General features: G+C 45.0%; 6 protein-coding genes across 6 annotated transcripts; 5 read left to right on the plus strand and 1 right to left on the minus strand.

Moving 5' to 3' along the window:
• The first annotated feature begins 12,251 nt into the window (after nt 1–12,251).
• cabp1b (calcium binding protein 1b) lies at nt 12,252–16,769 on the plus strand. Its single transcript, XM_030768267.1, has 7 exons — nt 12,252–12,392; nt 13,712–13,742; nt 14,717–14,860; nt 15,096–15,205; nt 15,935–16,009; nt 16,105–16,177; nt 16,744–16,769. The coding sequence occupies exons 1-7, from the start codon at nt 12,282–12,284 to the stop codon at nt 16,767–16,769; spliced, it is 570 nt and encodes a 189-aa protein (XP_030624127.1). The 5' UTR covers nt 12,252–12,281.
• A 2,768-nt stretch (nt 16,770–19,537) lies between these two features.
• Nucleotides 19,538–30,006, plus strand: gpat4 (glycerol-3-phosphate acyltransferase 4). Its single transcript, XM_030768265.1, has 13 exons — nt 19,538–19,589; nt 20,140–20,623; nt 22,655–22,724; nt 23,092–23,380; nt 24,804–24,878; nt 24,960–25,049; nt 25,908–26,001; nt 26,262–26,377; nt 26,541–26,596; nt 27,085–27,170; nt 27,602–27,730; nt 28,084–28,163; nt 29,895–30,006. Exons 2-13 carry the CDS (start codon nt 20,456–20,458, stop codon nt 30,004–30,006), a joined length of 1,365 nt encoding a protein of 454 aa, XP_030624125.1. The 5' UTR covers nt 19,538–19,589; nt 20,140–20,455.
• A 2,636-nt stretch (nt 30,007–32,642) lies between these two features.
• On the plus strand, nt 32,643–39,608 carry LOC115807238 (PDZ and LIM domain protein 2-like). The gene is made up of 9 exons (XM_030768109.1): nt 32,643–32,717; nt 34,667–34,818; nt 35,207–35,270; nt 35,710–35,864; nt 36,132–36,201; nt 36,841–36,914; nt 37,048–37,202; nt 38,971–39,055; nt 39,413–39,608. Exons 1-9 carry the CDS (start codon nt 32,643–32,645, stop codon nt 39,606–39,608), a joined length of 1,026 nt encoding a protein of 341 aa, XP_030623969.1.
• A 2,510-nt stretch (nt 39,609–42,118) lies between these two features.
• rab11fip1b (RAB11 family interacting protein 1 (class I) b) lies at nt 42,119–57,111 on the plus strand. The gene is made up of 5 exons (XM_030768262.1): nt 42,119–42,468; nt 48,809–49,272; nt 49,391–51,035; nt 55,905–55,992; nt 56,614–57,111. Exons 1-5 carry the CDS (start codon nt 42,119–42,121, stop codon nt 56,818–56,820), a joined length of 2,754 nt encoding a protein of 917 aa, XP_030624122.1. The 3' UTR covers nt 56,821–57,111.
• A 955-nt stretch (nt 57,112–58,066) lies between these two features.
• brf2 (BRF2 general transcription factor IIIB subunit) lies at nt 58,067–60,976 on the plus strand. Its single transcript, XM_030770125.1, has 7 exons — nt 58,067–58,098; nt 58,414–58,579; nt 58,717–58,776; nt 58,877–59,198; nt 59,759–59,936; nt 60,281–60,534; nt 60,727–60,976. The coding sequence occupies exons 2-7, from the start codon at nt 58,432–58,434 to the stop codon at nt 60,974–60,976; spliced, it is 1,212 nt and encodes a 403-aa protein (XP_030625985.1). The 5' UTR covers nt 58,067–58,098; nt 58,414–58,431.
• A 1,949-nt stretch (nt 60,977–62,925) lies between these two features.
• Nucleotides 62,926–64,567, minus strand: prlhr2b (prolactin releasing hormone receptor 2b). Its single transcript, XM_030769902.1, has 2 exons — nt 64,137–64,567; nt 62,926–63,562 (listed from the first exon to the last, which is right to left on the minus strand). Exons 1-2 carry the CDS (start codon nt 64,565–64,567, stop codon nt 62,926–62,928), a joined length of 1,068 nt encoding a protein of 355 aa, XP_030625762.1.
• Between the last annotated feature and the right edge of the window lie 2,933 nt (nt 64,568–67,500).

Here is a 67,500-nt window from a genome sequence, read left to right on the forward strand (position 1 = left end):
TGAATGGTGTTTGTGTGAAAGAGGAGTCATTTGTATGGTGTTTGTGTGAAAGAGGAGTCATTTGAATGGTGTTTGTGTGAAAGAGGAGTCACTTGAATGGTGTTTGTGCGAAAGAGGAGTCATTTGTATGGTGTTTGTGTGAAAGAGGAGTCACTTGAATGGTGTTTGTGTGAAAGAGGAGTCAGTCATTTGTATGGTGTTTGTGTAAAAGAGGAGTCACTTGAATGGTGTTTGTGTGAAAGAGGAGTCAGTCATTTGTATGGTGTTTGTGTGAAAGAGGAGTTGTCCGTGTGGTGTTTGTGTGAAAGAGGAGTCATTTGAATGGTGTTTGTGTGAAAGAGGAGTCATTTGTATGGTGTTTGTGTGAAAGAGGAGTCAGTCATTTGTATGGTGTTTGTGTGAAAGAGGAGTTGTCCGTGTGGTGTTTGTGTGAAAGAGGAGTCATTTGAATGGTGTTTGTGTGAAAGAGGAGTCACTTGAATGGTGTTTGTGCGAAAGAGGAGTCAATCATTTGTATGGTGTTTGTGTAAAAGAGGAGTCACTTGAATGGTGTTTGTGTGAAAGAGGAGTCAGTCATTTTTATGGTGTTTGTGTGAAAGAGGAGTTGTCCGTGTGGTGTTTGTGTGAATGAGGAGTCATTTGAATGGTGTTTGTGTGAAAGAGGAGTCATTTGTATGGTGTTTGTGTGAAAGAGGAGTCAGTCATTTGTATGGTGTTTGTGTGAAAGAGGAGTTGTCCATGTGGTGTTTGTGTGAAAGAGGAGTCATTTGAATGGTGTTTGTGCGAAAGAGGAGTCATTTGTATGGTGTTTGTGTGAAAGAGGAGTCAGTCATTTGTATGGTGTTTGTGCGAAAGAGGAGTCATTTGTATGGTGTTTGTGTGAAAGAGGAGTCAGTCATTTGAATGGTGTTTGTGTAAAAGAGGAGTCAGCCATTTGTATGGTGTTTGTGTGAAAGAGGAGTCATTTGTATGGTGTTTGTGCGAAAGAGGAGTCATTTGTATGGTGTTTGTGTGAAAGAGGAGTTGTCCGTATGGTGTTTGTGTGAAAGAGGAGTCATTTGTATGGTGTTTGTGTGAAAGAGGAGTTGTCCGTGTGGTGTTTGTGTGAAAGAGGAGTCATTTGTATGGTGTTTGTGTGAAAGAGGAGTCATTTGAATGGTGTTTGTGTGAAATAGGAGTCATTTGTATGGTGTTTGTGTGAAAGAGGAGTCAGTCATTTGTATGGTGTTTGTGTGAAAGGGGAGTTGTCCATGTGGTGTTTGTGTGAAAGAGGAGTCATTTGAATGGTGTTTGTGTGAAAGAGGAGTCAGTCATTTGAATGGTGTTTGTGTAAAAGAGGAGTCAGCCATTTGTATGGTGTTTGTGTGAAAGAGGAGTCATTTGTATGGTGTTTGTGTGAAAGAGGAGTCAGTCATTTGTATTGTGTTTGTGTGAAAGAGGAGTTGTCCGTATGGTGTTTGTGTGAAAGAGGAGTCATTTGTATGGTGTTTGTGTGAAAGAGGAGTTGTCCGTGTGGTGTTTGTGTGAAAGAGGAGTCATTTGTATGGTGTTTGTGTGAAAGAGGAGTCATTTGAATGGTGTTTGTGTGAAATAGGAGTCATTTGTATGGTGTTTGTGTGAAAGAGGAGTCAGTCATTTGTATGGTGTTTGTGTGAAAGGGGAGTTGTCCATGTGGTGTTTGTGTGAAAGAGGAGTCATTTGAATGGTGTTTGTGTGAAAGAGGAGTCATTTGTATGGTGTTTGTGTGAAAGAGGAGTCACTTGAATGGTGTTTGTGCGAAAGAGGAGTCATTTGAATGGTGTTTGTGTGAAATAGGTGTCATTTGTATGGTGTTTGTGTGAAAGAGGAGTCAGTCATTTGTATGGTGTTTGTGTGAAAGGGGAGTTGTCCATGTGGTGTTTGTGTGAAAGAGGAGTCATTTGAATGGTGTTTGTGTGAAAGAGGAGTTGTCCATGTGGTGTTTGTGTGAAAGAGGAGTCATTTGAATGGTGTTTGTGCGAAAGAGGAGTCATTTGTATGGTGTTTGTGTGAAAGAGGAGTTGTCCGTGTGGTGTTTGTGTGAATGAGGAGTCATTTGAATGGTGTTTGTGTGAAAGAGGAGTCAGTCATCTGTATGGCGTTTGTGTGAAAGAGGAGTCATTTGAATGGTGTTTGTGTGAAAGAGGAGTCAGTCATTTGAATGGCGTTTGTGTGAAAGAGGAGTCATTTGTATGGTGTTTGTGTAAAAGAGGAGTCAGTCATTTGTATTGTGTTTGTGTGAAAGAGGAGTTGTCCGTATGGTGTTTGTGTGAAAGAGGAGTCATTTGTATGGTGTTTGTGTGAAAGAGGAGTTGTCCGTGTGGTGTTTGTGTGAAAGAGGAGTCATTTGAATGGTGTTTGTGTGAAAGAGGAGTCATTTGAATGGTGTTTGTGTGAAATAGGAGTCATTTGTATGGTGTTTGTGTGAAAGAGGAGTCAGTCATTTGTATGGTGTTTGTGTGAAAGGGGAGTTGTCCATGTGGTGTTTGTGTGAAAGAGGAGTCATTTGAATGGTGTTTGTGTGAAAGAGGAGTCAGTCATTTGAATGGTGTTTGTGTAAAAGAGGAGTCAGCCATTTGTATGGTGTTTGTGTGAAAGAGGAGTCATTTGTATGGTGTTTGTGTGAAAGAGGAGTCAGTCATTTGTATTGTGTTTGTGTGAAAGAGGAGTTGTCCGTATGGTGTTTGTGTGAAAGAGGAGTCATTTGTATGGTGTTTGTGTGAAAGAGGAGTTGTCCGTGTGGTGTTTGTGTGAAAGAGGAGTCATTTGTATGGTGTTTGTGTGAAAGAGGAGTCATTTGAATGGTGTTTGTGTGAAATAGGAGTCATTTGTATGGTGTTTGTGTGAAAGAGGAGTCAGTCATTTGTATGGTGTTTGTGTGAAAGGGGAGTTGTCCATGTGGTGTTTGTGTGAAAGAGGAGTCATTTGAATGGTGTTTGTGTGAAAGAGGAGTCATTTGTATGGTGTTTGTGTGAAAGAGGAGTCACTTGAATGGTGTTTGTGCGAAAGAGGAGTCATTTGTATGGTGTTTGTGTGAAAGAGGAGTCACTTGAATGGTGTTTGTGTGAAAGAGGAGTCAGTCATTTGTATGGTGTTTGTGTGAAAGAGGAGTCACTTGAATGGTGTTTGTGTGAAAGAGGAGTCAGTCATTTGTATGGTGTTTGTGTGAAAGGAGTTGTCCGTGTGGTGTTTGTGTGAATGAGGAGTCATTTGAATGGTGTTTGTGTGAAAGAGGAGTCAGTCATTTGTATGGTGTTTGTGTGAAAGAGGAGTTGTCCGTATGGTGTTTGTGTGAAAGAGGAGTCATTTGTATGGTGTTTGTGTGAAAGAGGAGTTGTCCGTGTGGTGTTTGTGTGAAAGAGGAGTCATTTGTATGGTGTTTGTGTGAAAGAGGAGTCATTTGAATGGTGTTTGTGTGAAAGAGGAGTCATTTGTATGGTGTTTGTGTGAAAGAGGAGTCAGTCATTTGTATTGTGTTTGTGTGAAAGAGGAGTTGTCCATGTGGTGTTTGTGTGAAAGAGGAGTCATTTGAATGGTGTTTGTGCGAAAGAGGAGTCATTTGTATGGTGTTTGTGTGAAAGAGGAGTTGTCCGTGTGGTGTTTGTGTGAATGAGGAGTCATTTGAATGGTGTTTGTGTGAAAGAGGAGTCAGTCATCTGTATGGCGTTTGTGTGAAAGAGGAGTCATTTGAATGGTGTTTGTGTGAAAGAGGAGTCAGTCATTTGAATGGCGTTTGTGTGAAAGAGGAGTCATTTGTATGGTGTTTGTGTAAAAGAGGAGTCAGTCATTTGTATTGTGTTTGTGTGAAAGAGGAGTTGTCCGTATGGTGTTTGTGTGAAAGAGGAGTCATTTGTATGGTGTTTGTGTGAAAGAGGAGTCGCTTGAATGGTGTTTGTGTGAAAGAGGAGTCATTTGAATGGTGTTTGTGTGAAAGAGGAGTCATTTGAATGGTGTTTGTGTGAAAGAGGAGTCACTTGAATGGTGTTTGTGCGAAAGAGGAGTCATTTGTATGGTGTTTGTGCGAAAGAGGAGTCACTTGAATGGTGTTTGTGTGAAAGAGGAGTCAGTCATTTGTATGGTGTTTGTGTAAAAGAGGAGTCACTTGAATGGTGTTTGTGTGAAAGAGGAGTTGTCCGTGTGGTGTTTGTGTGAAAGAGGAGTCATTTGTATGGTGTTTGTGTGAAAGAGGAGTCACTTGAATGGTGTTTGTGTGAAAGAGGAGTCATTTGTATGGTGTTTGTGTGAAAGAGGAGTCATTTGAATGGTGTTTGTGTGAAAGAGGAGTCACTTGAATGGTGTTTGTGCGAAAGAGGAGTCATTTGTATGGTGTTTGTGTGAAAGAGGAGTCATTTGTATGGTGTTTGTGTGAAAGAGGAGTCAGTCATTTGTATGGTGTTTGTGTGAAAGAGGAGTTGTCCATGTGGTGTTTGTGTGAAAGAGGAGTCATTTGAATGGTGTTTGTGCGAAAGAGGAGTCATTTGTATGGTGTTTGGGTGAAAGAGGAGTCAGTCATTTGTATGGTGTTTGTGCGAAAGAGGAGTCATTTGTATGGTGTTTGTGTGAAAGAGGAGTCAGTCATTTGAATGGTGTTTGTGTAAAAGAGGAGTCAGCCATTTGTATGGTGTTTGTGTGAAAGAGGAGTCATTTGTATGGTGTTTGTGCGAAAGAGGAGTCATTTGTATGGTGTTTGTGTGAAAGAGGAGTTGTCCGTATGGTGTTTGTGTGAAAGAGGAGTCATTTGTATGGTGTTTGTGTGAAAGAGGAGTTGTCTGTGTGGTGTTTGTGTGAAAGAGGAGTCATTTGTATGGTGTTTGTGTGAAAGAGGAGTCATTTGAATGGTGTTTGTGTGAAATAGGAGTCATTTGTATGGTGTTTGTGTGAAAGAGGAGTCAGTCATTTGTATGGTGTTTGTGTGAAAGGGGAGTTGTCCATGTGGTGTTTGTGTGAAAGAGGAGTCATTTGAATGGTGTTTGTGTGAAAGAGGAGTCAGTCATTTGAATGGTGTTTGTGTAAAAGAGGAGTCAGCCATTTGTATGGTGTTTGTGTGAAAGAGGAGTCATTTGTATGGTGTTTGTGTGAAAGAGGAGTCAGTCATTTGTATTGTGTTTGTGTGAAAGAGGAGTTGTCCGTATGGTGTTTGTGTGAAAGACGAGTCATTTGTATGGTGTTTGTGTGAAAGAGGAGTTGTCCGTGTGGTGTTTGTGTGAAAGAGGAGTCATTTGTATGGTGTTTGTGTGAAAGAGGAGTCATTTGAATGGTGTTTGTGTGAAATAGGAGTCATTTGTATGGTGTTTGTGTGAAAGAGGAGTCAGTCATTTGTATGGTGTTTGTGTGAAAGAGGAGTCAGTCATTTGAATGGTGTTTGTGTAAAAGAGGAGTCAGCCATTTGTATGGTGTTTGTGTGAAAGAGGAGTCATTTGTATGGTGTTTGTGCGAAAGAGGAGTCATTTGTATGGTGTTTGTGTGAAAGAGGAGTTGTCCGTATGGTGTTTGTGTGAAAGAGGAGTCATTTGTATGGTGTTTGTGTGAAAGAGGAGTTGTCCGTGTGGTGTTTGTGTGAAAGAGGAGTCATTTGTATGGTGTTTGTGTGAAAGAGGAGTCATTTGAATGGTGTTTGTGTGAAATAGGAGTCATTTGTATGGTGTTTGTGTGAAAGAGGAGTCAGTCATTTGTATGGTGTTTGTGTGAAAGGGGAGTTGTCCATGTGGTGTTTGTGTGAAAGAGGAGTCATTTGAATGGTGTTTGTGTGAAAGAGGAGTCAGTCATTTGAATGGTGTTTGTGTAAAAGAGGAGTCAGCCATTTGTATGGTGTTTGTGTGAAAGAGGAGTCATTTGTATGGTGTTTGTGTGAAAGAGGAGTCAGTCATTTGTATTGTGTTTGTGTGAAAGAGGAGTTGTCCGTATGGTGTTTGTGTGAAAGAGGAGTCATTTGTATGGTGTTTGTGTGAAAGAGGAGTTGTCCGTGTGGTGTTTGTGTGAAAGAGGAGTCATTTGTATGGTGTTTGTGTGAAAGAGGAGTCATTTGAATGGTGTTTGTGTGAAATAGGAGTCATTTGTATGGTGTTTGTGTGAAAGAGGAGTCAGTCATTTGTATGGTGTTTGTGTGAAAGAGGAGTTGTCCATGTGGTGTTTGTGTGAAAGAGGAGTCATTTGAATGGTGTTTGTGTGAAAGAGGAGTCATTTGTATGGTGTTTGTGTGAAAGAGGAGTCACTTGAATGGTGTTTGTGCGAAAGAGGAGTCATTTGTATGGTGTTTGTGTGAAAGAGGAGTCACTTGAATGGTGTTTGTGTGAAAGAGGAGTCAGTCATTTGTATGGTGTTTGTGTGAAAGAGGAGTCACTTGAATGGTGTTTGTGTGAAAGAGGAGTCAGTCATTTGTATGGTGTTTGTGTGAAAGGAGTTGTCCGTGTGGTGTTTGTGTGAATGAGGAGTCATTTGAATGGTGTTTGTGTGAAAGAGGAGTCAGTCATTTGTATGGTGTTTGTGTGAAAGAGGAGTTGTCCGTATGGTGTTTGTGTGAAAGAGGAGTCATTTGTATTGTGTTTGTGTGAAAGAGGAGTTGTCCGTGTGGTGTTTGTGTGAAAGAGGAGTCATTTGTATGGTGTTTGTGTGAAAGAGGAGTCATTTGAATGGTGTTTGTGTGAAAGAGGAGTCATTTGTATGGTGTTTGTGTGAAAGAGGAGTCAGTCATTTGTATTGTGTTTGTGTGAAAGAGGAGTTGTCCATGTGGTGTTTGTGTGAAAGAGGAGTCATTTGAATGGTGTTTGTGCGAAAGAGGAGTCATTTGTATGGTGTTTGTGTGAAAGAGGAGTTGTCCGTGTGGTGTTTGTGTGAATGAGGAGTCATTTGAATGGTGTTTGTGTGAAAGAGGAGTCAGTCATCTGTATGGCGTTTGTGTGAAAGAGGAGTCATTTGAATGGTGTTTGTGTGAAAGAGGAGTCAGTCATTTGAATGGCGTTTGTGTGAAAGAGGAGTCATTTGTATGGTGTTTGTGTAAAAGAGGAGTCAGTCATTTGTATTGTGTTTGTGTGAAAGAGGAGTTGTCCGTATGGTGTTTGTGTGAAAGAGGAGTCATTTGTATGGTGTTTGTGTGAAAGAGGAGTTGTCCGTGTGGTGTTTGTGTGAAAGAGGAGTCATTTGAATGGTGTTTGTGTGAAAGAGGAGTCATTTGAATGGTGTTTGTGTGAAAGAGGAGTCACTTGAATGGTGTTTGTGCGAAAGAGGAGTCATTTGTATGGTGTTTGTGCGAAAGAGGAGTCACTTGAATGGTGTTTGTGTGAAAGAGGAGTCAGTCATTTGTATGGTGTTTGTGTAAAAGAGGAGTCACTTGAACGGTGTTTGTGTGAAAGAGGAGTTGTCCGTGTGGTGTTTGTGTGAAAGAGGAGTCATTTGTATGGTGTTTGTGTGAAAGAGGAGTCACTTGAATGGTGTTTGTGTGAAAGAGGAGTCATTTGTATGGTGTTTGTGTGAAAGAGGAGTCATTTGAATGGTGTTTGTGTGAAAGAGGAGTCACTTGAATGGTGTTTGTGCGAAAGAGGAGTCATTTGTATGGTGTTTGTGTGAAAGAGGAGTCATTTGTATGGTGTTTGTGTGAAAGAGGAGTCAGTCATTTGTATGGTGTTTGTGTGAAAGAGGAGTTGTCCATGTGGTGTTTGTGTGAAAGAGGAGTCATTTGAATGGTGTTTGTGCGAAAGAGGAGTCATTTGTATGGTGTTTGGGTGAAAGAGGAGTCAGTCATTTGTATGGTGTTTGTGCGAAAGAGGAGTCATTTGTATGGTGTTTGTGTGAAAGAGGAGTCAGTCATTTGAATGGTGTTTGTGTAAAAGAGGAGTCAGCCATTTGTATGGTGTTTGTGTGAAAGAGGAGTCATTTGTATGGTGTTTGTGCGAAAGAGGAGTCATTTGTATGGTGTTTGTGTGAAAGAGGAGTTGTCCGTATGGTGTTTGTGTGAAAGAGGAGTCATTTGTATGGTGTTTGTGTGAAAGAGGAGTTGTCCGTGTGGTGTTTGTGTGAAAGAGGAGTCATTTGTATGGTGTTTGTGTGAAAGAGGAGTCATTTGAATGGTGTTTGTGTGAAATAGGAGTCATTTGTATGGTGTTTGTGTGAAAGAGGAGTCAGTCATTTGTATGGTGTTTGTGTGAAAGGGGAGTTGTCCATGTGGTGTTTGTGTGAAAGAGGAGTCATTTGAATGGTGTTTGTGTGAAAGAGGAGTCAGTCATTTGAATGGTGTTTGTGTAAAAGAGGAGTCAGCCATTTGTATGGTGTTTGTGTGAAAGAGGAGTCATTTGTATGGTGTTTGTGTGAAAGAGGAGTCAGTCATTTGTATTGTGTTTGTGTGAAAGAGGAGTTGTCCGTATGGTGTTTGTGTGAAAGAGGAGTCATTTGTATGGTGTTTGTGTGAAAGAGGAGTTGTCCGTGTGGTGTTTGTGTGAAAGAGGAGTCATTTGTATGGTGTTTGTGTGAAAGAGGAGTCATTTGAATGGTGTTTGTGTGAAAGAGGAGTCATTTGTATGGTGTTTGTGTGAAAGAGGAGTCAGTCATTTGTATGGTGTTTGTGTGAAAGGGGAGTTGTCCATGTGGTGTTTGTGTGAAAGAGGAGTCATTTGAATGGTGTTTGTGTGAAAGAGGAGTCATTTGTATGGTGTTTGTGTGAAAGAGGAGTCACTTGAATGGTGTTTGTGCGAAAGAGGAGTCATTTGTATGGTGTTTGTGTGAAAGAGGAGTCACTTGAATGGTGTTTGTGTGAAAGAGGAGTCAGTCATTTGTATGGTGTTTGTGTGAAAGAGGAGTCACTTGAATGGTGTTTGTGTGAAAGAGGAGTCAGTCATTTGTATGGTGTTTGTGTGAAAGGAGTTGTCCGTGTGGTGTTTGTGTGAATGAGGAGTCATTTGAATGGTGTTTGTGTGAAAGAGGAGTCAGTCATTTGTATGGTGTTTGTGTGAAAGAGGAGTTGTCCGTATGGTGTTTGTGTGAAAGAGGAGTCATTTGTATGGTGTTTGTGTGAAAGAGGAGTTGTCCGTGTGGTGTTTGTGTGAAAGAGGAGTCATTTGTATGGTGTTTGTGTGAAAGAGGAGTCATTTGAATGGTGTTTGTGTGAAAGAGGAGTCATTTGTATGGTGTTTGTGTGAAAGAGGAGTCAGTCATTTGTATTGTGTTTGTGTGAAAGAGGAGTTGTCCATGTGGTGTTTGTGTGAAAGAGGAGTCATTTGAATGGTGTTTGTGCGAAAGAGGAGTCATTTGTATGGTGTTTGTGTGAAAGAGGAGTCATTTGTATGGTGTTTGTGTGAAAGAGGAGTCAGTCATTTGTATGGTGTTTGTGTGAAAGAGGAGTTGTCCATGTGGTGTTTGTGTGAAAGAGGAGTCATTTGAATGGTGTTTGTGCGAAAGAGGAGTCATTTGTATGGTGTTTGGGTGAAAGAGGAGTCAGTCATTTGTATGGTGTTTGTGCGAAAGAGGAGTCATTTGTATGGTGTTTGTGTGAAAGAGGAGTCAGTCATTTGAATGGTGTTTGTGTAAAAGAGGAGTCAGCCATTTGTATGGTGTTTGTGTGAAAGAGGAGTCATTTGTATGGTGTTTGTGCGAAAGAGGAGTCATTTGTATGGTGTTTGTGTGAAAGAGGAGTTGTCCGTATGGTGTTTGTGTGAAAGAGGAGTCATTTGTATGGTGTTTGTGTGAAAGAGGAGTTGTCCGTGTGGTGTTTGTGTGAAAGAGGAGTCATTTGTATGGTGTTTGTGTGAAAGAGGAGTCATTTGAATGGTGTTTGTGTGAAATAGGAGTCATTTGTATGGTGTTTGTGTGAAAGAGGAGTCAGTCATTTGTATGGTGTTTGTGTGAAAGGGGAGTTGTCCATGTGGTGTTTGTGTGAAAGAGGAGTCATTTGAATGGTGTTTGTGTGAAAGAGGAGTCAGTCATTTGAATGGTGTTTGTGTAAAAGAGGAGTCAGCCATTTGTATGGTGTTTGTGTGAAAGAGGAGTCATTTGTATGGTGTTTGTGTGAAAGAGGAGTCAGTCATTTGTATTGTGTTTGTGTGAAAGAGGAGTTGTCCGTATGGTGTTTGTGTGAAAGAGGAGTCATTTGTATGGTGTTTGTGTGAAAGAGGAGTTGTCCGTGTGGTGTTTGTGTGAAAGAGGAGTCATTTGTATGGTGTTTGTGTGAAAGAGGAGTCATTTGTATGGTGTTTGTGTGAAAGAGGAGTCATTTGTATGGTGTTTGTGTGAAAGAGGAGTCAGTCATTTGTATGGTGTTTGTGTGAAAGGGGAGTTGTCCATGTGGTGTTTGTGTGAAAGAGGAGTCATTTGAATGGTGTTTGTGTGAAAGAGGAGTCATTTGTATGGTGTTTGTGTGAAAGAGGAGTCACTTGAATGGTGTTTGTGCGAAAGAGGAGTCATTTGTATGGTGTTTGTGTGAAAGAGGAGTCACTTGAATGGTGTTTGTGTGAAAGAGGAGTCAGTCATTTGTATGGTGTTTGTGTGAAAGAGGAGTCACTTGAATGGTGTTTGTGTGAAAGAGGAGTCAGTCATTTGTATGGTGTTTGTGTGAAAGGAGTTGTCCGTGTGGTGTTTGTGTGAATGAGGAGTCATTTGAATGGTGTTTGTGTGAAAGAGGAGTCAGTCATTTGTATGGTGTTTGTGTGAAAGAGGAGTTGTCCGTATGGTGTTTGTGTGAAAGAGGAGTCATTTGTATGGTGTTTGTGTGAAAGAGGAGTTGTCCGTGTGGTGTTTGTGTGAAAGAGGAGTCATTTGTATGGTGTTTGTGTGAAAGAGGAGTCATTTGAATGGTGTTTGTGTGAAAGAGGAGTCATTTGTATGGTGTTTGTGTGAAAGAGGAGTCAGTCATTTGTATTGTGTTTGTGTGAAAGAGGAGTTGTCCATGTGGTGTTTGTGTGAAAGAGGAGTCATTTGAATGGTGTTTGTGCGAAAGAGGAGTCATTTGTATGGTGTTTGTGTGAAAGAGGAGTCATTTGAATGGTGTTTGTGCGAAAGAGGAGTCATTTGTATGGTGTTTGTGTGAAAGAGGAGTCACTTGAATGGTGTTTGTGCGAAAGAGGAGTCATTTGTATGGTGTTTGTGTGAAAGAGGAGTCACTTGTATGGTGTTTGTGTGAAAGAGGAGTCAGTCATTTGTATGGTGTTTGTGTGAAAGAGGAGTCACTTGAATGGTGTTTGTGTGAAAGAGGAGTCAGTCATTTGTATGGTGTTTGTGTGAAAGGAGTTGTCCGTGTGGTGTTTGTGTGAATGAGGAGTCATTTGAATGGTGTTTGTGTGAAAGAGGACTCAGTCATTTGTATGGTGTTTGTGTGAAAGAGGAGTTGTCCGTATGGTGTTTGTGTGAAAGAGGAGTCATTTGTATGGTGTTTGTGTGAAAGAGGAGTTGTCCGTGTGGTGTTTGTGTGAAAGAGGAGTCATTTGTATGGTGTTTGTGTGAAAGAGGAGTCATTTGTATGGTGTTTGTGTGAAAGAGGAGTCAGTCATTTGTATTGTGTTTGTGTGAAAGAGGAGTTGTCCATGTGGTGTTTGTGTGAAAGAGGAGTCATTTGAATGGTGTTTGTGCGAAAGAGGAGTCATTTGTATGGTGTTTGTGTGAAAGAGGAGTCACTTGAATGGTGTTTGTGCGAAAGAGGAGTCATTTGTGTTTGTGTGAAAGAGGAGTCGTCCGTATGGTGTTTGTGTGAAAGAGGAGTCATTTGTGTTTGTGTGAAAGAGGAGTTATCCATATGGTGTTTGTGTGAAAAAAGAGTTGTCCGTATGGTGTTTGTGTGAAAGGGGAGTCATTTGTATGGTGTTTGTGTTTGCATTAGTGTGAAAGAAGGGTCATCCATATGGTATCTGTGTTTGTGTTTGTGGTTGTGTGAAAGGGGCGTGTGAAACAGGGGCTTAGACGTCCACAGGCAGGGAAGGCTGACGTTAGGCATCACAGATCAGTATCTCTAACTTTAAGACGAACCAGGCAGGTGAATGTAGTGGGGAGTGTGCTAAGTGTGGTAGCCAGACATACGCTGGGAGTCTCAGTGAAGACACTGACTCGGAGTCAAACATACATACCGACTGCCTCATTGTGTCCAAACCCCTTCCACCATCTTCCTTACACACCTCGCATATCTCAGCTGTTTGTCATACACACCGATGTGTGAGTGGTCTCTAACTGTACCTCTGCTCCCCTACCCACCTCCCCTGGCTGTGTACCTGGGCACACCTGGGGGGGGTTCCTGTGCTCAGGATCGGAAGAGGAGTTACAAAGCAGTGCAGTCCAGTGACGACGGCGTCATGTCAGGGGACGCCCTGGTGGCTCTGGCCCAGAACTGCACCCTCATGCACAATGTGCTGGGCCCGGCCTGCATCTTTCTCCGCAAGGGCTTCGCAGAAAGCCGCCAGACTGTACGTAAGTCTGGACACGCATATACCGACACACACACACACAGAAATACACACATGCACTCACACACAGAAATACACACATGCACTCACACACACATACACACATGCACATGCATGTACACACACACACACACACACACACACACAAACTCACAGATTGCACAAAAGGGTGAATGGGAAGATTAGAAGAATAGGAGGAGGCAGAAAGGGGTGCACACACATACACACACTCACACGTGTTAAAGATCGACTCACACACACACACACACACACTCACACGTGTTAAAGAGCGACTCACACACACATACACACTCACACGTGTTAAAGATCGACTCACACATACGTGCAAATGTATCAGGCAGAACTCACAGACTGTGATTACATCTCACTGTGTCTCTCAACATGTCCTCGTACGTGATCAAATCTGTTCATTATTTAAATAATGCTCCTCTGAGCTGCTCTGGTCTGATGTTTTGCCTCTTAAGAGGCCTCGGTACTGTTCTGTTTCACTGCTCTAACACGGAGCTGCCCTGAATCTAATCTGCAGCCTTGACTTTTTGGTCACTGGTAAGACCATGCCTCATGCTTTGGGTTAACACAGTGTGTTCTCTGCCCGCCCGCTGGGTCCTAGGACAGAGTCCTGGGCCTGCAGACAGATGGAGGACACTCATCCGTCCCCCGATGGGGATTGGAGGGTCAGCGTCTCGTAATGAAAAGGAGGTGTAAGCTAATCGTTTTGAGACGGGTTTCTGCCTCATTGGCCTCGCTGAGGAGCGCTCCTCTGGCAGAGGGGAGGTGCCAGGAGATGAGAAACTGGAGCAGGAGCTGAGGTTAAAGGGAGAGAGGGAGAGCTCAGATGTCAGAGGTCAGAAATCAGAGGTCGACCGTGACGTTCTGAGTCAGTGGAAACTCATTAGCAATTTCCATCTCTCAGCCATCGCTCAGACAAACAACTTGCAAAAATGGTCCTTCATCTCAGAAGTGAGCATCATTACAAGCAATCGAAAACGGTTTGGCTTTATGAGAGGGAACATTCGACACAGCCGTAATCAGTGCTGAGATTTTCTCTCCGCGGCAGCGGAGGGATTATCGTTCACGCGTTACGGACATGAGATGACGCGTCATGGCGTAACTGCACTCTTTAGCTGCGAGAGGTTTGTGTTTAAACGGACAGACTCTGATTCAGACTCGTTCACTAATGTCTTAACGTGTGACTCTAAACTGTTTGGCTCCTCCTCCAGTGTGTGTCAAACTCACACCACCAGCTGTGTGATTCCAGTGCATTCATGTTTTTAACTGATTATTCTTCTTGGCTGCAGGACCGAGAGCTGAGACCAGAGGAGCTGGACGGTGAGTTTCGACATGTTTACAGACGACTTTGTCATCTCTCCTTCATTTCAGATACGTTGATCAGTCAAGAGCAAATAAGGGATTTTCTTTCATTAGATCTCAAAACTGTCATGTGGCTTTTTATGACCACCTCTTATCATATTTAACAGGCTTCAGAAAAAGAGCAAATGACGCAAAGCATCATGGGAAAGGACGTCATAATGAGAGTACAGCCCATTATTTTGGGTGATTTATGTCAGCGGTTTGATAAAATATTAAAGATAATATCTAAAATAATTGTATTTATCAGCGGCGGCAGCAGCAGCAGCATCATCATCATCAACAACAACAACAACAACAACAACAACAACCAGAACAGACCTGTCCCAGTTAGGGTCCTTGTAGAATAGTGGGATTGGTATGTTCATGGGGGGAATTGGAGAGCTCCATGCTGTGGGACCCAGTGTGTTAAGGGCTCTCTATAGACCTTCACTGTGTTCTCATGCTAACATAGCCACTCACCCAACCTGTCAGCAAAACGTGTCTGCATTACAAACAGCATTCAAAAGGACGAGCCATTTAAAAAGAGAAATATTCTCTCTCTCTCGGGCTCTCTCCCTCTCTCTCTCTCTCTCTTTCTCTCTCGGGCTCTCTCCCTCTCTTTTTCTCTCTCTCTCTCTCTCTCTCTCTCTCTTTCATGTTCACTCTCTCTGTCTCTTTCCCTTTCTCTCTCTCTCTCTTTCATGTTCACTCTCTCTCTCTCTCTTTCCCTTTCTCCCTCTCTCTGCCTCTCTGTTTGTCTCTCCTTTAATCTCACTCTCTTTCTCCCTCCCTCCCTGTGTCTCAGTTTCTCTTTCAATTTCCAATTTAATTCATTTAAGCCTTATTGGCATGATTTTAAAGAATGCCAAAGCCATGTGTGATACAGGTGATACATACAGTCAAAAACATACACAGTATACACAATGATCTCTCTCTCTGTCTGTGTGTCTCAGAGCTGCGGGAGGCCTTTAAGGAGTTTGATAAGGATAAGGACGGCTTCATCGGGTGTAAGGACCTGGGTAACTGCATGAGGACTATGGGATACATGCCCACAGAGATGGAACTGATTGAGCTCAGCCAACAGATCAACATGAACTGTGAGTGTGCCCAGAGAGAGAGAGGGGGAGAGAGAGAGGGAGAGAGGGAGAGAGAGGGGGGAAGAGAGAGAGACAGGAGAGAGAGAGGACAGAGAGAGAGAGAGGGGAGAGAGAGAGAGGGAGAGAGGGGGAGGAGAGAGAGAGAGAGAGAGAGAGAGAGAGAGAGAAGGAGACTTTGCAGTATTACTCATGTTGGCCAAACGTTAATGAGCGGTGCTGTGTGTCGTCGTGACAGTGGGCGGGCACGTGGACTTTGAGGACTTCGTGGAGCTGATGGGACCCAAACTCCTGGCGGAGACTGCGGACATGATCGGCGTGAAGGAGCTGAGGGACGCGTTTAAGGAGGTGAGGTTTTAAAGGGGTCGCTGGACACGGCGGGGAAATGACGGCCTCCAGAGAACGGATGATACAGGACACGGTAGACCAAATCCAGCCCCATGACCTCTCATGTCAACCAACCAGCGTGGTCTCTGATTGGCTGGAGGGAGAGCACAGTAAAGATCGACTGCTAATTACAAAGAGAGGGGGTGAAAACGAGGAGGACCTCAGGAAAAGACAGAAAGAAAATGATTGGAGAGAGGGCGTGAGAGTGTGACAGAGGATAAAGATACAGTGATGGAGCTTTGTGCAGAGAGAGTCACAGTGATTGGGGGGGGGGGGGGGGGGGGGGGGGGGTTGAGTGAGGAGACATGAAGATTAATATGATTACATCAAGAACTGAACAGTTAAGTTCTCATAAGTGACAAGAAATATTGAGATGACTCTGCCTGCAGTTCTGTCTTTGAATTATAAACTAAAGCCTCATACAGTGGATCTGAGTCATTCAGGTGTTGAGTTATAAACTAAAGCGTCATACAACAGATCTGAGCCATTCAGGTGTTAAATTATAAACTACAGCCTCATACAGTGGGTCTGAGTCATCCAAGTGTTGAGTTATAAACTAAAGCCTCATACAGTGGATCTGAGTCATTCAGGTGTTGAGTTATAAACTAAAGCGTCATACAGCAGGTCTGAGGCATTCAGGTGTTTTGGTGATGAACTCCTCTTTAAGACTTATCCTTCATCCTCTCCCAGTTTGACACCAATGGTGACGGCCAGATCAGCACGGCAGAACTACGAGAGGCCATGAAGAAACTGTTAGGACAACAGGTAAAGACAAAGGACCAATCATCTGTCAGCGCGTGCTGCGTGTTAGTGTCGCCCCCCCCCCCCCCTCAAAAATGTATTGTGTCGCTTGTTTTCAGGTTGGTCACAGAGATCTAGAAGACATCTTACGGGATATTGATCTGAATGGAGATGGGCACGTAGACTTTGAAGGTAAGACTGAATAAGTCATGTTTTAATTTCTAATTCTAGAAGCAAAGCAGACTATGTTCCACTCTTTTGAATTAAACAGTCAGATGCGTCATTTTCGGTGAATCCTCGGTGAAAGGGTTGGTATTCTGTGTGAACTGGTAAACCGTTCAGACCGGATCTTCCCTCGGTCCGAGTCTGAATCCGAGCAGTTTGGTTCCGGGCGATGCTGTCTCGGTGAGGAGGGGAAGGATGGCGGGACAAGAGCAGCAACACTCTCTGTCAGATTATCTCCAAACTGAGGGATTATGTCACCTCACAGATTACTCAGAGAGGGAAAAAATGTCCAGAGAGGCACGGGGACAAAAATAGCCAATCCAGTGAATCACACGGCACACGCTCACTCAGACACACGAACATCTCACAAAGACAGACCTTCTCTTACTCAGTCAGTCTTTTTTATTTTTGGGGGGGTCGGAGGTGGGGAGCAGAAAATGAATTGAACACTATTCATGTTCACATTTCCCTTCCTTCTTTCTCTCTTTCTTTCTTTCGTTCTTTCTTTCTTTCTGTCTTTCTTTCTTTTGCAGAGTTTGTGCGGATGATGTCCCGCTGAAGGGCAGAGGGGAGGATCGTACGACGGGGTTTCGGTCTGTGATTCTGTGAGAGAAAAGGGCAGAAAAGAGGAAAAGGGCAGAGACTTGCAGACTTGATCAGAGAAAGATCTGGAAAATAACCTCTTACCTCTCAGCTGTCCGACCAGCACTCTGCTGCAGCATCCAGCTCACAGGTCCACGCTCAGCGGGACACTCACATCACAACCACATCTCATCAAAACAAGACATGAAACACTGACATGTGGAAACCATATTTTCAAGCTTTCAGACATACGTTGTGACATGTTTTATTATTGTTATATGAAATTTTACTCAAATTGTTGTGATAAGTGTTACAGAGCTACTATCCCTGACCCCTGACCTCTAAGCCTAACCTTTAGTGCACACCCAAACCTTAACCATTAGAAACTTTTTTTTGTTTTTTCATATAAGCTCTTCTGTAGCATTGCTGAACTGAGCAAATGAACACGCTGAGATGAGGCTGAAAATGAAGATGAGTCGTGAAAAAGGAGAAATAGCAGCCTCCAATGGACAGAACATGGAATTGCAGCCGTGTCAAATATTGACATTTTTCTACACATACATATCTGAATACATTGAATCTTGATTTTTGACCACACATCAACAGTAGATGTCAGTTTTATCAAATCGGATAGAGTATTTCGTTGATAACATTTATAGCATGTTAAGAGCTGTCTGTTTAAAAGAGCTTTCACTCTATAAAGATTTGGGCTCTAGCATAATCACAATTACCAGTGTTTTCATATAGGTTGAGACAGATTAATTATTAACTGGGGAACTGTTTCCAGAGCTCTCATTCCATTCCAGGCACTTGAAAGTTGATACATTATTTTTTTTTGGTATAGGTGCCCCATAAAAACTGCAATACTATTTGTATGTTTCTTACATGAAAATAATGATTAATGTTTGTATGTGTGTGAGACAATGAGTGTGTCTTTCAGTCTCCCTTTAATGACCTGCATCTATATTATTACAAAATCTATCTTACATATACATTTACAAAAGCATATCTTTTTGATATTTATAATATGTAGATTCATGGCAAATGCTGGAAATTCTTTGTCATTATTTATTGTACATTGATATATTTGCACTGACGCACTTCGACATGTTATATTACTTTACAAAACAACTTGTATAAATGGATACATTTACAGATAACACAATACCTATAGGTTTTAGCTCTGTGTGGCAAGCACAAAAATAAGCATCTCTTGTTGTTGGGACAACAGTAGCTAGGATCCGATTTAGCGCGACGCACACTGTAATCGCATGATTACTTGTGCTACCATAATAGTGTAGCTATAGTGAGTACGCATCCCTTTGAGATTTTGGGGGCATCACTGTCCTCCCTTGTAACTACGTTTTGTCTCCATGGCACAGTAGTTTGTGTGTTCAACTTCAGTGGATTCCGGTAATACACAAATGAGTACCTCTGATTACCTCAATTCGCTGTAAGTTTCAAGACTTCGGCACTGTGGAAAGTTTGCATGTCTGTGTGCATGCATGCGTGCGTGCGTGCGTGTGTGTGTGAGCGTGTGCGCGTGAGCGTGTATGGAGCTTGTTTCTCTTACAAAATATTTTACTTGTGATAATCTGTCTGAACTGTGATTCTATGCATGCTGAAAAATAAGATGTTTGTAGTCATGTATAGATTTCATTAAAAAGTTTCTTGGGACTTTATCGAGCATTGGGTATTCGTTTTTCCCTCTGGCTATGCTAATTTGAAAATTTCACTTCAGAAACGGGTTTCTGCATAAACAAGAATTTTCTTCAGATTGAGAGGCTGAAGGCGTAAGACTGAAATGAAGGAAGCTAGGGAGTAAAAAGCGCCTCAGTGACAGAATAAAAGTTTTTAAGTCTGAAACAAAATTTGTGTGTCATGCCTAAATTTTGCTAGGCTGGCACGCGTCACTCTCGGGAACGTAGCGCCGGCCTGTGGTAAACGAAGGTTTCACAGAGACGAAAAAAGCTACGTCAAAATGCCTCAGGAGATATAAGACCGCGCTATTTGTTTGCTAAAAGGCACATAAATTATAAGAACTACACAGGACTAAGAGAAGTTACAGTCCACCCAAGTTTTACAGGTTGTTGCAGACAGTCTCGTGCTTCCGACATAATTAAGGTAATGTTCAGTCCACCAGATTTTCTGTTAGTGAGTAATTTACTCCCGCAAAAACATCGGAGACTCCAATTTTCCCGAAGAGATGGCTGATTCCAGAACAGGGAATGAACCTTCGTCTCTTCAGGACCCTGGACAGCAGAAAAAATGACGCCTCGGTCAGTAGCTATGGCCAGTAGTTTAGCTGAGTGAGTGAGTGAGTGAATTGGTTAGTGTAAATTATTTTAAGAACACTCTGCACCGTGACTGTATTTCATAATTGGAGGAAAACAAGTCGTGTGAAACCATGAAAGCCGATGCAGCCAAAGAGATGCACAGGTCTGTAAGTGGTAAAGATTGCATCTTTAAGCCGACTGTCTATTAACGTTACTGAAAAAAAACCCCGATACAATCATCGCAGTAAAGGCTACACTGCTGTTTCAAAGCTAATTTCACAGAATTCATCGCTGATCAGACGGGGCGATACAGGAGTTGTAACCCGGAAATGAATGGGTATCTCATTGCAGCAACTGCTGACGAATTTCGGGAATTCTGGTAGTGTATTTCGTCCTGCGCTGCTCCTTTTGGACGTGGTCTCACTGTCATTGTTATCATACTGTAATAAACTAAGTGTCTTTCGCAATCAGCGATACACTGAGACAACACAGCGCTCACTGATGCGATTTTAACGCAGCTGGTAAGTGAACCGCTGCTGATTCGACTTAGCTAACGTAACAGCTATCATAACTGGAAGTGGTTTAGCTTTAGCATGTAGCTGGAGCGCTTGTTAGACTAATTAATCAGTTTAACGTCTGAGTTGCTTTTAGGGTGCCTAACAGTTCTGTTAGGTAGAATCAACATCGCGCTGTAGACGTTCTCTTCATAGTATCGAAACAGACTAGTAATTGTTGGCGGGTTTACACCGGAGAGGCTATTTAGCTTTCTGTGATGTACACGGATCTGTGTAGCTAACACACCGTTAGCTCCACCTAATTGTTTTTCCATGTGTTTGGCTACTGAGATACCACTCTGCTAACATGCTAACAAAAGCGTGTTCCAGCTTCCCCGGGTCTTAACGCAGTTAAGGCAGCTAGACGTTTTAGCCTGCAAGGGCTAAATGTGTGTTTTTCCGACTATTCATCACGTTAGTGTCTTAATATTTAAGAACTGTCACTTAAATTAAAATGACACTAATAAACGTTCCTTTGTGACTGTCTGATGCTCATGAGCGGTGTTTCTTGTTTTAGACCTGGCACGTAGAAGGACACGGCGTCTCCTGGAGGAGAGCTTTGCAGAACCCACTGTCACCGTTTTTTTTTTTTTGAAAGGACTGCTAAAATTAGCTTAGATGTTATGAGCATAGATGGAGTCCGTAAGGAACCATATAGATCCCTAGGTTCATGGATTTTGTCTTTCACGGTTCCCGCCTAGCCGGCCCGTTAGCCCTGATGCACTCACGGCAGATTCAGAACCTCGGGCTGTAGAGGGTCCGGACGGAGCCGCGTCACATCAGAGTCAGAAGCGACCTCTCCCGACCCGATAAGTCGCACCTCAGCCGCCGAGATGGACTCCTACCTCTTCCCCTTTGACAACCTGCTATGCATGCTACTGGGCATCTCCTTCACCGTATGGATTACGCTCCTGCTGGTTTTCATCATTGTCCCGGCCATATTCGGACTTTCTTTTGGGATCCGCAGACTCTATATGAAGACGTTGCTGAAGATCTTTGAGGTGGGTGCTATTGTCATTTTGTCACAATGACTAAGTTTGTTTGTGTGTGCGTGTGCGTGCGTGTGTGTGTGTGTGTTTTATCATGGCTCGTGGGCCGCTTGCTGAGAGTGTATTTTGAATAGTGTTATTGTGATGATTGCCACAGCCAGACAGCACTGGCTCCTGTTACCTCTCTGATGGCCAACGTTAAAGACAAACTGTGAACTCAGCACTTTTCCTCCAAAACAGCCCTGAGCTGAGAATAGTGTGTGTGTGTGTGTGAATGGGAGAGATGCCCACTGGGCATGCCCCTGGCGCCACTTGTCATCACACTGTTTATAATGGTTGGCATTTGTTTGAAGTATTTTGAAGGGCATCCATAAAACTTGTTTACTTTTGCTGGTGCCTGTTTGGCAGAATGCCAGTTTCCCAACACGTCAGTTTTATGACAGTTGCTTGTTCTGAGTTTGAGTTATGACAGGTTGTGTGGGACCATGAGCTGGAGAGTGTTGATGCGTGCGTGTGTGTGTGCGCGCGCGTGTGTGTGTGTGCGCGCGCGTGTGTGTGTGTGCGCGCGTGTGTGTGTGTGTATGTAAGAGTGAGTTAGTGATGAAATTTGGCATGAGTCCAGCGTGTATGAGTGAGTGAGAGTAAGAATGTATGTGTGTGTGTGAGTGACCCCCCCCCCCCCGCCCGTTATCTCACTTAACGTACGCATGCAAATTCTTTCACCTGTGTGCCACTTACAGGATGTCTTCATTAACGAGAAAACCTCCAGAGCGAGATTTGGAGACCAGATGATGAAATCAAGTTAACATTCCTCCCTTTTCCTCTTTGGATGGCTGTGCACAGAAGCTTTAGACAGTTGAGTTTAATGAAGAAATGTGATGGTGTTTTCGCCTGTGTCTCCGCACTGTCTTAGGATGTTTAAATGTGTATAGGTGCACGTTGTGGGAGTGAGTGGTAAACTGACTGGTGTTACTGGAGTGAGCGGTAAACTGACTGGTGGAACTGGAATGAGGAGGCAGGCGACTGATATGGTTAGAGACATGCTGATAACGAGTTACGGAGTTGTCCTCTGGCCGAGAGATGAGCACTCCCTGACCTCCCGTTGTGCTCCACTGTGAACCCCAGACGACCCCTCCTCCTTTACTCCCTAACCTTTAACCTCTTACGTAAGAGGCTGTTTATTTTTCTCACTGTCCTGTTGATGCGTGTTTCAGCGCTCGACGTGTTCACTCCCCGTCGTCCTCCCAGAGGCCTGGAAAACTCGTTGCCAACTGTGCCGTTTGCTTCCACTGTGTCTCTCCCTCATTCCCTTAACTTCCCCCTGATGAGTTAGGATTTGGCTTGTTTTTGTTTGTTTGTTTGTTTTTGTTTGTTTGTTTGTTTTTGATTGTTTGTTTGATTTCTGACTCATGTTTGTGAGAAGCGCGTGACTCAGTCGTCACATCCACGGAGGTGACGGTCGTCTCGCCGTGCTGTGCGTTTCGTCATGGACTGCAGTAGCAGCCCTTGGCCTAAGGCAGCTTAAAGAAGCCTTAATGTCTGATTATAGGCCCGTAAAAAGAGGGAGCCGACATAGGCCGACGCAGACACGGGTCACTGAACTCTGAGGACTTTAACGCGGTCCATTCTTTTAGGAGAGGCCCAAGAGTCTGTGACAGCCCGCCCCTAGAGAATCGCGTGAACGGATGAGGCATTTGTTTTCTTCTGTGATCTCTCTCTCTCTCCCTCTCTGTGCCATGCCCAAAAGCCTTAAAGGACTTGTGTTACACATTATCTCCCTGCCAACTCTACATTCCAGCCAGAACAGCCTCTTAAAACCAGACAGCATTTTTTTGGTTGTGTGTGCGTGTGTGTGTGTGTGTGGGACTTGCTTTGGGCAATCCCATACAAATTGTTTTAAGTTGTTTTGTATCAAAAATGCTTTGGCAAATCTAGGTCGGCGTTGCTTATTTAACAGTATCAGTGGGTTTGTGAATAGGAAGTCATGGCTGCAGCTTTGTTTAACATGGTCTTCTTCTTTTTTTCTTTTTTTTTTTCGGTCAGTGGGCAACTTTGAGGATGGAGAGAGGTGCGAGAGAGAAGAATCAACACCTGTACAAACCCTATAGCAATGGTAAGATAGAGCAAATACGTTATAGCACCAACACATAAAGTCTATGAGGGTAATTCTGTTGGCTTTTGAATTTACATTCTCTGTTTTCTCTCTGTCTGTCATGCCTTCTCTCTCTCTCCCTTTGCCTGTCTCTCTTACTGTCTGTCTGTCTCTCTCACTGCCCATTTGTCTCCCTGCCTGTCGCTCTCTCTCTGCTTGTCTTGCTCTGTCTCTCTCTCTCTCTCTCTCTCTCTCTCTCTCTCTGTCTCTCTCTCTCTGTCTCTCTCTCTCTCTCTCTCTCTCTCTCTGTCTCTCTCTGTCTCTCTCTCTCTCTCTCTCTGTCTCTCTCTCTGTGTCTGTCTCTCTCTGCCTGTCTGTCTGTGATCAGGGATCATTGCTAAAGAGCCGGCGTCTCTGGAGCAGGAGATTCAGGAGATGCGGCGGAGCGGGCAGGGCGGCGAGCCCGAGTTCGACATGTCCGACATCTTCTACTTCTGCCGGCGCGGCGTGGAGAGCATCGTGGACGACGAGGTCACCAAGCGCTTCACGGCCGAGGAGCTGGAGTCCTGGAACCTCCTGACCCGCAGCAACTACAACTTCAACCACGTCAGCGCCCGTCTGACGGTGCTGTGGGGCCTTGGGGTGCTGATCCGATACGGGCTGCTGCTCCCACTCAGGTCAGCCTGCAGTCGCAAAACAAACGCACCAAACAGGTAGACGGGACGGTGGGAGGATGGGGGCGGTGAGGGAGCGGATGGAAAGAGGAGCGCTGGAGCAGAACGGTGGAGTCATGGCTGACTGGGCAGTTTCAGAGGAGTCTTGTTGTGAGATTAAAGCGGATTCGTGTACGAAGGGGACGGTGGAGTGTTTAAATCTGAACGACTCCTCACAGGCTGATGCGCCTGAGAGACGGAGCTGAATGCCTGGCGTTGAAAAGACCGCTCAGTCATTCCTGTCTTCACAGGTTTATAAATGTCCAAAAAACCCCCCAGCTTATTCTTGGAGAGTCATTCATGTGCCATGGGGGTGGTGCTGTTGTAGAAAACGGCACGGCGGCGGAGTTTTCATGGGGCTGTTAACGCCAGTGCAGATGTCTGCAATTCGCTGCCGAGGCAGAATTTTAATGCCCGTTGTCTCTCTGAATCTCTGAGGTGTGTTTCACGTAAGCACGGCAACCCTCAGTCCAGTCCATAAAGCTCCAGCCCCCCCCCCGGGCGATACACTGGGCTGAGCTGAGCTGGCGCCCCTGGTGAAAACGGATGAGAGAAACACCGCGCAGGGAACTGGGAGTTAGGAGGAAGGGTTAGGTAAAGCACCGTTTTAGGACCGATTTGTTTTTAGGACTCGTCTGTCAACATTTCTTACAATATTCGCATGATATTACGGACTCTTTCTTTCTTTAAATATGTTTCCGTGGCGATTGACACACAGATAGGTGGATAGCCATTTTTGTGAGGATATGGTCCGTGTTGAGTTGCCATTGTTGTGAGGATAGGGTTCGTGTTGAGTTGCCATTGTTGTGAGGATAGGGTTCGTGTTGAGTTGCCATTGTTGTGAGGATAGGGTTCGTGTTGAGTTGCCATTGTTGTGAGGATAGGGTTCGTGTTGAGTTGCCATTGTTGTGAGGATAGGGTTCGTGTTGAGTTGCCATTGTTGTGAGGATAGGGTTCGTGTTGAGTGGAAGTGTCTTAGTTTTGGCCTGTGGTTTTGTCTGGTGTCTTTAGAGTGACGTTGGCCTGTGGTTTTGTCTGGTGTCTTTAGGGTGACGTTGGCCTGTGGTTTTGTCTGGTGTCTTTAGGGTGACGTTGGCCTGTGGTTTTGTCTCTCGTGTCTTTAGGGTGACGTTGGCCTGTGGTTTTGTCTGGTGTCTTTAGAGTGACGTTGGCCTGTGGTTTTGTCTGGTGTCTTTAGGGTGACGTTGGCCTGTGGTTTTGTCTGGTGTCTTTAGGGTGACGTTGGCCTGTGGTTTTGTCTGGTGTCTTTAGGGTGACTTTGGCCTGTGGTTTTGTCTCTGGTGTCTTTAGGGTGACGTTGGCCTGTGGTTTTGTCTGGTGTCTTTAGGGTGACGTTGGCCTGTGGTTTTGTCTCTCGTGTCTTTAGGGTGACGTTGGCCTTCACAGGGGTTGGTCTCCTGGTCGTCTTGACCTCCATCATCGGACTGTTGCCAAACGGAAGGTAAGACACCTGCTGACGTCAACACAGCGAGACAGTCAGACATTTACACAGGAAGTGAAACGTTTTCCTCTTCCTGTCCAGGATGAAGAACTTGCTCAGTCAGAAGGCACATCTGATGTGTTATCGTATCTGTGTCAGAGCTCTCACAGCCATCATAACATACCACGACAGGTAAGTCACCCCACCTACACACACACACACCACCTACACACACACACACACACACACCACCAACACACACTTTACCTAAACACAATCTACCTACGCACGCACACACACACACCACCTACACACACACACACAAACTTTACCTACACACACCCCACCTACACACACACACACACACACACACACACACACCACCTACACACACACACACGCGCACCCACACACACACACACACACTCTACCTACACATCTGTGTAAGAGCTCTCATAGCCATCATAACATACCACGACAGGTAAGTCACCCCACCTACACACACACCACCTACACACACACACACACACCACCTACACACACTTTACCTAAACACAATCTACCTACGCACGCACACACACACCACCTACACACACACGCACTACCTACACACACACACACACACACACACACACACTCTACCAACACACACACTCTGCCACCACAGGTAAATCACTGTCCTACACAAATTGGTATGTTGTTTGTTTGATATGTGTTACACTCAGTCCTGTTCGAATTTTAGTAACTTTACTGGAAAAGGACACAAGGCGAAGGAGTTATGTGACAGGAAGGAGTTTTGGAACAGGGCCCAGTCACTGAGCTGTTTATTTACCCTTGGTCTGAATGTGACAGGCGCTTTCCTTATTTACTGACAGTGAGATAATCCAGACGGAGTGTTGAGCCTTGCAGGCAGTGTGTGTTAATCTGACCTCTGTAACCTCTCCTTGGCCTGATCCTGGGTCAGCGTTTATATCTCTCTGTGAATGTATTTGCTATGACAGTGTTGTGTGGAACAGCCTTTCAGCTTTTCAGCCTCTGTCCTCTTCACAGTGAGAACAAACCCAAAAACGGAGGAATCTGTGTGGCCAATCACACGTCCCCCATCGACGTCATCATCCTGGCCAGCGACGGCTGCTATGCAATGGTATGAGATTTTCGTGTTTGCGAGTGTGTGTGTGTGTGTGTGTGTGTGTGCGCATGTGCGTGTATGCATGCATACGTGTGCATGTGTGTGTGTGCATCCGTGTTCTGTGCAGGTTGTTTAAAGGACACAATCTTATCCATGCTTATGGGACAGGCCGACACAGCAGTTTTGCCCGTTCATGCAGTTCTGCAGGGATGTCATCATGTTGTGTGTCTTTGTGTGTGTGTGTGTGTGTGTGTGTGTGTGTGTGTGTTTTTCAGGTAGGTCAGGTGCACGGTGGACTGATGGGGGTCATTCAGAGATCCATGGTTAAGGCCTGTCCTCACATCTGGTTTGAGCGCTCTGAGGTCAAAGACCGCCATCTAGTGGCCAAACGGTAATCCTGCAGGCACTCTTCCACTGTTTTGGTTTTTTTGCTGAAACTGTTATCCATGTTAACCTGGGAAACAGAGTGAAGTAGAGTTTAAGATCAGTGCATGGTGAGGGCCAATCACAGTTGCCTTGACATGACTGACACCTTTTCCCTCCTATCTCTGTAGGCTGAGTGACCACGTCGCCGACCAAACCAAACTGCCCATCCTCATTTTCCCAGAGGGTGAGTGTGTCTCAGATCAAAGCAACTGGCCACAGAGCCAAGGGAACTGGCCACAGAGCCAGGGGAACTGGCCACAGAGCCAGGGGAACTGGCCGCAGAGCCAAGGGAACTGGCCGCAGAGCCAGGGGAACTGGCCACAGAGCCAGGGGAACTGGCCACAGAGCCAGGGGAACTGGCCACAGAGCCAGGGGAACTGGCCACAGAGCCAGGGGAACTGGCCGCAGAGCCAGGGGAACTGACCGCTGCTGAACTGGGTTAAAAGGGGAAATGAGTCCCATGTCTGTTCCGTGCTTGTTGCAGACTGGATTTAATGGTTCCAGTAAAAAAAGAGGCTTAGCTGTGTCTGAGTCGTGAGTGGTGATCATGTCATGAGTGTGTGTTTGCATTGCAGTGCGTGTGTTTGCGTGGTGTCTGTGTGTTGTTGCGGTCAGCGTGCGTTTGCGTGACGTGTGTGAATCAGCTGAACACCGTGGTGTGGTCTCTCACAGGTACCTGTATAAATAACACCTCCGTCATGATGTTTAAGAAGGGCAGCTTCGAGATCGGCTGTACAGTCTACCCTGTGGCCATTAAGGTCAGTGAAGTCTGCTCCCCCTTCACTTCTCCTCTCTTCTTCTCTCTCTCCTTCTCTGTCTTCTTCTCCCTCTTCTTCTCTCTCTTCTCTCTCTCCTCTCTCTCCTTCTCTCTCTTCTTCTCTCTCTTCTCCTCTCTCCTCCTCTCTCTTCTCTCTCTCTTCTTCTTTCTCTCTTTCTCTCTCTCCTTCTCTCTCTTCTTCTCTCTCTTCTCTCTCTTCTTCTCTCTCTCCTTCTCTCTCCTCTCTTCTTCTCTCTCTTCTCTCTCTTCTTCTCTCTCTCCTTTTCTCACTTCCTCTCTCTTCTTCTCTCTCTTCTTCTCTCTTCTTCTTCTCGCTCTTTCTCTCCTCTACTTTTCTTCCTCAGTTATCACTGCTTGCTTAATACTGATGTGTGTGTGTGTGTGTGTGTTTGTTTGTGTGTGTGTGTGTAGTATGATCCTCGATTTGGAGATGCCTTCTGGAACAGCAGTAAGTTCGGCATGGTCAACTACCTGCTCCACATGATGAGCAGCTGGGCCATCGTCTGCAGTGTGTGGTACCTTCCCCCTATGAGGAGAGAGGTGAGAACACGCACACACACTCACATACTCACACACATATACACACAAACACACACCCCAACAAACGCTCCTACTCACACGAACACACACACACACCAACAAACACACTTACTCACACACTTATACACACAAACACACACCCTGACAAACACACTTACTCGATCAAATACACACACACACCCTGACAAACACACTTACTCGATCAAATACACACACACACACACCGACAAACACACACACACCCTGACAAACACACATACTTATACATGCACATGCACACACGCACACACACACACAGAGATGTTTACACATTTGCTGGTCTCCCTGTCTTTCTGGATGGAATGTGTGTGTAGGAGGATGAGGATGCTGTGCAGTTTGCGAACAGGGTCAAGGCGGCCATCGCCAGGAAGGGAGGGCTGGTGGACTTGTTATGGTAAGTTCCTCCCCGGGAGTGACGCACACGCACACACACACACACGCACACACACAACCACATATACAAACATGTATTACACACACGTACACAAACACACAACCACATATACAAACATGTATTACACACACGCACACACAGATGCACACACACGTACACAAACACACAACCACATATACAAACAGACACACAAACACATATAACATACACATACACAAACACACAACCACATATACAAACAGACACACAAACACGTATAACACACACATACACAAACACACAACCGCATATACAGACAGGTATTACACACACGCACACACAGACGCACACACACGTACACAAACACACAACCACATATACAAACAGACACACAAACACATATAACATACACATACACAAACACACAACCACATATACAAACAGACACACAAACACGTATAACACACACATACACAAACACACAACCACACATACAGACAGGTATTACACACACGCACACACACGTACACAAACACACAACCACATATACAAACATGTATTACACACACGTACACAAACACACAACCACATATACAAACATGTATTACACACACGTACACAAACACACAACCGCATATACAGACAGGTATTACACACACGCACACACAGACGCACACACACGTACAGAAACACACAACCACATATACAAACAGACACACAAACACGTATTACACACAGGTACAAAAACACACAACCACATATACAAACACCTATAACACACACGTACACAAACACACAACCACATATACAAACACCTACACAAACAGACATAAGCTGTTTTTGACATATGCACTATCAGGTTTGCATTTTGTCCAAAGTTGCCCTTTCACACGTGTAGCACACAACAGGAGACTGTTAGTGTCAGACGCGTTCCCAGCCACTCCAGACACACCTGGGTAGAGCATACAGGAAGCAGGACATGACAAAAAATAACTCTGCGAAAATCGCAGTGTTTTGTTTACAACACATCGAAAAAGGCGGACGAGGCTACCGACTTTTGTCTGACGATTTCAGCGTCGACCCCTACTGACAGAATCTCGTCAGACATTTTCCTTGGTGTCTACATGTAAACGACTCTTCTTCTTCACCCTCGGATGTTTGCATTCCTCAGGTTTCGCGCCAGTCGCATGTTAGAAACCGCATCAACACGCCCACTTGCTCACTGTGCATACTCCAGAGTATAATCCGCTCTGTTCACACATGGACCCAGACGGAGAGAAAATGGAGTTTGTACTAGGGGGCTGGTAGAATAAAGTCCGTTTAGAATCCGAGTCGGCTGATTCAGACATTTATTTTAGGGTTGCAGTGCATGTGCGAAAGGGGCTGTACAAACACGTATTACAAACACAAACACACAACCATGTATGCAAACTCGTATGCACACACATGTACAAACACATCAACAAATACACAACCATGTATGCACACACAAGTACAAACACATATACACAAACAGGTATACGCACACATGTACAAACACATACACAAACAGGTATACACACATGCATGTACAAACACAACACTGCAGTGTGCTGTGTTCTCGTAGCACCCCTGTTTATTATGTAGACATGGAACACACGCGGCTGAGATCTGAGATCTTAACACACACTATTATGTCGTGTACTTAACTTCACTGTGTGGTGCGTTGATGTTCGTGTTAAAATCGTATGGCGTGTGTGTGTTCTCCTGCAGGGACGGCGGTCTGAAACGGGAGAAGGTGAAGGACGTGTTTAAGGAGGAGCAGCAGAGGCTCTACAGTAAAGTGTTAGTGGGGGGGGGCAGTGAGGACCGCAGTCGCTCCTGAGAGGGGGGGGCGGGGTGCATCTGACAGGTGTCTGACACCCCAGGACCAGTAGACACACGCTCAGGACTGGAGCACAGAGACGCTGCCATGGACGAAGCGTGTTGGGGCTTTTTTCGTTTTTGGGTTTGTTTGTTTTTTTCCTCTCTGGCCTGTGGTGTTGACTGGGCCTCTGCTGACAGACAGAACTGATCACACACCAGTGACACAAACTGGTCTGAAACACTGGAATACAGGTTCCTCAGGAGCGTTGGCACATTTTGCACGTCTGATGCAGTTACGCGCATTTCCTCAGAGACCTGACCATCCAAGCAAATGTTACGTCTCATCTGATGGATGGATATCTCTTTTTTTGTTTTGTTTTTTCTTTGATTCTGTTACAACTCCTGAGACTGACATATTTTATGTTTCTGTTAATGCATGTTTTTGGTGCAAGGGAAAAAAGAAAAGAAAAAGAGAAGAGAAGAAGAAGAAGAGTTTGGGGTGATTATTTAAAACGCTGAAGGAGAAACGGAGAAAAGCGGAGTTGAACTCGGCTGTTGAGGTTTTTTTTTGTGACGTTTGCCAGAGGAGTGGCGTTCAGTGAGGATGTAGCAGCTATGGCTCGATGTTTGCCTCTCCTGTGTGCTTTTCTTTCTTTTTTTTTTTTTTTTTAAATAAAACACTCATGTTTTCTTTTTAACACATTCTCGTGTGAACAGTCTCTCACTCTCACAAGTGCTAGAAACGTGATTTTTATGAACTGAATTCTGGAAACAATTCCGACTTTTAATTTGACACTTAAGGGTTTAACGCTATGACAAATACCCTGTTTGGTCCACACTTTGGTTTCTGGTTTGGAGGTCCAAGTTTCAACACTGTGGGGGGAAAAAACGAAATGACAGATGTCGGTTTTCTTTTGAGGTCTTTGAGCTCTGGCTCCTTGTTTTCACTCATCTTTTACAAAAAAAAACCAATCTGATCGATAACCTAACAGAAATGATCTCATACATTAAAGATGTTTTTATTGTTCATGTTAAAGTTCATCCTTTGACATTCACGTTGTTTGTTTGGCTCTTTTCCCTGCATAAACACTCATTTTAAATACTTTACAGTCCCACCACACTAACCCCCTACAGACTCTGGGATCAGTCCCACATTAAAGCCCTACAGACTCTCTGGGATCAGTCCCACACTAACCCCCTACAGACTCTCTGGGATCAGTCCCACACTAACACCCTACAGACTCTCTGGGATCAGTCCCGCACTAACCCCCTACAGACTCTCTGGGATCAGTCCCACACTAACACCCTACAGACTCTGGGATCAGTCCCACATTAAAGCCCTACAGACTCTCTGGGATCAGTCCCACACTAACACCCTACAGACTCTCTGGGATCAGTCCCACCACATTAAAGCCCTACAGACTCTCTGGGATCAGTCCCACACTAACCCCCTACAGACTCTCTGGGATCAGTCCCACACTAACCCCCTACAGACTCTCTGGGATCAGTCCCACACTAACACCCTACAGACTCTCTGGGATCAGTCCCACACCAAACCCCTACAGACTCTCTGGGATCAGTCCCACACTAACCCCCTACAGACTCTCTGGGATCAGTCCCACCACATTAAAGCCCTACAGACTCTCTGGGATCAGTCCCACCACATTAAAGCCCTACAGACTCTCTGGGATCAGTCCCACACTAACACCCTACAGACTCTCTGGGATCAGTCCCACACTAACACCCTACAGACTCTGGGATCAGTCCCACATTAAAGCCCTACAGACTCTCTGGGATCAGTCCCACCACATTAAACCCCTACAGACTCTCTGGGATCAGTCCCACACTAACCCCCTACAGACTCTCTGGGATCAGTCCCACACTAACCCCCTACAGACTCTCTGGGATCAGTCCCACCACATTAAACCCCTACAGACTCTCTGGGATCAGTCCCACACTAACACCCTACAGACTCTGGGATCAGTCCCACATTAAAGCCCTACAGACTCTCTGGGATCAGTCCCACATTAAAGCCCTACAGACTCTCTGGGATCAGTCCCACATTAAATCCCTACAGATTCTACATCTTACTGCTCCAGGTCCCAGCACCTCATCATACTCGTTCTCACTGTTCTCTGGGTCAGACCGGTAAGATGTCATGATCACATCACCGACACAAAATCTCTCCTCAGAATGTCTCTCAACACGTCATTTTGCAGTATGTGTGTGTGTGTGTGTGTGTGAGGAAACAAAATAAGTCCATGACACCATTAAACGCTATATAAACTTAAACACTGGTTAACGTCTGGTCACTGAGATGACTTGTATGAAAAATCAGGTGAACAGTGTGACTCCCACGATGTAATCAGCTGTAAATGTAATGCCAGCTAGATCCATATGCCAAACAAAAAATGTTCATATCTCCTTGAAACAGTAATGCAAACTTCTTAGTATACGGTTATGAATGAGAAAATGGTATGTGTGCGTTCATTAACCCTTGCCCACTGGAATTTCAGGGAGGGGTTTCTGTGTGTGCTTTACACAAACTCACGTAATAAACAGTTTGGCGTGAATGTAGAAACTGTTACATCACTACTGACTGACTGACACTTAATGAGGACTTTGATCAAAAATCTACTCATCATGAATGTTAATATGGTCGACACCGTGCCGTGCGTCATTGCGCAGGTATGCAAGTCCTCTCGAGTTTTCAAACCCAGTGGAGCAGAGGTCAGAGTTCAGTCCCGGACAGCCGATGTCCTGATATGTGTTTTGTTCTCATCGCTTAGCCGCCTGCTGATTTTACCTGAGACAAAGGTGTATGTGCTTTTCAGCCAATCAGAGACCAGATGGAGTTGAGCAGCAATACCTTGGCCCTCCAGGACTGGGTGTGGACAACCCCTGCAGTAGAGGTTCCAGTATTTAAGTGGTTCTCAAGACATAACTCACAGCCCTGCATCTGTGTGTTTTAACTCTTCATCAGTCAGTCGGTCGGTCAGTCAGACAATCAGTCAGTCAGTCAGAGGGTTGGTGATGAGCTGATCAGTAGAGTCGGATGTGCTAGTGCTGGACTGAAACAGAACTGGGCAGAAGAGGGGAGTCCTGATGAATCGATCCAGGACCACTGCTCCACTCAAATCACACACTTCTGCAGCGCTGTGTTACACGTGTTATTATACAAACATTGATTTCACAGTATACCGTCCAAAACATCGTCATAATCTATGGAGAGTCAGTTGCAGTTTACACTTTCCTAAGTCTACAACATGTTTTGACAGAAAGGCTGTCCAATCAGCAGGGAACATCTTGCACAGATGTGGCTGGGTGGTGTCCCTCCCCCCCAGCAGTGCCTCCATATCTGCACAGTGCAGGATGAGTGGAGAACATCAGTGAAGTCCGCTTTTAGAAACTGTACATCACTTAACACGTGGTCTGAGTTCTCAAAATAATCACACAGGTCTTACACAGGTCGCTCACACACCAAGGGCAAGCATCACAGACTTCTGGTGTGTTCTTCTGAGGGGGGATCCTGTAGCTGGATCCCAGTGTAAACCCCCCCGTGCCAATGGCTTTTATAGTAAATCTGATTGGTCCGCCGCCGTGGGGGTTTCGTGTCCGTGGGGGGAGAGACTTCAGGGGGCCACTAACTATCTCTAAGGTAAGACCTTAGACCAGGTGTGCCGACATGCAGGACAGGCTGGGGGTTTATGTGTGGTTAAGTTGGAGTGACACTGATGGGAATACAGACAGTAAAGTCGAGTGAAAAGAGGGTGCAGGCAGGTGAACGCAGACAGTAAGGTTAACTGAGTGTGTTTTCATGTGAACGCAGACAGTAAGGTTGAGTTAACTGAGTGTGTTTTCATGTGAGTGCAGACAGTAAGGTTAACTGAGTGTGTTTGCAGGTGAATGCAGAAAGTAAAGTAAACTGAGTGTGTCTGTATGTGAATGCAGACAGTAAGGTTGAGTTAACTGAGTGTGTTCTCAGGTGAATGCAGACAGTAAGGTTGGGTTAACTGAGTGTGTTCTCAGGTGAACGCAGACAGTAAGGTTGAGTTAACTGAGTGTGTTTGCAGGTGAATGCAGACAGTAAGGTTGAGTTAACTGAGTGTGTTTTCAGGTGAATGCAGACAGTAAGGTTGAGTTAACTGAGTGTGTTTTCAGGTGAACGCAGACAGTAAGGTTGAGTTAACTGAGTGTGTTTGCAGGTGAATGCAGACAGTAAGGTTGGGTTAACTGAGTGTGTTCTCAGGTGAACGCAGACAGTAAGGTTGAGTTAACTGAGTGTGTTTGCAGGTGAATGCAGACAGTAAGGTTGAGTTAACTGAGTGTGTTTGCAGGTGAATGCAGACAGTAAGGTTGAGTTAACTGAGTGTGTTCTCAGGTGAACGCAGACAGTAAGGTTGAGTTAACTGAGTGTGTTTGCAGGTGAATGCAGACAGCGAGGTTGAGTTAACTGAGTGTGTCTGCAGGTGAATGCAGACAGTAAGGTTGAGTTAACTGAGTGTGTTTGCAGGTGAATGCAGACAGTAAGGTTAACTGAGTGTGTTTTCAGGTGAACGCAGACAGTAAGGTTGAGTTAACTGAGTGTGTTTTCATGTGAATGCAGACAGTAAGGTTGAGTTAACTGAGTGTGTTTGCAGGTGAATGCAGACAGTAAGGTTAACTGAGTGTGTCTGCAGGTGAACGCAGACAGTAAGGCTGAGGTGGCAGGCTTGCAGATGGGTGACGTTATCATGGAGATCAATGGCGAGAGCGCTGTCAAGATGCTGAACGTGGAGGCTCAGGAGAAAATACGGCAATCCAGAGGTCAGCTTAGGCTTCTCATTGACAGGTGAGAGCTGTCCACACCCAGCTGCCTTTCATATTCCAGATTCCAACGTGTCTGTGATTACCATGACAAATGATAAACACAGTGGACATAGAGCGGCTGTAGGGTTAGTCCCTGTCACGCTACTGGTTACTGATTGATATTTGCACCTCGGTTTATCACTGTGTAAAGCTACAAAAAGGCCTGGATTTGGCCAATACAATAAACAATAAACAATAAACTGTGACTGGCCGAATCTGCTCCTACTAAGGGATATATTGTATCACTTTATGTGTGTGTACATATATATATATATATATATATATGTGTGTGTGTGTGTGTGTGTGTGTGTCTGAAATGCCTGCAGTATCCGCTGTGCTTGGGGTCCTAACAGCATGTTTCTCCTCCACAGACCCAAACCATCCGTGAGACACACACATGGAGTTAACCCCTGTGAGCTCAGAGTCCTTGACCAGGTCAGTTTCTCTGTGGTGTTGTGATGGGGCTTTACAACCAATCTTGTTTTGATAATGTGACTGATAATGTGATCGATAATGTGACTGATAATGTGATTGATAATGTGACTGATAATGTGACTGATAATGTGATTGATAATGTGACTGATAATGTGATTGATAATGTGACTGATAATGTGACTGATAATGTGATTGATAATGTGACTGATAATGTGATTGATAATGTGACTGATAATGTAACTGATAATGTGATTGATAATGTGACTGATAATGTGACTGATAATGTGACTGATAATGTGATTGATAGTGTGTTTGATAATGTGACTGATAATGTGATTGATAATGTGATTGATAACGTGACTGATAATGTGACTGATAATGTGACTGATAATGTGACTGATAATGTGATTGATAATGTGTTTGTGTGTTTTGACTGGAGGTGTTGCCGGGCAACCTGAACTGGAGTGAGAGAAAGAGAACCGCGTCCTCTGTTGTCTCTGTGCCACAGACGGCGGCGGCTGTAGTCTCGTCCTCCGGGCCGTGCATCAGACCTAAGACCAGAGCAGAAGATCTTGGTCCTGTCAGAGCCAAAAGGCAGGTTCACTAAACCCACATGCCGCTGCAGCTTCTGTGTGTGTGGACGTGTTTACAGCACGCGTGTGTTTCTGCCGCTGTCGCAGACCTGTGTTAAATTTTAAGATTACGTCACAGGCTCGTGGGGTTGGTAAACGAGAGTGTTGCTGATATCAGGGTAGCAGTGAGTGTCAAAGGCCTCATATGAATGAATCAGATCAAATATCAACCTGTAACGAATCGAAATAAAATGTCTTACCCGTTATTCTGTTACCTGTGCCTGTTTAGCAAACCGCAGTCTGTTTCAGCCAGCTTGAAGCAGATCTATCAGCAGAAAAAGTCCATGCCTGTTTCAGCGGTAAGAGAGTCTGTCTAATTAAAGAGTTTTCATATTCTGAATATTCATATTCATACACTGTCTGAAATGGGAGCTGTATCATTTTTGTAATCATATGGTCTCAGCAGAACTTCTCAAAGCTTCATTAGTTAAGTCAGTCAGCTGTCCAACTGTCCAGCTAAGAGTGTTATGGTTAACCTGTGGTTCAACCAGAGAGTTGTGGTTAACCTATGGTCAAACCAGAACTAAGCTAATGGCATGGTTTACCTATGCAGTTTTATTCACGCAGGTGTGCTTTTAAATGCAGGTTTCAAGGACACAGCAATTGAGTTTAAGAAACCGTGTGATTCAATCTGGTATAAATTAGTTTTAAACTCTAAACTGCAGCTATGCTGAGGACACAGCAATAGCCCAGAGGGGTATTCCAGAAAGCAGGTTTCGTGAAAACTCTGAGTTAGTTAACTCAGAACACGTAGTAAACCTCTTAACAGAAGAGCCCTATGGCTTTGTTTTGCTGGGAGAATGAAGCCATAGGGCTCTTCTATTACAAGGTTTACTACTTACTCTGAGTTAACCAACTCAGAGTTTTCATGAAACCCGCTTTCTGGAACACCCCCAGTAGTGTCCATTAACACCATGTTTGTGAACCTGTTTTTACAGGTGGGACGAGGCCCCGTGACCAACCAAACTCCACCCACTCCAGCCTCCACTTCTCCTCAAAGTACCAAAAAAAGGTGAGATTTCAGTGCCTCATCCAATAATGATCGCCTTGACCAATGGCAGCACCATCAGCTTCACGTTGTCTGAGTTAACACTGAGTTAACACTGGGTTAACACTGAGTTAACACCGCTGTTTCCGCTGGACAGTGTCAGCTTTGCCTCCCCAGTGTGGAGATATGTGCCCGTTGACTCGGAGGATCTCAGAAAGATCCGGCAAAACCAAAACTCGGCGCCCAGGCAGTCCAACACCTTCAGGCTGCTCGAACAGGGCTTAGAGGCTGAGTGCAGACGTGAGACCAAAGGTAAACAAACAAACAAAAACCAAACAACATGCCTAATGCTAGTTACATGCCTGCCACAGCTGTGCAATCTGAACAATTTATTTCACTTTTAAGTCAACAAAGCTTGTTCATTTGATGATTACATTACATTTATTCATTTAACAGACACTTGTATCCATAGCAACTTCTAAGTGAAGCAAAAAGAAAAAAAACAACAAAAACAAAACAAAACAAAAAACAAGCAGGCAGTCTTTAAGAGCTGTCTGTGATACAAGTACTGCAGCTAGGTTTAGTATCAGACCAGATACAAGTACTGCAGCTAGGTTAAGTATCAGACCAGACACAAGTACTGCAGCTCGGTTCAGTATCGGACCAGATACAAGTACTGCAGCTAGGTTCAGTATCGGACCAGATACAAGTACTGCAGCTAGGTTCAGTATCAGACCAGATACAAGTACTGCAGCTAGGTTTAGTATCGGACCAGATACAAGTACTGCAGCTAGGTTCAGTATCAGACCAGATACAAGTACTGCAGCTAGGTTCAGTATCAGACCAGATACAAGTACTGCAGCTAGGTTTAGTATCAGACCAGATACAAGTACTGCAGCTAGGTTTAGTATCAGACCAGATACAAGTACTGCAGCTAGGTTCAGTATCAGACCAGATACAAGTACTGCAGCTAGGTTTAGTATCAGACCAGATACAAGTACTGCAGCTAGGTTCAGTATCAGACCAGATACAAGTACTGCAGCTAGGTTTAGTATCAGACCAGATACAAGTACTGCAGCTAGGTTTAGTATCAGACCAGATACAAGTACTGCAGCTAGGTTCAGTATCAGACCAGATACAAGTACTGCAGCTAGGTTCAGTAGTAGACCAGATAAAAGAGAGAACAGACAGACACAGGCAGAAACAGTGCTAACAGACCAGGGTTTCAAAAGTGCGAGAGAAGAAGCAGTGCTACTGGTTAGGATGCTATGAACCATGATCAACACAACAACTATACTTCTGCCGTGACAACACAGTGGGTCTCTGTTGTTACGGTCTGTTGCACCATAAACTTGTAATGCTGTAATGCACCTTTTGACAAAGTATCTTAAAAATAACTGCTGAGCAATATCTTACATAGAGTGTCGGGAATTTTACATCATAAAAGTAAACGTGCACAGGACAGCCCAGGCATATAGGAGTGCCAGGCAGTATAAATCACAGAGAGAACAAGTAATGCAGGGGAAAATGTGAGCTATGAGTCATTAAGATGAGTCTTTCCATGAAAATATTTACACGACGAGGCTTGTAAAAGGCCCTGGAGAAAATATAGCAGCATACTCAAAAAAAAAAAAAAAAGTAAACTGAAAAAAAAAGCCATTTTGCCAGGTCTGTAGGATGAATTTAATTCATCTAGATTTGCTTTATCTTGCCTCAAGAGCACACACACACACACACACTGTGGGTTTTCACAACCCGTTGTGACATGTAAACTGTGTTACCAAAACCACTCCAGAAGAGGGCGCTGTTGCACTTTTTTGTTTTAAACTCCGTCTTCGGCCATGCACTTCCTCGGTTCAGAGTTGGATTGTGCCTTGAAACACTCAGGCTGAAAGAGCTTTTGTTTGCTGAAATCCATATGGCAAAACCCTCCAGTCAAGAGTCATTTCTGTTATAGAAAGCAGCTGCCTCTGTAATTGCAATGTTTACCATCTTATATCAGACATATGAAAAACAAACAATTTCTCCATTTATAGAACATACTCTCAAGCTTACTCATGTTCTGTTGTCTGATGCCAAGGACACCTGCAAAATGTCACAAACTGCCAAAGGGGTTCATGTAGCATGCTCATTAAGAAGTCCTTTTCTGTTATCCTTATGGTTATGTATGTGTGTGTGTGTGTGTGTGTGTGTGTGTGTGTGTGTGTGTGTGTTTGTACAGGGAGGCAGTCACCCTCTCCCTCACTGCAGCGTGATGCCACTGGGTCCCAGCGGGCCAGATTCCGGACCTGTGAGAGATGCGGAGACTTCATTGTGTGAGAATCTGAAAACAGTTCCCAAATCAGTCTCATCTGATCTCTCACACACTCTTACAGCATACACACACACACACACACACGCACACACACACAGGGCTACAGTCTATTTTATACTGAACGGTTCTTTAAAACAGTCAAGTACATCTCTGGATGCTGTAATGCTGTAATGGAGTGTAGATGTTGTTACGTTTGGTCTCTGTGCAGGACACAGGCGGTGCGGATCAGGGAGGGCAGGTACAGGCACGTCGCCTGCTACACCTGTCGGGACTGTGGGCTCAGTCTGATGGTGCGAGGGCACTTCTGGGTGGATGAAGAGCTGTACTGTGGGAAACACGCCAGGCAGAGGTACCAGGCAGAAAGTAGCCTCCAAAAACTCCAAAGCGTCTCAAAGGCGATCTGACACTTCATCAGGAGACCCGCGTGTATCCCAGTCCACCGCTCTGTATCCTCCGTCAGAGAAACTCCTACCCCCATCTGTCTTTGCTTTCTAAGCCAAGGTGCTGCTTGAGTGGGAAGGCTATGAACTGCATCAAACCCTGCGGTGGTCTCGTGATTTGACTGCAGTACTGCTTTTGTCTGTCAGCTTCACAGTGACTTTCCGCCAGCATATGAAGTGTGTTTTATGGAAACGATCGTCCGTGCGGCACGTGCGACGTTCAGAGCGCGATGGCTTAAACGGTGAAATATTCTACTGCTGAGATTCCGCGATAACGTGTGGCGTGCTGTCGTGCAAGCCCGCTAGCATCAGCATCGCTGGTCCTCCGCTGTCCTCTAGGGTGTAGTCTTCTCACATACACCAATTATAAATGAATGACAGCAGCGAAGTTGCTGGAGTTAATTGAGTCAGACTGAAAAACAAAGACATCTTCAGATGACGTGCAGTGATAATGACAGAGACGGCTGTTTGTTCCAGAGACAACACGCGTCTCAAATTGCAGCTCGACTCCAGATATTATCTGAAAATCATTCCTTCTCCGTCAGTCTGTTAAATGGACAGTGAGGGTGTCATTTTACACGCTGTTCTTATTATGGCCTTTCTGTACATTGCCTTTGGCTGTTACGTGAGCACACACGCGCAGATTCTTTGTTAACTATCTCTGGGCATGTTTCTCTGTCAGAGTAGTAGTGATCGTGAGTGACTGAATGAATGCGTCATCTAAACGAATACATGTCCAATTATTTAAAAATGGCACAACCCTGTTACTGAAAAGGGTTCAAGGATACATTTTGTCCGAGAGTGTTTATTGCTGTGTGTATTAAAGAGAAAAATATTTAAACATAAAAAAAACCCATAAAAAAATAAAAGCCATAAACCAGTTAGACTGTGTAGCCTGTGTGAGCAAGTGAAATGTATTCGCTCTCTGCGGTGTGTACGTGATTAAAAGCAGACTGAAGTGCTGAGTGCGATGCTTTTCACGATGGCCCTCCTCCCTGTGCAATCACTGAGCACATGCCAGTGCTAAAACCCCTCTCCTTTCCCTGTCTGTCCTTCCAGTAGTATGTTACTATTCAGCAGAGGGACACATCTCTAATGTCTCTCCCCTGATAAATCAAAGGAGCGATGTAGGCCTACATCCCATAACGGTAAACGGAGCCTTCCACTCGGTTGCTAAGCTTTCAGTCGTTGCTCAGGTCAGAGTGCTGCGTATGAATCCCACCTGTGTCAGGTGTGTGTGTGTGCGTGTGTGTGGAGCATTTTCTAGAATGAGATCTCTCGGTCAACCAAAAGACTTCAATAAACCTCTTACCAATCCACCCAAATCCCTTTAATCCCCTCCCCCCCTAACCAAATCGGCACTGAACCTGAAGGTCTGCATACAAATGTTTCTCCTTCAGTGTAATTTTCCACATCAGCGATCTGTCTCGTCGGAGTGAACACTACAGTTGAATGTCTGTAGTGGAATTCTGGTTTATCTCAGGCTCGATTTGGATGTTTTGTCCAAACCTCTTTGTGGTATTTAATTCGCCGTTTGAAATAGGCCTTTGAGATCACGTGCACACCATTTTTTTAAAGCCAAACAATGATATCTCTGTACATGACACATGGAAATGAAATGTGTGTTTTTTCTCGATGAATATTTAAGCGACAGTGTGAAAAAAAATATATATGATAGCGCGATGTAAACGTATCAGCAGAAACGCGGACTTGTAGATTTGAAAGGTCGGCTGATGAGATGAATTCAAAGGAGACGGACAAGCAATTTGCCTCTCTTCAACTGAAAGCCTCTCTCTGCCCACTGAACTCATCACTGATGTCTATTCATCAGAGCAATCTCTATCCAAGCCTTTCTAATCAGAAAACGTCGTATAAGACAGAATGATCTGAATTATAATAACACAAAAAGTAAAGGAGTGTTTTTTTGTAAAGTGATGACGTTCATTTTATGTGTTTCCTTGCGCCTAAACTAGAACCAAACAGGAAAATGAGTGTTGTGCGGTGTAGAGAGCTCCACATAACACTGAACTTAGTACAGTTGCATCGTGTCTGAAATACTACTGCACAATAACACATTCTAAACACGGTCTTGCGTCTATTATTATTATTATTTTTCAACTTAACCCTAAGCTTCTGGTTCATATTCAGTCATTACAACTATTGTAAAAATAAGGGCGAGTTGCAAAGTGAACTGCCGCTTCAGGAATTATAAGGCGTTTTTTTTGTTCTTCTGGGCATTAGCCAAACCCTAGTGACTAATATGAGCCGAGCCTTGGCCCAAGAAATAACGCAACAGGATAATCTCGCGTCACTCGTAAGACACGCCCCTGAGGTTTTGGCTTGTTGAAGTGTAGGTAAAACTTTTCCCATAGACCTTAGGCATAGCACCTCAGGAACACTGCGCAGAGAAAACGTTAACCTTTTGACACCTATTCGTGAGGCTTGGCTAAGTTGAAACTCTTTGAGTTTCAACCATGTCTTTGGCAGACCAGAGTCAACAGTGGTACCCTACGAGCGTGCAGGTAACGGTGCTCCAAGCAAAGGACCTTCGGCTCAAGGGAAAGAATGGTACGAACGACGCTTACGCCATCATGCAAGTGGCCAAAGACAAGTTTTCCACCTCGGTGGCCGAAAAAAGCGTCGCTCCTGTTTGGAAGGAAGAGGCCACGTTCGACCTGCCTTTGTTTCACCACGGAAATGTGGAAAGCTGTACCTTGCGCGTTCAGGTTATGCACCGAGCTCTGGTGGGACCTGACAAACTGCTCGGGCAGGCGGTTATTAATCTGCTGGAGCTCAACGAGAATAAAGCCCGCAGTAAAACAGAGTGAGTGCTCATGGCGTCTCAACCGCAGTCATATGAAATGTCTCTCTCTGTCTCTCTCTCTCTCTCTGTCTCGTTGAAATATGTGCAAAATTGTGCAAACGACATATCCTTGTCCCACATGATCTCTGGAATTCCTGTAGGCAGTTTCGCCGAGTTTGATTTGATGGCAAACTGCCAGGTGGCCGCGCACCGACAGTTATAGAGTTGCTCATCGATGCTGCTCGGGTTCTTATCAGAAACATGGCAGTCAAGCCCAAATTTAGAGAAATTACTTAGTTTGTGCTTTCCTCCTTTGGCCCTTGTTTCCTATACCAAGCTATTGCAGAGAGAAGTGGACACTAGTTCCGCACTGTAATGATTCAATGTCTGAGGTTTCCTTCCGTAAAAGTTAAAAAGTGAAGTTTTCTTGAGGATTCAAACTAACACAAAAGACCCAAAAATAAATCAAAAGAAAAACACCGATCTCTTTGAAAACACGTTATATTCAAAATCATTTTATCCAGTGTAAATACAGCAAAAACCAGCAGCCCTGCACGGCCTTTTAACCAGCTCTTGTTTCGTTCTGAAAATAGTGTAGTGTTTTGATGCGTCTTTTGCTGGGTTGCGTGTGTCTAAAATTAGACTGCTAGATGCAGAAGTTTTAGTTACTTAGTTTGTTTGTTTTTTAACTGACCATTCGTGTGTGTGTGAGGGCTTAGTTTTTATTTGTCTCCATTGTATGATCAGACTCTAGACTTGCACACACCAAATCAATGGGGCTGTTTTCTATAGATTTTGACTCATATGTTTCTCTCTCTGTCCTGCTCTGTCTCTGCCTTGTTATTGTCTGTGAGGCTGAATGCTACACCATACTGTCAAGTAAGCTGACACTGGGTTGTAAGTGGACCTTGATGTACCCAGTAAGCTGATCTGTCCCCTCCCAGTCCGTGCGAGGGTTTTGAATGTGTGGAGGAATGGAATGTCAGTCCTTCGGTCTTCCTGATGTCTGATCTCTTATTGTCCTGGGGCACTTTGTTCTGAGACCTTATCGTAGTCACTGTCATGGTCATGAGACCTGCATAACTCACTGTCCCTGCACATCAGCTGCTTTCTGTTGCTCATTAACCAGCAGTCCCCCGTCTGCCCAAGTCTCTCTACAGAGGACATATATCATCATTTATACATCGCTGCAGCCTCCTGCTCCTGTCCAGGAAGTCTTACTGTAGACTACGACTTGTTATGAATGCACAGAGTGTATCGTGTTTGTAGACTACGACTTGTTATGAATGCACAGAGTGTATCGTGTTTGTAGACTACGACTTGTTATGAATGCACAGAGTGTATCGTGTTTGTAGACTACGACTTGTTGTGAATGCACAGAGTGTCTAGGGCGTTTGCAGTGATGTTTAGCCGATTAAGATTTACGTTTCTTGTTTTTAATTTTTTTTTTCTGGCTGCTTGCTTCTTGGCTTGGTTTAAAGCCCTACTTTAAACCAGCACTGCATTCCAGAGTGGTAATTAGCTGAAGAAGGACGTGTAGCTTTTTTTGGGGGGGGGGGGGGGGGGGTTCATCCTTGGGTGTAGCAGCTGATAACGTTGTGTTACTGTCAACATGGCCAAGTCTTGCCAAGACTTTTCAGCTTCTGTTGGAGCGATCACACACAAACACACTCTCTCTGTCCTCTCTGAGTGATAACACCCGGACACACAAACACACCCTCTCTGTCCTCTGTGTTTCAGTGATCACACACGGACACACACACGCACACGCACACACACACACTCTCTCTGTCCTCCGTGTTGGAGCGATCACACACAAACACACTCTCTCTGTCCTCTCTGAGTGATAACACCCGGACACACAAACACACCCTCTCTGTCCTCTGTGTTTCAGTGATCACACACGGACACACACACACACGCACACACACACACACTCTCTCTGTCCTCCGTGTTGGAGCGATCACACACAAACACACTCTCTCTGTCCTCTCTGAGTGATAACACCCGGACACACAAACACACTCTCTCTGTCCTCTGTCTTTGTGTGATCACACATGGACAAACACACACTCTCTGTCCTCTGTGTTTCAGTGATCACACACGGACACACACACGCACACGCACACACACACACTCTCTCTGTCCTCCGTGTTGGAGCGATCACACACAAACACACTCTCTCTGTCCTCTCTGAGTGATAACACCCGGACACACAAACACACTCTCTCTGTCCTCTGTCTTTGTGTGATCACACATGGACAAACACACTCTCTCTGTCCTCTGTCTTTGTGTGATCACACATGGACAAACACACACTCTCTGTCTTTGAGTAATCACACACGTACACACAAACACACACTCTCTGTTCTCTGTCTTTGTGTGATCACACATGGACAAACACACACTCTCTGTCCTCTGTCTTTGAGTAATCACACACGTACACACAAACACACACTCTCTGTCCTCTGTCTTTGAGTAATCACACACGTACACACAAACACACACTCTCTGTCTTTGAGTAATCACACACGTACACACAAACACACACTCTCTGTCTTTGAGTAATCACACACGTACACACACACACACACTCTCTGTCCTCCGTGTTTGAATGATCACACACGTACACACAAACACACACTCTCTGTCTTTGAGTAATCACACATGGACACGGACACGTACACACAAACACACACTCTCTGTCTTTGAGTAATCACACATGGACACGGACACGTACACACAAACACACACTCTCTGTCCTCTGTCTTTGAGTAATCACACACCGACACACAAACACACTCTCTCTGTCCTCTGTCTTTGTGTGATCACACACGGACAAACACACTCTCTCTGTCCTCTGTCTTTGTCTTCCACCAGAGGAAGGGTGCAGTGGATGAGGCTCATGTGTTTGATGTCATTCTCTGCTGGTCTGATCTGTTTGCCTGAGTCTCAGTTACTCAGGCTCTGGGCTTCTGTTTCTCTCTTTCTCTCTGCCCCTCTCTCTTTCTCTGCCTCTCTCTCCCTCTCTCTTTCTCTCTCTCGTTTTATCTAAGGCTAAGAGAGGGTTTATCTGTTTCTACTGTCTCACACTGTACACTAAACCACTGCCTGTCCCTGGACTGTGTTTTCGTCTGTTTCCCTGTGTCCTCAGTAACTAGTGGGTTTAATATCCTACTTTGTTACCTCTCAGTTTATTTTTCATAGCTATAGAAGAGTGAAAACTGGTACCAACAGAGAAATCAGCTAATGGTTAGTCTTTGTTTTTTTTTCTTTTTGGCCTGTGACTGACAGTACTCAAGTTTTCATCAGAACCTTGATGGGACAGATTAACTGCATGCAAATATCTGACACACACACACACACACACACACACACACAGTGTCAGCTTTTCTGCCAATGGCCAGCGATGGTTTAAGGAAGTCACATTGCTGATAAAAGCCAGTGAAGCTTTTGGAAATGCCAGGCAGTTAAAAAAAGGAGGGGGGGGGGTAAGGCCAAAATATGTGTCTGAGTCAGACCTTGGCTCTGGACTTCTGGAGTGAGGCAGCTCTGCGCTTGTTGTCTGTGGAAAGTTAGCAAGAAAGTGCTACAATACTTTAGTGCAGAGAGCTTTTTTGTGTGTGTGTGTGTGTGTGTTGTTAGTTGAGAAAATAAGCTGGAAAAACATCACCATAGATACATGTCAAATGAATGTAATTTCGTTGACCAAACATTGAGAAAGGGGAGAGATCCTTTTTTTGGGGGGGGGGAATGGTTTCAGCTAATACGTGGAGCGCCTGTTCTGTTGTGATAGGAGAGTGTCGTGTCACAGCACGGTCTTATCAGCATGTTTGACACTCGAAGGAAGTCAAAGTCGCTGAGACAGTTCAAACAATAACAGACAGAACGCTGACTCGACTATTCTCTGGCTTTCCTGCTCGCCCTGGCCAGAGAGAGAAACCTGCATTTCATCTGCCGGAGGGTTTTTTTTTCTGGCCGTCCTCTCTCTGAGCTATTCTGAGACAGCTCCCATTAGTAGCTTTTCACACCCCTCCCTGACAACGCCTGGATGTGTTGTAACTTCCCACAGAAGTGTCTCACTTCTGTTCCTCTGTAGCAGGGCGCAGTTCACAATTAATGGTTTTTTAGTTGATTTGTTTGTTTTTTTTCATTTGACATGATGTCACCAGCAGGTACCAAGTGGAACATTCCTGCTCTGTGACCTCTAAGAACCGCACACAAAACCAGTTCAAACTTAGAACAATGGTTTTGTCAAAGAAACACTCCCATGCTTTAGAGTGTCAGTTAGATTCTAAAGAGAAATGGGTTGGAATTAGACTGAAAGAGGAATGCTGTCATGCGACATGGAATACTGTATTGTTACGTACAGATCATCCTCCCACCGTCATGACAGGTCCAATTTGATGTGGATGATTGCTTTTGACGAGGAGAACACAAAACAGGCACCGTTTTCTCACGTCTTTAATGATCTCATAGTGTTCAGCATGCAGTAGGATGTGAAAGGTTCTCTCTCTCTCTCTCTCTCTCTCTCTTTCTCCCCATCACTGGTTGAATAATCCTTTTATTCTTGGGCTGGTTGTGAGATGAGTTGTATCGATTTGAATCCTGAAGACATCCATGCGGGGAAAAGCGTCGGGGTGACTCAGACATGTTGTCATTCCAGTTAGTTGGTCAGTTCGTTTTCTTCCTCTTAAATGAATATGTCCGTACATCGTGTTCCCCTGTGTCGCACATCTCCGACGTAACGAGACACATCAGCCGAGAAAGAGACGTTTGAGCGTCAGGATTAAATCTGCTGAAATGCCGAAACACACTCTGTGCTCAGGGATGATGGCAATAATAATAATAATGCTGGTTTCATATTGACTTTTTCCATGTCTGAATGGTTTCCTTGGAGCTGTACGGAAGAGTGAAACACTGGTTAGGGGAGAGGAGATTACAGTCCTCCATGTAAAGAAAATGCCGTGGTATGCATTTGAATCTTGGCAACGCTGCGTGTGTTTTCAGTGTCCAATTTGCATTTCTTCCCGCTAGTTGGGAAACACACATTTCCTGGAAAAAAAATCCGCTGTCTCTCTCTTTATTTATTTATTTATTTTTCTTGGAAAAACAGGGGCTGTTTCTTCACTCTCTCGCTGAAAGAGCCATGTCATTTTTTCCCAATCGTATGACTTCCTGCTAAACGTTGGGGGGGGGGGGTGGTCTTCTTTGGTTCACACACCCCTTGGGTGGTTTTATGGACCTACTGGGAGGCCCATGGAGCCTGGGGTAGGAACCCCCAATCTGCAGGTACATGCTCCTCTCTGACGTCATTGGACGTTTACGTACCCTGTTCAGTTTGTCTCAGTGAACCCTCTGGTTCTGTAGAAAACTGTTGGCATTTTTGTCTCTGTTTTGCAGTGTTTGGATGTGAAACTGCTTTCCTGGACTTCGGCCTCAGAGAGAATTATTGCCTTAATCTCAACTGCTTTAACATAAGAGACTCTATACGGAATGCCGGTGGATTAACACACACACTGGACCTGTTTTTCGTGATGTCCAAAGAAACCCCTTCTGTTTCTGACAGAGTTTTGCCTTCTCCGATAATACACACTTTACAGTGTGTTACAGCAGTGTTGGCATCATGTATTTACGGTAATTACTTCCGACTTTGAGGTCATAGGAAGTGGATAAGGGCCAAGGAGAGGAACTCTTGATGACTGTGTACAAACTGAACGGTCATTATGGTCTGAGGGCGTGGCCTCTTTAACCCAGATGGACACGGAGATTAACCTTCGAAAGAGTCTGCGTTGACTTGACGACCAGTAAATATTTGGTCATTTTTGAAGAGACTGAAACCTGACCTAGATCTATTGAAGATTTTTTTTTTTTTTTAAGTCTTGCTTATCGTTTTCATCTGTCTCCCATGTGTGCGTTTGAAAATGGACTGAAAACAAATGGAATATGGTTTCATTTCTTCCTCCCTTTGTCAATCTTCATGCCTCTCACAGTTTCTCTTTCCCTGCCTCTGCTAACCCTGTGGCCATCTGAAGAGCTTTTGCTCTCAAAATGTCCACTGCAAATAAACACTACACCAATAAAACACAACTGAATTTGAATCAAAATCCTTAGAAAACCATTTCAAGTTTCAAGTTTATTTAGAGCCCAGTATCACTGTTTAAAGTCTCAAAGGGCTTTACATGTCCAAAACAAACAAAAAAAAATGTTTCTTTACAAATGTTTTTTATTTTTAAGAAGAAAAAAAAAACCTCCGGTTCTTATGTATTATTGTGCGTTTGTGTCTTTTGCTACAGACTAGTTTTTAACCTTTAAATCCTGGTACAAATCGAACTGACGGTATTTTGTCATCTCCCGGCAGATGGTTCAAGCTGTTGGATAAGTCGGGAAAACAGGACAAGGAGAGGGGGGAGGTGCTACTGGACATCCAGTTCATGAAGAACAACATGACGGCCAGTATGTTCGACCTGTCCGGTCAGGAAAAGAAACGCTCGCGCATCGGAAAACTCAAGGACAAGATGCGCGGGAAAAAGAAAGAAGGCCTGTCGGACTCCGCCTCAGCCGTAGTGCCCTCCTCAGGGCAGGTCCTGACGGACAGTGAGGGGGAGGAGGCCGGAGAGAGACAGGAGGAAGGAGAGGATGGGGGCGACTCCACCACCAGCACCAAAAAGAAGAAAAAGATCAAGCTGAAGTCGCTCTTTGGTTCCAAATCCAACTTGCAGCGTAACGTCTCTCAGTCCATGTCCACGCTGGGCGCCCTCCCTGAGAAAGACTCGGTCATAAGCTCCAGCAGATCATCTGGGCTCAACGTGGATTCTCCTGACGGTAAGGTTCCCCATCACGCTGACCCCGCAGGCTTCCTCATGGTAGTCTCAGAGTTTTTAGATGGATCACTGTTTTCTCTCTCTCTCACTCTCTCTCTCTTTGTCTCTCTGATTCAAAGGCAAGAAGAAATTCAAGTTCCTGACGCACAAGCGCACAGACAGCTCGGACAGTAAGGTGTCTCTGGGGGTGTTTTCCCTATCGGGTCACTCCAGGCAGGGTTCTGCCAGCCACAGTAACCTCTGCATTAATGGCAGTCACGTCTACACAGAGGAACCAGAATCTCGCAGCCCTAGAACAGGCTCCACCCTTAGTCTGAACAGCTCTGGGCGCGGCTCTCTGGAGGACCTCCGCAGAACGGGCCGACACAACTCCAGCACCTCAATGGACTCGCTCAAGACCTCAAATCAACCTAGTCAGTCAGTATCAGAGCAGGAGCGCATGAAAGAAGAGCAGGAGGAGGAGGAGGAACAGAGGAGGCAGGAAGAGAAGGAGAGATTGAGACAGGAGCAAGAGGCAAAGAGCAGAATTGAAGAGGAGAAAAGACAACAGGCGGAAGAGGAGGAGAGGAGACGGATTGTAGAGGAGCGGAGTAGAATGGAGGAGGAGCGGAAAAGGATGGAGAGAGAGGAAGAAGAGGAGAGAGAGAGGATGGAAAGAGAGAGGAGAAGGATTGAGGAAGAGGAAAAGATGAGGTTAGAGGAAATGCAAAGGCAGGAAGAAGAGAAAAGAAGGCTTGAGATGGAACAGAGGATGAGAGAAGAACAGGAGAGGAAAAGACAGGCGGAGGAGGAAAGGCAGAAAATGATCGAGGAGGAGAGAAGGAGAATGGAGGAGGAGGGGGAGGAGGAGAGGGTTAGGATGGAGGAGGAGAAAAGAATGATTGAGGAGAGGAAGAGATTAGAGGCAGAACAGGAGAGAATTAGAAAGGCTGAGGAGCAAGAACGAGAGAGAAAGAAAGCAGAGGAGGAGAAAAGGAGGAGAGACGAAGAGGAGAGGAGGATAAACGAGGAGAGAAATCTAAAAATGAGAGAACAAGAAAGAATGAGGCAGGAAGAAGAGGAGAGGCGTTTGGAAGAGGAGGAAAGGAGGCTCAGGGAGGAGGAGGAGAGGATGATATTTGAGGAGGAAAGCAGAAGAACACTTGAAGAGAGACAGCTGCTTGAAGAGAAGAGAAGACAGGAGTTGGAGAGAGTGAGACAGGAAGGAGAGAGAATGCGACTGGAGGAGGAGGAGAGAACGAGGAAGGAGGAGGAGAGAATGCGAAGGGAGGAAGAGGAGAGAATGAGACAGGAGAAGGAGGAGAGAATGAGACAGGAGGAGGAGGAGAGAATGAGACAGGAGAAAGAGAGAGTGAGACAGGAAGAGGAAAGAGAGAGACTGGAGGAGGAGGAGAGAATGAGACAGGAGAAAGATAGAATGAGGAAGGAGGCGGAGGAAAGAGTGAGACAGGAGAAGGAGAGAGTGAGACAGGAGGAAGAGGAGAGAGTGAGACGAGAGGAGGAGGAAAGGAAGCGGTTGAAGGAGGAGGAGATGGGACGAGAGAGAGACAGGTTGGAACAGGAGAACCTGAAGAGCGTACGACAGGGTAAGAGCAGTGCGGCCTTTGGAGACATCTTCTCCACCAATCCGTTTGAGGAGAACACATCCTCCAATACCTTTGCAGAGACCTCCTCTGCAGACCCCTTCGGTGAGACTACCTCCAGCAATCCTTTTGAGGAGTCGACACCTGTACCACACGGCCGCTCAGCCAGAGTCAGACCAAGGTGAGTGACTCTCGTAACTGTACACACACACACACACGTCTCGTTTGACATGTTTCTCCGTTTTAACACAGCACAATAAAGGCACATACCGTCTCTCCATAGACATGTTAGAGTCACAACACCACAGATATGAAATGAAAGTCAGACCCATGTTTGGAAAAGCCTGTCTCAGTTTGAGGAGCGCCGATGTGATACTGTGTGAAGGGTGCCCTTTCATAAGTGGGTTAGGACAGATAGATTTCCTGACGTGATGGAGAGAAAGACACAGGGCCTATCCCGGAGTCAGTGTATCTGCGGCTGTGTCTCCATTTGGGTGGGGTTTGGGGCCGGGGGGGGGGGTGAAGGGTTGGGTGGGGTTTGGGGCTGGGGGGGGGGTGTAGGGTTGGGTGGGGTTTGGGGGGGGCAGGGTTTGCGGGTGTTTGGGCACAGAAAACATTAGTTCTTCCATGAAGTCAGTGGCTTGGAAAATGACATCAGACTTCCTGTAACAACCCAAGTGACTCCTCTGAAACTTACTAACAATCTGTCACAGATCTGAAAAACCATCTACTTTTCCTCCAGAATTATTATTTTTTCTTTCCTCATATCTGTACAACATTAAAAAAAACCAAACAAACAATCATTGCAGTGAGTGACATTTACAGTGCAGCCGTGTGTTTTCACTGAAGGTGACTGACAGTTATTTTATGAGACAGTGAAGGAATGTGTTCATCTGAGGGACATAACACTATCCCAGCACAGTCAGCTCATTAAAACATCTCTGTAAAAAAACCATTCGACACTGCCATGAGATGTGCTCCTGTGTGAGTGTGTGTGTGTGTGAGTGAGTGAGTGAGAGAGAGAGAGAGAGAGAGAGAGAGAGAGAGATGAAAAGAGAGAGGCAGAAGGGAGAGGAAGAGGAAAAACAGGAAAGGGGTGGGGGCTGGGGAACTTTGAGGACTTTACTTGGACAGAGCATGTTGGTTTATAGTGTAGAGTGGATCACAGTCATTGGGAGAATCTGCAAAACTGTGACACATCACAAACATCTCGCCGGGGCTGTTGGAGTAAAGTCAGAGTTCTGTCAGGACAAGTTTGCAGCAGGGCTGTTTGTGCCAGACATCTTCTCTGACGTTTACGCCGGCCGTCTGAAATTCTGAATGGGGAGCGAGCGGGGGGAGTTAGTGAAACTCAGACTTTAGTGAAAACTGAGTTAGTTAAGTCAGAGCAAGCAGTTAACCTCCTAATAGAAGAGCCTTATGATTTTGTTTTGCTAGGAGAATGAAGCCATAGAGCTCTTCTATTAGGAGGTTTACTACTTACTGCTTAGTTTTCACTAAACCCGCTTTCTGGAATACCCCCCAGGTCTTTTAAACAAACTCAAAACAAACTCACATATCTGTTTCTGTTTGTTTATATTTGTACTAACCTGTCATTTTCTTTTTCTTTTAAGCTAACATAATTTCCGCCTGTGAAATAGTAAAGTGTTGTAAACATAAATAAAGCCGTCCAGCCTTGACTCTCACTGTCTCATCTCATCATTATTCTTCACTCTGAGATCTCTCATTGTAAATACCGTCTGTCTGTCTTAGGCTAACCTCCTCCACCTTTTACATTTAACCCCATATAGATATCAGTGATTGTTTTTTTTCCACGCCGCTGAGTGAAATATCGCTGAGGGGGAAATGGTGGAAGTGTGGCCGAGCGTAAAAAACAGATGATCAGGCAACACTGTGTCTCAGGTCACAAAAACATGGGACCACGAGAGTCAGAGGTCACAGAGGTCAGGGCAGTGCGCCCCTCAGTCTGTCAAGAAGAAAAACTACCCTGAAATTAAGGGCTCAAACGTGGAGCCCTGGCTCATCTGTTTCAGTTACAATAATCCTGATCGCCACCTAATTTGTTTTGAATGAATGTTTAGAATGGTCTGTCTATCTGTCTGTCTGTCTGTCTGTCTGTCTGCCTGCCTGCATGCCTATCTATCTGTCTGCCTGCCTGCATGCCTATCTATCTGTCTATCTGCCTGCCTGCATGCCTATCTATCTGTCTATCTGTCTGCTTGCATGCCTATCTATCTGTCTATCTGTCTGTCTGCCTGCCTATCTATCTGTCTGTCTGTCTGCCTGCCTGCCTGCCTATGTATCTGTCTATCTGTCTGCCTGCCTGCCTTTCTATCTATCTGTCTGTCTGCTTATCTGTCTATCTATCTGTCTATCCGCCTGCCTGTCTCTGCTTGCCTGTCTCTCTGCCTGCCTGTTGGTCTCTTTGTCTGTCTGTCTGTGCCCCCTGCCTTTGTTTCTGTTCATTTATTTCTAAAAGGGAAGCTCTCAGGCTGCACCACTGATTCTTTCTCCTTTTCCGCATGCTGCTCCTTCAGTGCCTCAGGGCTCTTCTCTCAGACCGTTTTGTCGAAATCCAACCCGTTTCTCGAGAGCTCTGATGAGGAGACGGAGGACATCACTGTTCCCCCCGTGTGGCCTGTTAAACAGACCGAGAAGAAGCGCCGCGCTCCTTTGCCCCCAGGTAAGGCGACCCAGGTGGGTGTAGTGAAACCAGCAGCCCTGTGCAGCGGCCCCACCGACGAACCGTCATCAGGACACAGTCAACCCCTCCCTCTGAGTGAAGCTCAGGGCCCACGGAAGGACAAAAGACCAGCTCCCCCCCCTCCACCAGAAAGCCAGAACAGAGATCAAGGCAAAGAACAATCCGGAAAACTTAAAGCAGATTTCAGAGAGATCCAGGAAACCAGCAATGCGTGTGATGTTCTCTTGCGACCTGAGCCCAGTGCGGAAGCGAACAGCTTGCCTCCTGGTTCGTATGTGAAGACGCCCGGAATTACTGTGAAAACCCAGTCGACAGAAGGAGCACGTTCTTCGGCTGAAAGCGAAGGAAATCAGCAGGGAGCCGCACTGAGGACCGACGCTTTCTGGGAATGCGCCCAAAGCCAGCCAAGCCACAAAGTTACAGAAACCTTTAAAACACCTGCCAAACACAGCAAAGGACCAGCACCTGCAAAACCCTCATCTCGGTCAAACGACAAGTCAGATCCTCAAGGTGCAGTCGATAATGTGTCAGAACTGAGCTCTGCTGTCGCGACAGAACCAGCAACTGGAGATATTGGATCCGGTTCTGGCACAAACAGTGCCAGTATTCCTACACATCAATCGGCAGCGGAACCAAAGAGTTCATTTAAGGGCGAGGACGTGACAAGGTCTGATCCGCACACCAGAGACCTGGTCCAGGTGGACTCCACTATCAGCGTGCCCAGTAGTAACGGGAGCTCAGCCCCCCTGCAGAGAACAGCTGTGGTTGAGCAGAGTGAACTGGACTCTCTGGAGGAAAACGGCCTTCTTTCATGTCCAGATCAAAGTCACGGCTTTCGTTCTCCGTCCAGGGATGTTAAAGAAGAACGCCCAAACACGCACAGCTCGCCCTCTGAGGACAGTGTCCTGAAAAACGCGTCCAGAAAGAAGACTCGTGCGCCCTCGCCTCCGTCAGCTCAGTTAAAAACAAACCAAGACCGTGCGTCATCGGAGTTGCGGCCTTCGGGAGGCCGGCCCGCAGCCGCGTCAGGAAACGCACAGGCCTGTGAGCACAGTGCAGAGAATGTGTCGGATAACACGGATACCCAGTCCACTCCTGACACACTTCACTCCACCACTCCGCTCCAGATCTCCCAGGACGAGAGGGCGTGTGCTTCTTTGCTCGTGGGAGCAGGTTCTGGTTCTGGTTCTGGTTCTGAGTCTGGGTATGGGACTGTGCCGCTTGCCAAGGTTTTGCCCTCTGATGCTCAGCCAATAGCACGGCAGGGCAGCAGAGGTGAAGAGGTAGGGCAAGCGAAAGCCAATCCTGCCGCCGCACGGCCAAGGTGAGACAACCTGGAAAATCCAGTGTAGTCCCAGTCCTTCCCTCCTAGTGGTAGTTGTGTGCTAACGGTTTAGGGAGAGCTCAAGTCCAGACCTTATGGGCCAAAGTCCTGCTGCTTTACTGTCCCACCACATACCTGAGTTCTACCTGTCCGACAGGTGTGAATGTTCTTCAGCCACTTAGAGACAAGCAGTGGTCAGCACAAACACAAATCCAGCAGGACTTGTGGACTTTAGGGCCTGAGTCATGAGCCTCTTTTACTAGGTGCTTGTGGTCTCTGTGTGAACTCGAGTTCTTTTAGTTTAGCGTGTATATATATTTATATATGCTAGCTCTGCAGCATCTGTCAAAACTTCCCTGCTTTTCATTTGGTCTGTATGTGAAGCGCTATAAGAAGTAAGGGTTTAGGCTTTGTATTAAGTGTCACTCAGATTTGGTCAGAAACTCTGAAGCTATGAAATTATTTGAACCCTGAATCTACTTAATCTAATTTAGATTAAGGATAGAAATCCTTTTATAGTGCTGCTTTGGTCGGCCTTCTGAGCAAACTCTGTTATCTGTGACATGGCAGGATCTGGGTCATCTTAATGACCCCGTTCGCGGTGTCGTGTATTTTTTTATCTTCCTTCATCTGGTATTCCTTGTCATGTTCCCTTTCCCCTAATGTCAGCCGTATGTTTCAGTCAGTCTCTGAAATCTTTCACAGCAAAACTGAATTCTGAATGAAGCCGTAGCATCTTAGCATGGAGAATACGTCAAGAACACGGAGAGAAAACAAACAACACATCAGCTTTCATGAATAATGAAATAAAATCTGAAACGAGGAAGTACAGCTCTGAATGTTCTTCCTCTCTTTTTGAATTAATCATCACTCAGAAACAGCACATAGCACAGAGAACATCTACTTTACATGTACATGTCATTGAGAATTAGGCTCGTGAATCTTTGAAGGACGCATCCAGACGTTTCTCTTCCAGCTGTATGTCGCTTTATGGCTGAATATCTCTTCGTCTGTTCCGACAGGCCTCATGCGGTGAAGCCATTGGGCTCTGTGGAGACACTAGACAGCGAACCTTCCGTGATTAGTGATGACACGCAGCTGAAGAAAAAGGTATTTTTATTTATTTATTTTTACAGTTTTCCAAGACTAGAGTCTGTAATCTTACCAGCATTCGCTGGAAATGGGGTTAAGGGTGAATGAGGGGTCACTCAGTTAACAGGCCGGAATCTTTGCTTTTCCATGTTATATGACAACATTTCCATGTTATGTTACATGCAGACGTGTGTTTTTTGAAAGAATATACTATGTGTCAGGCCATTTCATTTTTATCGTATGCGGTTAAGATTTATAGCTGGTCAGAGAATTGTGAATGCAAATCCAAAAGAGAGGAGGTTGTGGCAGCGACTGTAAACGCATTGTTAATGGTTAAAGTTTAATACTGCCACAAAGCCTCCTGTGTATCAGGAGTCCGTGCTCAGAGAAAATACACAGCTATGTTCTCCAGGGTCATATCACTGTGGTACACATTGTAATACCAAATACAGTATACAAACACTAAAACAGATACACACACCAGATAGAGAAGAGAAAAGAAAAAAAGAAAAGAGAAGGAGGTGAAGATCACGCGCCGTTCCTGTGAAAGCAGGAAGAGACACAATAAAAGTCAAAGGTGGATGAATATCATCAGCCGTTTCGTTTTTGTTTTCTGTTGTTTTGGTTTTTTTGTCCCAGGTGCCGGAGACGGCGCGGACGGGTCCGTACTCTCAGCTGACTCAGGAGGAGCTGATTAATCTGGTCGTCAGGCAGCAGGAGCAGCTGACCCAGAAAGACACTAAGATCCTGGAGCTGGAGCAGTACATCGACAACCTGCTGGTGCGAGTCATGGAGGAGAACCCCGGCATTTTAATGGCCATGAACTCGCTAAAGAAAGCGGTCTAACAGTTTGGTTTCAGAGAGAGAGAGAGAGTTTGGCTGGATTAGTTACTACACGCTTAGTCTGGAAATAACTGGGCTAAGTCAGCTAATCAAAAAGAAAAGAAAAGAAAAAAACAAACCCACATAACTACGTCACTATCCTCAAACACTGTAAAAAACTGTGCACTTTCTACTTTCTGTGTTTGTTCCCTGGTCTGTGTGTTAATACAGGTGCATTTAAGAGGAGTGATATTGAATAATGGTTACTGACCCTTACAGTGCTGTTGGGATTCTGCCCTATTTACCAGAGGCAGGAATTTTTTATCGTCACCCTGAGGGTAAAACATGTTTGTTTTTTTGTTTGTCTGTTTGTTTTGTTTTGTTTTTGTTTTGAGGGCTGAAATATAACTTTAGTTATAATTGTCTTATACATTTGGTTTATTTGCACTATGTAATCTTTAGCGGCGTTTTTTTTTTACACACCATTCCGATCAAATGTGGAGGGATAGGGTCGTCATGTAAAAGCCAATAAAATAAGTTAATAGTGAAAAGTAAACAGCACTTATCGGTCTTAATGAAAAGTGACGTGTGGTGAAAGAGTGTGATGCCATTTCTACTGCTGAGTGGTATGTTGTGTATTGGGCGAACGATTTTATTTTCGTGTTCCACACATTGCTTGAAGCACTTTAAGAAGACGCTCTGTGTATATGCGTTGCCTTACTGTACCCATATTACACTGAAATAAAAAGTGGCTTTCTATCTTCTTGCAGGGGTTGTTCCTGTCGTATAGATGCAAAGTCTGTACAACTAAGTATTTAAAACGAGATGTAACAAGCAATGTTATGAATGTTAATAAAATGCTAAGAATGAGTAAAGTTCGTAAATGATGTAAAAACCAAAGATTACTTTTGATTATGATTCTTGATTGACACTGTAACTGTCACAATTTAAATACAATAAAAACAGTTCATAAATTGGTCTTCAGAAACGTTCTGTTGCTGGGACAAAAGCTTAAGAGGAACCAGTTGAACGGTCTCGCTCCGTGGCCGTTGTAATATTGGGAACTGTTTATTGTGGTGTCGGTTTCCACACGGACCGAACACATTTCGCCGGTTTGTAAACTAACGTATAAACGTCGGCTACATAGGTCGTAAACAGTTGTGAATAATTTAAAATTAACATGAAGATCCCTGCGCAGTTCTTTCCTCCTCTCGAATATGAGTTATTTGAGATTAGGTAAATTAGTGCGTAGATGGCTAAAGTCAACAGGAAAGGGTTGTATTAGAGGCAGCAGAATCTCCGGTGAGAATGCACTATACTGCAACTGCATCATAAAAGCATGTCAGTAGGCTTGGGAGCAGCTATACGTGTTTTGTGTGAAACATACCGCTAAAAACGCTAATTAACTGGTTGACGTTTTATGTAATTCAGGCTAGTATATGTTTGTTGTGATATGTTTGTTTGAGACGTTGTTACATACGCAGATAACGTGTTCTATGTTGGTTAAACTTCCTCTAATTTTCTTTTTAATATTCGATATTAGTGCTTATCACCTCGGTATATAAGTTTGCGGCCGTTAGTGATTTAAGCTTCTTTTTATTCCCTTCGAAATATTAGTTCGCCTGAGTTTTCGGGATGGCCAAAACCTGTCCTGAATGTGGGTCCTCCAACATAGTGGAGGATGATTTGTATTCACAAAAACAGCTAGTATGCGAGGATTGTGGTTCTGTTGTGTCTGAAGGACTCCTGACCACCACCCTTAGTGATGAAGCGCAGGCCACAGGTAAATTTGACTTTATGATTTGTATTACGGTGTGAGCACTGGTCTTTCGGTTCGCTTGGCACAAACTGTACCTGTTTTTTTTTTTTTCATATTCATCACGTTGATACGATCTCTATTTACCTTATTCCGTCCTGTAGCGGTTCCATACTACATTAGCACAGAAGTGACCAAGCGACCCTGTCCAAATCTAATTAAAGGTAACTGTCGGAACGTTTTTTTAATTACGAATTCTCTTCATGAGTCGTTGGGGGAGTGTTTTTTATGTTGAGATGGACCCTCTTGCGCCCTTCTGACTAGGTCTGCGGCGAGTGCGCGCTCTCTGCCGGATCCTCAGGCTTCGGAGCGACCTGGAGTCCGGTGCCGTGAATCTGTTTGAACAAGCCTACAACCACCGCGATTTCCTGTTTGTCACTTTACAGAAGAAAGAGGTCTTGGGTGGATGCTGTGTTCTCGTCGTCTGCAGGCAAAACAACAGACCTGTGGCTTTTGGGACCATCAGTGCACTACTGGAAGCTGACCCAGCTTTCATTGGATCGGTTTACCAGGAGCTGACCAAGAGCCTGAACATCGAGGCTTCCAGCACCGGCATCCTGGACCTTCTGGAGGGTTACTGTTATGGGTATTTAATTCAGCTAAGCTCGAGACTGAATAGCCTATGCCAGGAAATTTGGCCTGCAGGAAAGATGACTGCAGCTCCAATTAATTTGTCTTCAGTTGTAAACAAAGTGCAAATGCATCACATATCAAATAATGAATAAATGAAAAGAATTATTATTAGTTTTAATAATAATGTGATTATGATTAGACGATGAATTTAATTATTGGGTAATAGAGAGAGTGGATGGTGTGCTAATGCTATATATTAACTGAACGCAGGACGAAAGAGTATTTCAGCATTTTGGTCTCAGCTGAGTTTGATCATAGTCATACCATTTTCAAGACTTCACATCTATTAATGGCATTGCCATTACAAAGTAGCATAAGTAACAATTGTAGCAGTTACAGCCCAAAACCATTTATTCGTGGCTTCTCTCTCTCTCTCTCTCTCTCTCTCTCTCTCTCTCTCTCTGTCCATCTCTCTGCGTCCTCCCTGTCTTTTTCAATCTTTCCACGTCTCTTTCTCTTTCTTGCTCTCTCTCTCTCTCTCTCTCTGTCTCTGTCTCTGTCTCTGTCTCTCAGTTACAGACTTGGGCCTGGGCAGGTGGCAGAGGTGTTGTCTGAACCCCCTGAGAAGCTGGTTGAGAGGACTGCTGCTTTGGTTGAACTGGCCTCCGACACCTGGCTGGTGACGGGCCGACACCCTCTCCCTATCCTGATGGCCTCTCTTTACGTGGCCTGGCAGTCGATGAATCCTCAGGTGATTGACAAAGCTGCTTTAAGAAAACAGGAGGAAGAAAACAAGTTTTTCCTGCAGTTCAGTTCCACACGCTGTCAGGCACACACTGTTATAGTGATTGTTCATACAGAGACACTAAAGAAAGCCTCTGTGGTTCTGTAGAACATCGTGTATGGTTAGCAGAGATACATAGTCACCTGGCAGTGAGCGTGTGCTGCCCGCTACCTCGAACCTAGTGTTTTAACCAGAGGTGAAGGGCTTTCATTTCACACTCTGGCAGGACAGAATTCTGCTCTAATATTGGAGCTTAGGTTAGACAGGGCCCTTGGATCGTCTGACTGTAGTAACATGTCAAACCCTGACAGGCCCGTGTGAAGTATTCCTTGAGAAAGTTCTGCCAGATCGCCAAGGTAAGTTCCGGTTCCGCGGCTCCTCGTAACTGCACGGCCCTGCGGCGTGTGGCGGAGCTGAGGGACGTGCTGTGTAAGCTGGGCAGGGAGTTGCCCTGGCTCAGGGGAGCCGCCGTGGACCCGCAGAACGTGGCCGCGCACGTGGACGACATCCTCAAGCACCGCTGCTCCCTGCTCCTCAAAGCCATGAGGAGCCACGAGGAGGAAATGCTGAAGGAGCTGGCGAGTGAGAACGTTCCTGACCCCGGGGGGGCGTCTCCAGCCCCACCCGCTCCGACCGTAAGGCAGGCTGAACTGGGCCGGATAAAGGAAGGCCCGCTGACGTCAGTTCACTCTCTGGCATCGCCGCAGCAGAGCCCAGTGCCACAGAGTGAAGCTGCTCAGCAGGTGCAGAGTGAGAGAGATGTAGAAGAGAGGGCTCCCCCTGCTGGCGGCGACACGCTAGACACCGAAATGCACTGGGGGAAGAGACATTTGTTTGTGCCTCCCAGCGCTCGGAAATCGAAACGACGGAGAGCGGACGCGGCAGAGCCCAACGTGACGGGGGACGAGGAGATTTCGGACGGTGAAATTGAAATGTACATTCGCTCAAACGCAGAGGTCAGCGAGTATCGTGAGGCCCAGGAAAAGCTGCAAAAGGCCTCAAAGTGAGGCCCTCGTTTTGGTTTTGTTTTGTTTTGTTTTTTTCTCTTGATTGAAATCGTGTGGAGCAGGATGTGTCTCCTTTTTTTGACCTGAGCGGTGTGTGGTTAACTCAGGCTCGACTGTCATCGTTCCAAATTTTTTTTTTTTTTTTTTTTGGTGTCAATGAACGTGTGACCACAATTTATCATTTATCTTTTTTGTTTTGTTTTGTTTTTTTAAACTGCTTTATTTATTGTTTAAAATGCAGAATGGGTGCTTAAATGGAAAATAGTGTAAACCAGTTAAATGTCTCCAGCTGGGGAAGTTATTTCCTTCTGTGGACCAGAGTGTACATATGTTGAAAACTGATAAATAAAAGTTGTTTGTATTTATGTCTGCTGTGTTGTTCCTCTTAGTTCAGGCAGGTTATTTATGGTGAAAAATGTGTCTGGCTGTTCGGAGTTCCGCTCTATTAAAGACTGAGCTTATTCAGACCGGCATCTCCCTCACAGATAAATATGTATGTGATTAATGTTTTTAATACTTCAGACGATTAATGATGTCAGTGTGACCCACACTCTTGCTTCCTCTCTCAAATGGACCCGTTTTCATTTACAAATTACCCTTGGTCTCTGTTTTCTTTGCCCTTGACCAAAAGAAACAAACAGAGGAGGAGGAGGAACAGTCAGAGCGAGCCCAGTGTTGTAAAGTTGTCTTGGCTTTTATTCGTTTTGTAATAAATGAAAAATGTTAATCACTTTATCCCTCAGGCCAAGCATAGAGACAAATTCAAAAAGGTCAGTGTTTTTTTTTTTTCTTTCTTTCTTTCTTTTTTTTTTGTCTGCTATTAAAACCTTATGATCATGACTGTCAACTCCATTGTCTTATTACATTGTTTCATTTTCATTATAATAAGATGTCATAGATTAATTTCCTCCTGGCTTATTAAATTTGTCCCTGTTGATAATGTCAGCAGTCTGGTACCCTTGGCTTTTCGTTCTCCATGACGACTTGTTTTGACTTGCGTTTGTGATCGTGTTTGATGCTACATTATGTCTCCCCACTGGCAAGTACATCTGCGTAATTGCTTATTTAGTGCATGACTGGTCTAATCATGGGCTTTCAAAAATTATGTCCATTCATTGGTCATTTACTTCTTAAGTGGGATGAGCCAATATGGCAGAGGATAAATACACAGAGGGTGTTTATTTACAAGGGTAAAACCTACGCAAATATTAAATGGCAAAAACGCTTTGATTGTCCCTCTAGGGCTGGTGTGGTCCCACGGCAACCCCCCCCCCCCACCCCCCAGTGAATTTGCTGAGATCAAGCAGACTGTAGTAGTCAGTGAAAACTGGTCTGTGTTAACTGAGCAGATTGCGATCTCGGCACAGACAGAACACGTAGCCGTAAGCAAGATCCTTCTGTTACTCTGTTCAGTGTCTGAAGGATGAAAGATGATGATGATGATGGTGGTGGTGGTGGTAATGAATGGGTTGAGGCGGATCAGAAGAACACAGCGCAGTGTCCCGGCTGTCAGCTGAATCAGGCTGTTTCTCATGTTGCATAAAGAAGAGTTGAGATCTGCTTTCAGTCCTCACGCGACTGCACCGGTCCTAACGCGACTGCTCCGGTCCTCACGCGACTGCTCCGGTCCTCACGCGACTGCTCCGGTCCTGTGATTGATGACAGACCCTTCGTCTCTGCTGCTCTGAGTCTGGTAACGGGCTGCGCGGGCTGCACCAGTCCGTCGTCCAGCCGCACGTCTCGGCTCCCCAGTCGGTCCCCGGGAGCCTGCGCGGGCCCGTGACCGGGAGATGAGACCCGAGGACAAGTCTCTTTAACTTCACGCGTCCGCGGCTCAGAGAGCATTTGAATGTCAGTGAAATGTCGCTTTCTCTTTCTTTCATCTGTCCTTCTTTCTTTCTCTCTCTCGTCTCTGAAGCGATCTCCGGGCGTGTCCGTTCGGTCCACGGCTACAGCACCACGCTGGCCGTGGCACAGTGGTTGGCGGTGACGCCCACGCGCCGACGGCAGGCGAACATTTTGCGGAGCTCGGCGCGGAAGCGGTCGTGCAGCCAGGCGTAGAGGAAGGGGTTGCAGCAGGACGAGCTCATGGCGCAGAGGTGACACAGGAGCTGGATGAGCAGGAAGTGGCGTTTGTTAATGAGCCGGATGTCTATGTCCCGCAGCACGTTAAAGACGTGGATGGGCAGCCAGCAGATCCCGAACGCGGCCACCACCAGAGCCACCAGACGGAAGATCTTACGCTTGCGCGCCCGCTGGGCCTCGGCCTGGTCCCGCGTGCGGTGGCCCGGGGCCACGCAGTTGCGCAGCTTGACGGAGATGCAGAGGTAGGAGACGCAGACGGCAGACAGAGGCAGGATGTACGTGACCAGCAGGGTGCTGTAGGCGTAGGCCAGCCGCTGGGTCTCCTGGCCCAGCCAGAACTCCTCGCAGATGGTCAGGCCCTCCTCCTGGAACTCCACGTGGTACGTGTGAGCCACCGCGGGAGCCACCAGGGCGCAGGACAGGAGCCAGATCCCGGCCATCACGTAGGCGCACGTGGTCACGGAAATGCGCCTCTTCAGAGGGTGCACGGTGGCATAGTACCTGCCGAAAACAACAGGAGTTTCAGATATGAAAACCAGGGAAGTACAGTCTATCCTGACAAGGCTCTTGTGCTGTGACTGACCACTGCTGCACAAAAGTTGCGAAGACAAAATGCACTTTTTTCACACTCTGTACAGATTCAAAACAGAGTAGACTTATCTGCTCTCCCACATGGATTAAAGCAGACCACTTATGACATTCATATTCACTAAGGAACAAACGTCATTCAGTCAGGGAGAACTTGTGATTTGATATTCAGCCATTCATACCTGAGAAGAAAAAATATGACTCATCAAAAATTCTCTGATATAAAAAAAAAGAAAAACTGACTGTGATAGAATGAGGGGTTATACCCAGAGGGTGAAAACATCTCTAAACATTTCGTAGGAACCCTCAAGCATGCCATGCACCAAAAAAAAAAAAGATCCCATTTGAAAGATCAGCAAAAGTTCTCTTGTAAATAAATAAATAAACTATTGACATTCGCGGTTCATTTAGGCACTCCTCTCAGGAGTAGAGAGGGGAGAGTGCCGCTGTGTTTAGGGGCGGGGCTGAGGCAGGTGGAGGTACTCACCTGTCGACCGCGATGGCGGTGAGGGTGAAGACGGACACGTAGACGGTGACGGGCTGGATGAGGAACACGAGGTAGCACATGAATCGGCCGAAGACCCAGCCGCGAGGGTTAAAGGCGTAGGCCAGCGTGAAGGGTACACACGTCACACACATCAGCATGTCGGAGAAGGCCAAGTTCCCGATGAAGAAGTTGGTGACGTTGTGCATCTTGCGCGTGCGGCAGATGACGTACAGCAGCAGGTAGTTGCCGAACACGCCCACCAGTACGACCAGTATGTAACAAGGGACGATGAGCGGTTTGAAGGACTGTAGCAGAGCCACGTCCGCGAACGGGTAGCTCTGATTGGCCAAATCGTTCTGAACGGCGACCTCGAGCACGAGCCCCCCGGGGGTCACGTCCCTCCCTGGCCAGCCGCTCCCGCTGCCCTCCATTTCTGGCAAGTCGGCCTTCTCGAACTTTCCTGAGAAAACGCGAGGCATACACGTCACAGCGTGGGAGGATTGTGTAGCCATTTCTGTCTGTGCTCTTGTTTGTGTGTGTGTGTGTGTGTGTGTGTGTGTGTGTGTGTGTAAAGACATCAGAAGTCAATTTCATGATTCAGTCTCGTTTGATTGAAAGCTTAGCACAGTCTCTCAGCTTGTCATTTTTTTTTTTTGTTTTGTTTTTTTTTTTCCGAACATTTTGAGAGAGGATTCACAGCAGGGCTAATTGAAGAATTGTGAGGTTTTTAACAGGAAACTGAGGTTTTATGGATTGAAAACAAGCTGTCCTGGTTCAATAATGAAATACCATCAGTGTCAAAAGCACGAAAAAAAAAATCTTTTTGCAACTCAGCAATTACAACATTTCAGATTGACAAGATATTCCTCTGCAATTTGCCAACCGAGCCACTCAGACAAGCATGAACAGACGTTCTTCCAGCTAGGTGCCCTTTAAATGGCAGGCCATTTGCTTCTTATGGCTGTTATGTTCTCCACATTTTGGGGAGAACACTTGCATCCCATTTGAACCAGTTCTTACACCCACTTAAAACTGTGAGAGAACGAGGGCTCTAAAACGTGAGTGCCGTAAACAGGACTACATTCTGCCATCTCCACACATCCACAGTGCCTAGTTTGTAATCTGCAAATTTGTTTGTAAATTGCCAGTCGTCGCAAACTGGATGAGTGTCATTTGCCCCGTGGAGTCTGCAGTTGGAATCAAGCTATGAACTGAAATACTTCATTGCTGTACAAGAGCCGGCCATGGTATTTAGGTCCAAAAAACAGACGTACTGAAGTGACCGTGTAAAATTTACAGGACACATTTTTTATAACTGACCCCACAGAAAACTGTACAAATAAAACACACAGACACCGCACCCAGAATACTGACAAAAGTGAATTAATACAGACGCTCATGTGTTGACTGTGACAAAAGGCCCGTTTAACCAAATTAACTCTGAGGTGAGTGATGGAATTATTTACAATACCGCTCATTAGCAGTTTAATTTCATTTACTAAATGGAACTGAAAGTATTACACAGGAGTTGTCATAAATATACATTTACGACATTTGACAAACCAAACAAACAAACAAAACAAAACAACACTCTTGAAAGATTTGACTTGGTAGAGCAAATTTTAATAAAATATATTTTAATGTGCACTGGCTCATTTGTTTTTCATTTATATACTGAGAACCGCGTGTGTTCAGACAGACCACACAGAACTGTTCAGTTCAGACACAGAGCACAGGACCTAATGTCTGTAAAATTGTTACTTGCTTTTCTTTGCTTTCTTAGTTTTCCTAAGCTAAACGTGGAATGCTCTGAAAGCAGCCAACCATCTCTAAGCACAATCCGTTCTCTGAGCGGTTACCATCACTGCCACTGAGTGAACATAATTATCTGAATGAGAGTAACAATTCTGATGAGAAACGTTTCCATCGGAAATCATGAACAAACAAACAAGCCCTGTAGAAAAACGGTTCATATTCAGGTGAAAGTGTCCTTGTGGCCAGCTTCCATGCCTCTTATCACCCTGTTTTCCTTTCTATATATCTATATATATGTAGATACACACATACACATATGTATATGAGTATGTATGTATTTATATATATATATACTCACACACACACACACACACACACACACATATATATATGTATGTGTGTGTGTGTGTGTATATATATATATATATATATATATATATATACACACATACACACACACACACACACACACACACACATATATATATATATATATACACACACACACACACATATATATATATATATATATATAAAATTTATGTATTTATTTTATTTTGGATGGCATAGTTATTTCCCTAGTCTTTGTGTAACTCTCCTGAACGATGGAAAGCCAACGTCAGCGTGGATACAGTGAGCCTACGGTAAAAGCTCTATCCATCAGTGCTGATGGTTGTACGATGGTGGACGTCTCAACGCTTTGTGACAAGACTGCTAAGGACATAATACTGGTTATTATCGTGGAATAGTGAAGCGCGCGCGTAGGGATCGCTCTCTGGTCTCCGGGGGAACGGTAACACATTGATGATAATGCAAACCAAAGCCTTTGGTTCGCCTCTCCTCACTGAAGAGGATATGGCGATTAATGCATTTATTTCTCACCTATTGCCCTCATTAATTAATATTCACCTACTTATCAGAGTTAGAAATTGTCTTTTTTGTGTGTCCATGGGGCCAAAAATTTGATTTATCCAAAGCACCGCGTCGCCAAACCGATCGGTGTCCAGCATCCAGCTTTATGGAACTTCATTCACGTTTGGCTGTTTGTTCGACTGGTTTATCTTAAATAAACTATTTTTCATATGAGATGACAGATTTACAATAGGATATTCCTCACTCTCATTGACTATAGCTTTAAGATACAACAAGCCGACAGGAGTCTCCACGCGAGTTCATTTCTCCCCGTCCGACGCTTTGTCAAGTGACAAATGCGATTGTTGTGGTGTAACCCCATATGTGCTCTCTTGTAGCCTACTTGTTTCTGATGGTTTAATGACTGACGATTTAGAAGCGAAACAACTAAACAGGCTGAGAAAAGGGAGATAGATGTGGTAGATGATACAGAAACATCGCTTTGTCAGGAGTAAAGTATGTCTGTACTTTAATACAAGCGCTTCACCAGCGGCATCGGACACAGCATCAGAATCTCAACAACCCCTAAAAACATGACCGACTTTCAGACCTGTGGAAATGAGAATAATTACACACAACCTGTAATATTATTCTGACCGAATAATTCTACCTGACAGAAAGGTTTTGTCATTTTTTTCTGATATTGATATAATTTTACATACTACAGCTACTATTACTACTAATAATAACAATGGAA

The sequence above is a fragment of the Chanos chanos genome, chromosome 3 (genome assembly GCF_902362185.1).
Source record: "Chanos chanos chromosome 3, fChaCha1.1, whole genome shotgun sequence".
NCBI lineage: Eukaryota > Metazoa > Chordata > Actinopteri > Gonorynchiformes > Chanidae > Chanos > Chanos chanos.

Excerpts from the sequence above, each read along its gene's own strand:
- cabp1b (XM_030768267.1), top strand. The coding sequence starts at position 12,282 with ATGTCAGGGGACGCCCTGGTGGCTCTGGCCCAGAACTGCACCCTCATG. Across the intron at positions 14,861-15,095 it reads CCAACAGATCAACATGAACT|TGGGCGGGCACGTGGACTTT; the intron begins GTGAGTGTGCCC and ends TCGTCGTGACAG. Across the intron at positions 16,010-16,104 it reads AGAAACTGTTAGGACAACAG|GTTGGTCACAGAGATCTAGA; the intron begins GTAAAGACAAAG and ends GCTTGTTTTCAG.
- brf2 (XM_030770125.1), top strand. The coding sequence starts at position 58,432 with ATGGCCAAAACCTGTCCTGAATGTGGGTCCTCCAACATAGTGGAGGAT. Across the intron at positions 58,580-58,716 it reads TGATGAAGCGCAGGCCACAG|CGGTTCCATACTACATTAGC; the intron begins GTAAATTTGACT and ends TCCGTCCTGTAG. Across the intron at positions 59,199-59,758 it reads CTGGAGGGTTACTGTTATGG|TTACAGACTTGGGCCTGGGC; the intron begins GTATTTAATTCA and ends TCTGTCTCTCAG.
- LOC115807238 (XM_030768109.1), top strand. The coding sequence starts at position 32,643 with ATGGTCGACACCGTGCCGTGCGTCATTGCGCAGGTATGCAAGTCCTCT. Across the intron at positions 36,202-36,840 it reads AGTCCATGCCTGTTTCAGCG|GTGGGACGAGGCCCCGTGAC; the intron begins GTAAGAGAGTCT and ends CTGTTTTTACAG. Across the intron at positions 36,915-37,047 it reads CCTCAAAGTACCAAAAAAAG|TGTCAGCTTTGCCTCCCCAG; the intron begins GTGAGATTTCAG and ends TCCGCTGGACAG.
- gpat4 (XM_030768265.1), top strand. The coding sequence starts at position 20,456 with ATGGACTCCTACCTCTTCCCCTTTGACAACCTGCTATGCATGCTACTG. Across the intron at positions 26,002-26,261 it reads GCGACGGCTGCTATGCAATG|GTAGGTCAGGTGCACGGTGG; the intron begins GTATGAGATTTT and ends TGTGTTTTTCAG. Across the intron at positions 26,378-26,540 it reads CGCCATCTAGTGGCCAAACG|GCTGAGTGACCACGTCGCCG; the intron begins GTAATCCTGCAG and ends CTATCTCTGTAG.
- rab11fip1b (XM_030768262.1), top strand. The coding sequence starts at position 42,119 with ATGTCTTTGGCAGACCAGAGTCAACAGTGGTACCCTACGAGCGTGCAG. Across the intron at positions 42,469-48,808 it reads AAAGCCCGCAGTAAAACAGA|ATGGTTCAAGCTGTTGGATA; the intron begins GTGAGTGCTCAT and ends ATCTCCCGGCAG. Across the intron at positions 55,993-56,613 it reads ACACGCAGCTGAAGAAAAAG|GTGCCGGAGACGGCGCGGAC; the intron begins GTATTTTTATTT and ends TTTTTGTCCCAG.
- prlhr2b (XM_030769902.1), bottom strand. The coding sequence starts at position 64,567 with ATGGAGGGCAGCGGGAGCGGCTGGCCAGGGAGGGACGTGACCCCCGGG. Across the intron at positions 63,563-64,136 it reads ACCGCCATCGCGGTCGACAG|GTACTATGCCACCGTGCACC; the intron begins GTGAGTACCTCC and ends TGTTTTCGGCAG.